This window comes from Rhinolophus sinicus, chromosome X, assembly GCF_036562045.2.
Source record: "Rhinolophus sinicus isolate RSC01 chromosome X, ASM3656204v1, whole genome shotgun sequence".
Taxonomy (NCBI): Eukaryota; Metazoa; Chordata; class Mammalia; order Chiroptera; family Rhinolophidae; genus Rhinolophus; species Rhinolophus sinicus.
The window spans coordinates 106,839,460-106,911,548 of NC_133768.1; the positions used below are offsets into that span (position 1 = coordinate 106,839,460).

General features: G+C 39.4%; 1 long non-coding RNA gene across 1 annotated transcript; it reads left to right on the forward strand.

Moving 5' to 3' along the window:
- Positions 1 to 28,614: 28,614 nt before the first annotated feature.
- Positions 28,615 to 37,530, forward strand: LOC141569686 (uncharacterized). The gene is made up of 2 exons (XR_012493439.1): positions 28,615 to 28,681; positions 35,675 to 37,530. It is a non-coding gene; the product is annotated as an uncharacterized LOC141569686 (long non-coding RNA).
- Positions 37,531 to 72,089: the final 34,559 nt, after the last annotated feature.

The following is a 72,089-nucleotide window of genomic DNA, read 5'->3' on the forward strand; positions in this document are numbered from 1 at the left end:
AATTCTCACACTTAGGATCTTTTTAAAATGACTTAACTCAATCCTTCATAGGTATAGACTATGAATATATTAAATCTGGAAGAGCTTGGCATAGTTTTACAGAGAAGGAACCTGAGGCCAAGAGAAGGGAAGTGATTTGTGTATGTTTATATAAGATTTCTGAGATAGCAGCATGATAATACCCAATTTTGCTTTGTTTTGTCTTTTTGCAATCCAATTCTGTTTCTGCCATGGCATACTACCATCAAAAGGCATGGTCTAATACATATATAACAGTTTTGAGCTTTAGTTTCAAAGATACATTATTAATGTAATATTTATCTTGCATTGAAGCTTCTTAATGATACAGGGTAAAGAAAACTGTTATACAAGCTGATCTACCTCAGGTACCTTGTATTACTTTCTTATTGTTTTTGTGATAAATGACAACAAACATAGTGGAATTTTTGTTTTAACAACAGGAATTTATCAGAGCTCTGGAGGTCTGAAATCCAAAATGAGTTTTATGGGGGTAAAATCAAGGTGCCATTTGAACTGCATCATTTTCTGAAGGATCCAGGAAAGAATTCACTCCTTGCTCTTTCCACCTTCTAGAGGCTGCCTGTATTCCTGGGTTCATTGTCCTGCATCATTGCAATTTCTGCTTCTGTCCTCACATCTCTCTCACTCGTATTCTCCTGCCTTCCTCTTATAATAGACCAACTCAGAAAATTCAAGATGAGCTCCTTGTCTCAATTCCTTAATCACATCTGCAAAATCCCTTTGGCCGTCTTAGGTACCATTCACAGATTGGAGGGAATAGGGCATGGAGATTTCTGGGGGACATTACTCAGCCTATGCAGTTCTAATGTAAGGCCCTGACCCAAGCCAGGGAGACAGGCAAGGTGAGACAGCTTGTGAGGGGCCTTGGAGGAGATGCTGCAGTGTTGGAGATTTGTCCCACAAGCAAGGAGGACTTAGTAAATGGTTTTCGGCAAAGGAGAGCCATGAGCCAATAGACACGAGGTCTGACAATTAAGTTCATGAACTCGTCCTAGAAAAAGTGCCACATACCTCATTGCTGAATATCAGTACAGTCACCTTCGAGGTACTCCCCTTGGGAAGCTATGCACCGACACCAGTGCCTAGTCCACTCTTCAAAGCAATTTTGGAACTCTTTTTCTGGAATGGCCCTCAGAGCTATTGTTGTATAACCCTTGATGTCCTGAATGTCATCAAAATGGCTTCCTTTCAGTATTTCCTTTATCTTCAGACAAAGAAAGAAGTCACTGGAGGCCAGATCAGGTGAGTAGGGAGGGTGTTCCAATGCAGTTGTTTGTTTGCTGGCTAAAAACTCCCTCACAGACAGTGCCTGTGAGCTGGTGCATTGTCGTGATGCAAGACATGAATTGTTGGCGAAAAGTTCAGGTTGTCTAACTTTTTCACGCAGCCTTTTCAGCACTTCCAAATAGTAAACTTGGCTAACTGTTTGTCCAATTGGTACACATTCATAATGAATAATCCCTCTGGTATCAAAAAAGCTTAGCAACATCGGTGCAATAAGTTCGCAAACTTAATTGTCAGACCTTCGTAGTTTTGTAAATTTACTGAATTAAGAATGGAAAAGGATTAGGAAGGTGAGAGCACAGGCAAACATTTCTGAGGATTACACTGAGCTTGATGGCCACCTGCATTTAGGGTGAGAGAGAGCAGGAAGTGTGAATTATGGGGGGAAGGAGTTGCTATTAATTGAGGCAGGCAAAACAGAAGGAGTAAATTGGGGAAGTGTTAGATAATCACATACTGATTATGTTTATAGAGTATTTCATAGTTCAGAAACCTGGACATAGTAATTACACAATGGGGAAAAAGCAAGATTTAAAGACCTTTAAGCTGGAAAGTGTCTTCTTTGATTTTTTTTCGAGATAAGGAAACGGAAGGGCAGAATGGAAAAACCTACATAAACATCATGTACAAAGGGCCAACTTCCTCCAATTACAGAATTTTCAGGTCAACTAATAGCTACTTTGCCATTGTTAAATTTATGACTTTGAGGGCACTGATTGTTTTTATTGTTTTGTTTGCCTTTTCCCCTATGCAAAAATTTCAGTGTGTGTGGTTTATAAAAGTCTACCTTTAACATATTGCTTACATGGAAACACAATTCACATTGAATGATTCAGTGGTCAAAATATATGGAATGTGAGTCATAATAATTTTCCCTTATAAATGTAGAGAAAGTCACAAGATTTACAATGACAGAGCTAAGCCAGGTCTGCAGCCCACATCTCCCATTTCCTGAGCAGCTGTCCTATTATATTTGGGCTTCCTAGAAGCTGGGGTTCCTAAATCAGTGAATATGTGTATACAGTGAGCGCAGCCTCACTCTCTCCCCTTTTCCTCCTCAATATAACCATCAGCACCATCTCTCGCAGTTACAGGGCAGGGAGAGGAGGCACCAAGAGAAGAGTTAAGAGCAAGATTCTTCCAGTTGTATTGGAACTTCTCGCCTGGCTCTTCTTCCAACTCTCCCAAACGTCTCCCTTAATTTTCCAGTGATTCTGTCCAAGTAGGCTTCAAAGTGTTCAGCCACTGAGAAAGCAATTCTCACCTTATCACAATTATATATTTAGGTAGAGAAGAAAATCCAGGGAGGTGAGTGGGTGAACATGGGGAGGGAACTGAGAGGTGGCTCATCATTTGCTGGAAAGGGACGGTTAATATTATACTTTCACATCCCCGTATGTGAAGGCATGAGTTATGAGGCCTCTCGTGTAACCTCCAGGGTGGGCCAAATAGGCATAAGCTGCTACACTGTGTGGACCAATTGCTGAATAAAATGTCATGGAACTGCCTTAGCAATTCCAAAGCAGTCATCGGCACCTAAGTCTTTTCATGGCCTGCTACGGAATTCACAATGGCTATAGCCAGTAGCTGTGTGAAGATACTGACCAAGAGGCCCAGTATAACGTTCTAGATAGGTAAAGGCCATTTTCTTTTTCTTTTTTTTAAATTAAAGTTTATTGGGGTGACAATGGTTAGTAAAGTTGCATAGGTTTCAAATGTACAATTCTATAATACCCTGTGTGTTCACCACCCAGAGTCAGTTCTCCTTCCATCACCATATATTTGACCCTCTTTACCCTCGTCTACCACCCCCCTCCTCCCCTTACCCTCTGGTAACCGGTAAAGGTCATTTTCAATAATAGGATATCCCACTTCAGTTTCTGAAGATGCAAGCAACAGATTGCAAAGTTGCAAAATAAATAAATACATACATACATACATACATACATACATACATACATAAATGAATGAATGAATGAATGAATAAAAGTGGACAGCAATATCTTCCAAAGCGTGTTCTGCAGAACACGAGTCCAGTGACATGTGGTGGGAGGAAAAGGTTCTATGCTAGGTTTGTAGACTATTTTAGTTGTGTCAGCAGGCGGTGTCATCATTATCATGATTGTCTTAATGAATAGCAATAACTACCGATTTTATGTAGGGCTTCCTACCTGCTAGGCATTCGGGTAAGCAGTTCATATGCATCGTCTAATCTAATTTGTGGGGCAATGCTGTGAGGTAAGTCCTATCTTGTTCCTTTTTACACATAAGGAAACAAAACAAAGAGATGAAGTCATTTCCCTGAAGTCCACCGCTAATGCTCAGTAGAAGTCATTAAAAGGTCTAGGAAGTCCCGCAGAAAAAAACCTGCTTTCTTCTGCCTGGCACTTCTCAGACTTACGTGACTCAAAATCCATTTATTCTCAATCATGTTAACATACAGGAACGCAATGTTAATCAATGGTACACAGCATTCACACGCTCCTATTATTTTTCTAAGTCAGGATTTTTTATTTATTTTTATCCTAAGAGCAAAGGGAAGTCAATGAAAGACTGGAAAGTGCAAGCAAGGCTGGGGACAAGATGACAATGAAGAGAGGTCAGGATTTCTTTTAAAAAGACTAAAAAACAAGAGAAATATTTTTAAAAGTAAGCTATAAGCTGAATAAGGCCTGTGGAATTAATGTAAAACCCAGAGACTGGAATTGACAACACTGTGGTGTATAATTAAAATTTACTCAGAGAGTAGAAACTTAAATGTTCTCACACAAGCAAAAAGATAAATATGTGACGTGATGGATGTGTTTACTAGATGGGGGAATCCTTTCATGATGTATACTTTAAATATTTTTACCATTTTTGACCAATACTTTGGAATACTTGCCATAGATTTTTTTAAAGAATCAACATTCCGGATAAAGTTCAAACATTTTATATCACATTACTACTGTTTAACACCTACTTCCTCCCCAGATGCAATCACAATCTTGATTTGTCGTGTAACCAGCCCATGTTTTTTTTCTTTTGCTACAAATATGTATTAACAACCTATCTATACATTTTTATTTATTTTTAATCTGTATAAATGGCATCATACTTTATTGTTCTACAACTTGATTATTTTATTCAAAATCACATTTTTCAGATTTACCTATGTTGCTACATATAGATCTAGTTCATTCTTTTAACTACTGTGTACTATGAATCTACCAAAGTTTATTACTCTGTTCCCTTTGCTAATGACATTGGGTCTACTGATATTTTTCACTATTAAAGTTCCCATCCAGTTGAGAGATTTTCCATAATATATACACACAAGTGAAATTTGTAGGTTACAGACTGTCACTTTCAATTCTAATAGATATTAAAAATTGTTCTGTAAAGTGGTTTTTACAGTTTAATTCTACACCAGTGGTGTACGAGAGTTCCTGTTTTCCCACACCACCATTTAGTGTCATATAATTTTTTTTTGCCAATTTCATGGCGCAATCGGCATCTCATTGCTGTTTTAATTTTTATTTTCTAATTACTGATGAAATGGAGCACAATACCATATGTTTGTTGGCTAATCTATGTTCTTCTGTGAATTTTCATTTATAATTTTTTTGCCCATTTCCTTCTATTTGGACTATTTATCTTTCTTATTCTTTGTGGGAAACATTTTCTTCATGTTATGGCTTGTATTTCACTTTCTTCACGGTGCATTTGTAATTCTGATGTAGTCAAAGACATCATTCTTTTCCTCTGTGATTTTTAAGCTTTAATTATGAAACTGTGATGAAGCAAGATGCTGCATTGGAGGGGCTCATATGGCAAGGGACCGACGGCAGCCTCCAGCCAACAGCTGGAGAGGACCTGAGGCTTCAGTCCAGCATCTTGTAGGGAAGTGAACCCTGCCAATAATCACGCCAGTGGCTAGGAAGTGGAACTTTCCCCAGTGGTACCTTCCAAAACTACAGTCCCAGCTGACAGCCTGCGAGAGACCCTGAAACAGAGAACTCAGCTAAGGCGTGTCCATAACACCTGACCTTTCCAAACGTTGAGATAATAAATATTGTTACTTTAAGCTGCTGAGTTGTGGATAGTGTATTGCACAGTAATTGATAATGAATATACAAGTGGATGTTAACATATTCTCATATATTTTCTTTGTTTTGTTTTTCACATTCATTCTTTAATCCATCTGAATTGTTGGTGTGACGAAGGAATCTAATGCTTTTTCACATGAAAAACCAAATGTCTTATCTCCATGTATTCAATAATACATACTGTCTTTCTAGTTCTTTGTAATGTCACCTCTGATATAAGCCAGGATCCCACATATGTGCTTGGATCTGGTTTGGGACTATTTCTTTCTTTTCATTGACCCATCTTTCTATCCCTGACCAACACCATCTTTATAAATCACTGTGGCCCTATCATAAATCCCAGGCTGGTATGGTATGTGTGTATACATATATACTTAAATTAATTCTATGAACTTTGTATTTTCTTACATTTGTAAAAGGTATGTAATTTTCTGTAAATTTTTGCTGGTGTGTCAAAAAATTATGATGTGCTTACCTTGCAAATTTAACCAACTTTTTGAATTTTGTTATTACTCATGCATAATTTTTACCTTCCTTCTGGTAGTTTTAATATCATCTTTTCATTTCTCATTTTGTATAATTTTATGACATTTCTAGGTATCTATTTTTGAGCATCAGATTTTATTAAAAGGAAATTTCATCAAAATCCGTAAGATAATATGCGAGTACATCAGATACCAAAGTTTCTTGTAAGACATATCCACACATAAAAAGTAGCTCACTAATAACCATTTAGATAATTCTAAAACCAGTCACTAACTTTGAAAACATAAAAGGATCAGGAGACAGAAAGAGTGGGCAGAAAATTTTTGGACACAGATGTTGCTGTGCTGTAATCTCACACACATTCCAAGAATGTCAAGGGCAAAGGAAGTGGCTGTTTTCACCTCAAGCCAGTGAGAGAAAGTTCAGTCTGACTGCTCAGAGGGCTTAGAATGAATTCCCAGAGATATGGCAGAGACAGTGGACTGATAGCTAAATAACTCTGAGAAAACTAAAAGGCAAGAGTAGGAATGATTAGCTGTCAATGGATGGCCTACAATGGGATTGGCTTGTACTCCTAGAATTTTTCAGGGGAAGGAAATGTGTTTTCTATGTGTGAGAGATAGTTGGCATGGGTTTATTTTGGAAGGCCAATGGGACCCCAGCAGAAAGAAGTTGGAGATAGATCATCAGATTCCTTGGAGGCTTAGAAGTAAATGGCCAACATAACAAGATTCGTTCAGTTGTATCGTGGAAATCGTAAGGAATCCTTAATGATGGGGGTGGGCTCTAAAGAACTCAGAAAAGTACACCGGGAGAGAGTTAGCTTCCAAATGTTGCCAGACCAGCAAAGCATAAAGCCCATCAAATAAGAACTTTCCTTTTCCCCCCACTCCTCTCCTCAGTGTACCCCAACTTCAAGGAAGAAGACAAAAAAGAAATGAAACTTACTACACACTCTTTCCATGAATGTAGGCTTTCCACTACAACATCCTAGCAAAAAAACTTGAGGAAGTCCTAAATGTGAACACTAAAATGTCAATTATTATATGAAAATTGATATTCTAATTTCTGAATTGATATAGTATTTCATGTCTAAAAGCGACCATCAGGCTTTTTAAAATTTATGTATGTACGATCAGAAAAGTAGTGGAATTATCATGAGATTTCTTTCAGGTGTAGCGAAAGAACTCACCTATCACATTTAAAGAATTAGTAGAAGGCAGAAAATCAAAATTAAGTTGTTTTGTGATTATTCATCACATAAATTAAACCTGTTTGATGCAACAGTGCGCTCTCTCTCTCTCTCTCTCTCTCTCTCTCTCTCTCTATATATATATATATATATATACACATATACATGTATATATACACATATGTATATATATATGTATGTATATATATGTAAATATATATACATATATATATGTATATATATTTGTAAAATTTTTATTCTGCACAATACTGTTTGTGGTTCAATCAGTAGACTCAAATCTTTCTTCAATTTTCCAGCCATTGTCTCTTTGAATATTAGTTAACCACAATTCCCTCCATTTCTGTATTTTGGAAGACATATTACATCTGTGTTGAAACCTCAGTCTATTTCTCATGCCTCTCAATTACTTTGTTTCAGTTAGAAATGGCTTAATAGTGGGCAGAAGCAGAACCCACCCTGCCCTTTACCTCTGCCCTTGCTATGGAATTGGAATCAAATCATCCCTTTAGACTCAGATTCTATGACAGACACAAGGAAGAGGACAGTGGTGTTACTAAGACACTGCAGCTAAAAAATTGCGGTCTCCAGAGTCAATTACAACATTTGGATTTGTCTCCCCAAGTCTTGGTTCTGCAAGGGTGACAGGGTCTCTATTTGCTCTAAGCTTCCTTTTTTTCGGTCATTCTAGACCTAATAAAATGTCTGTATCTTATTTACATTTATTGCCCCGATGTTTGTCATTGTGTCCAGCATAAAATAAATGTACAATATCTTCTCTGAACTAATGCAATTACATGAATATTGCTATTCAATTTTTCAGACACAGTTTAAGTATCAGTTCCTCCAGAAAGCCTTTCCTGACCACCCTTGCCCCAAGACTTTGAACCGCCTGTCTTCTGTTCTGCCCTATAATACTCTTTCTTTTTTGGGGGGATCAAACCGTTTTATTGAGAACCTTCGGGGGAGGGTCAAAGGGCTGGGAGGATGATGAGATCCTAAGTCTTCGGTCGGCCCAGATCTCTCAAGCTTCATGGCCGCCAAAAGCTATAATACTCTTTCATACCTCTACAACTGCCTGCATCACATCTGACCCTTCAGACGTTAAGCAACTTAGGAAGCTAAAGTTACCATTTGTTGAGCACTTACTATATGTGCCAGGTATGGTGATATGGACTTTCATATATATCGACTCATTCAATCCTCATTAAAACCCATTTACCAAAGAAGAAACTGAGGCTCAAACAGGTAATATCACCAGTCTAACTGGTAAGTAGAAGAGCTGGTGTATTAGTAGCATTCTCTAGAGAAACATAACCAATAGAATATAGCTATAGCTATGGATATAGTGATAGGTATAAACATTTATATATAGGTATCTCTATAGATACACTTAAATCTATCTATCTATCTATCTATCTATCTATCTATCTATCTATCTATCCATCCATCTATCTATCTAGTGACTTACCTATAGAGAGCGGAAGAGAGAGAGCGAGTGAGAGATTTAAGGAATGGGCTCACATAATTATGGGGGCTGGCAAATCCAAAATCTATGGAACAAGCCAGCAAGCAGGAAGTTCAGGTAAGAGTTAATGAGGAGTCTTGAGTCTGAATTCCACGGGATAGCAGGCTGGAAATTCAGGGAGAATCTTTATGTTGCATCCTTCAGGCTTAATTCTTTCTTCTTCCAGGAACCTCACTCTTTACTCTTAAGGTCTTCAACTGATTGGACAAGGCCCACCCATGTTAAGGAAGACAATCTGCTTTACTCAAAGTCAACTGATTTAAATGTTTATCACATCTAAAACATACCTTCACTGCAACATGTGACTGGCGCTTGACCCAAAGCCTGGGTGCCATGGCCTAGCCAAACTGACACATAAAACTGTCCATCAACCTAAGTTTGAATCGAAGTTGGTGCCCTCAACAGCTATATGATGCTACAGCCCTGAGGACAGTGTGCCTCAATCATCTCCATATCTCCAGTGCCCAGTGTTGAATCTAGTAAAGAGTAGTCCCCTAGTGAATATTTGTTAAATAAGTAAATGAACCTGTATTGAAACAGTCTTCTGGAACTTCCATAGGAGTTCAGATAGAAGTAATGAGTGAGTCTGGTGTTAGGTACTGAATAAACTGAAAATTGAAAAATAAAAATAAAACAGGTATATAATTTGCCCAGCACTGGAGACAAAGTGAGGTTTATAAAAACAACAACTGGTAAGAACAAAACAAAAAAGTGAAACATAGATGTTTTGATTCCAGACAGAAAAATAAACAAAAATGATAGCAAAGGGAAATCACTAGGTGATTCTTAGAAATAGCCTAGTAGGTAAAGCTCTGTAAACCCTTCTGTGAAAATCAAGTTCTATTTACACTGCCTCCCCCCAAAAAAATATTACAGTTGATAAGATGCAAAACATTAGAAGGTCATTTATGAGCTCCTGTGAAACATACAACTTTCCAGCAAAATCCAAACACATAAGCCAACAAAGTTTGGGTACTGCTGTTAAATAATATCAAAGATCTTTAGAAAAAAATAAGATAAATGGAATATTAGCCCCTGAAGAGACACACTGAGTGATGACAGTTATTGTCAACTCAAATCAATGGAGACAGTAGATCACAGAAGCCCCAAATGCCTGAGACACATATTCTTTCTGATCTGTTTGAGTACAGAAATTCCGGGGAACATGTGAAAAGAATTTCAAGTGAATGGATCATTAAAAGTATTATGTTGGCAGATAGCTTATATTTAAAAAATTGGCCATGATTCCTGGAACTGCAAACATACACAAGTCAAACTTTCTGCCTTTACTGGGTTCCAAATTTAAATTAGAAATTTATTGCACTTTTCTTATCCCTTCTCCACATTAATGGCACAAATAAAAACAAATGTTGCTTTCTTGTTAATTGAGGTCAATAAAACACGGTGGCCTCCTTATGTCAATGTCTAGCGCATCTTAAGTCAAACCATGGAAGTAGTGACAAAGTGGTTCCTTGCATAATTATCAGTGCGTTCATTCTTTTATCAGAGACAATCTAGGAGCAGCTATTCTGGCCCTGTTAAAACCAAGCCGTGGCAACAGTCCAGAGATACAAGATGAGATTAATGCCAACCAAGGCACCAGGCAACAAATGTTCATGTTCCAATAAGTACAAAATTTATAAGCTAACAGTATCTACTAATTATATTGCTTCCTCAAGTGTTTTATCTCTTTTCATTAAAATGTGTATTGTAAAAATTAATTAGCAAAGAGCACCTTCCTAATCTCTACCGGACAGAGGAAAGTCAACAAAAAATTGTTAGAATGATTAAGGAAAAACCACTCCCTTGGAAAGGGACCATTTTCCATCCTCATGTACCTTTTCAGGCTTTTGGGGGGTTAATCTATATGTGTGGCATTCTTTCCACCTTCATTTGGGAAGTTTTTCCAATTTTCGTTATTCTACATTTCAGAGATTGTTATCCTCAGTGAGTATCAAGCCTTTCCAGCCTTAATGTCATATTTAGATACTCTCCAAAGAACATCACAGTGTATCATCTTCACTCAACAATCTTCCGCCTGGCTTCCCTAGCACTAACAAAGATGCCGCCATCTTTCCATTTGATTAGTCACAGATATTCATATCATCCTTGATGACTTTTGCTCCTTCCACTAACAAATCCAAGATATCACCAAGTTCCGGTGATTCCACCTCTATTACATCTCTTCTGACTGCATCCTGCTAAAATTTATAATAAAAGGTACCGTTTTATTGGTGCAGCCACCATGAAAAACAGTATGGAGGTTCCTCAAAAGATTAAAAATAGAATTACCTTATAACTCAGCAATTTCACTTCTGGGTATTTATCTGAAGAAATCCAAAACTCTAATTCGAAAAGGTATATGCACCCCTATGTTCACTGCAGTATTATTTACAATAGCCAAGAGATGGAAGCAACCTAAGTGCCCATTTAAAGAAGTGGTACATTTACACAATGGAGTATCACTCAACCATAAGAAAAGATAAAATACTGCCACTTGTTACAACATGGATGGATCTTAAAGTTAGAATCTATTGATGTCTAATTAGTTATTCTTTCTGTTAACATTGTTGGATCATTTGCATTAATTAATTGATATCTTTATAATACAAAAGAAATAGTCTCTGTTTAACAACAATATTGTTTCACAAGATTCTATGTGTTCTAAAGACATGACTAGTTTTTGTATGGTTATAGACACGTCATTATAGTATTATGCTCTTTTTTTGTTTGACAACTTTTTTATTATGTTTCCAAATATGTACATGGCCTACTCAGTTTTCACTTTTATTGGCAATATACAAGGTATGATCAAAATATACAGTGAATGTTTAAATTAAAAAAATTATTACAGTAAAAGACACAATTGTCATTAATCCACCTCAAAATACCCCCCCTCACATTTATCCCATCATTCTTGCCACTTTCTGAAGCAGTTCTGAGTGTCTTTAGTTGCTCTGTCACGGCTGCCTCAATGTCCTGAATCGATCCAAAACGTTTGCCTTTCATGGTCATTTTGACTTTGGGGAAGAGCCAGAAATCGCAGTGCCAGGGCTGGTGAATAAGATGGGTAAGAATACAATGTAATGTGTTATTTGACAGAAATTTCCATACCAGAAGTGATGTGTGACATGGAGCCTTTGCGTTGTAATAAAAAAATGCTGCTGGTGAATGCTGCTGCCGAGTGCCATCCAATGGAAAAGCAGGGAGCCTCAATATGGGGAACAGCACATCGAACCTTAGTAACAGTGTGTGACAAGTTTCAACTTGTTCAGTGCAGTCAGTTGGGTGTGAGCTATGGTTGAGAGAAGGTGTGTTTTAAAGTGTGCTGTAAATCATCCTCCATCATGACAATGCTCCATGTGTCACACGTGGCTTCTGGTATACGGCAATTTCTGTCAAATGAAAACATGACGGTGTGTCCTCATCCACCTTATTTACCAGATCTGGCACCATGTGACTTCTGGCTCTTCCCCAAAGTCAAAATGACCATGAAAGGAGAACATTTTGAATTGATTCAGGACATAGAGGCAGCCACAACAGTGCAATGAGAGATACTCATGAAAGAGGATTTCCAGAACTGCTTCAGAAAGTGGCCAGAACGATGGGATAAGTGTGTTCAAAGCTAGGGGGAGTATTTTGAGTGGAATTAATGGCTGTGTGTCTTTTACTGTCTAACTTTTTTTTACGTAAACATTCACCGTATTGTTTCATCACACCTCGTATGGCACGCTGGCTATTGCATAGAGAATGGATTAGAAGGCAGGTAAGAAAGAAAGAAGGAAGACCAAGAAGAGGGCTACTGTAATGTTACAAGTAAAATACAGTTTTTGAACAAGAATGTTCACAATGGAAATGGAGAAAAAGGTATATTCAAAATATATTCTGGAAATATAAATTTTATATAGTATATATTACATATTATATATTTCTCTCTCTCTCTCTCTCAGATTAGTTTGAGTGGTGTGGAACCCAGGAATATATATTTGATAGTGTTATATATTGAGAAGGATAATACAAATTGGTAAGGATGGAGATGAATTGATTTGGGGAGGCAGGGCCCAAACATTCAGTTTTGGTAAGTTTGAGATATCTGTAATACAGCTAAGTAGAGATGTCAAGAATGCAGCTGGATATGGAAGTCTGCTGGTCAGAGGAAGATCCTGGACTGAAAATATCGTCGCCATAATGAAGAGGATTGTATTAGTTTTTTGGACTGCCATAAAAGAAGAAGTTTCTGCCATAATATTTCTGCCATAATGTTTCAAGTAGGGAATGGTCAACACTGACAAATAATGCTCAAATATGGAGGAAATTGGGAGTAAGATGTGTCTTTTGGGTTTGGTGACAAGGAATGTGTTTGTGATTTTGACTAAACCCATTTTAATGGAGTGGTGTTGGCAGAAAGATGGCTTTATTGGGTTCAATATGGAATGTGAGCTAAAAATAGAGACAAGAAATTTGTCTTTTTTCATTTTTAAATTTTTATCATAAAACCATAATGCATATGATACTTAAAATGATAAAGTAAAAAAGAAGTGTTGAAAATTGACTCAATAAGGCCTTAAGAAAGCAAGTGAGGATGCAATCCAGAGTACAGGTGGAGGAGTTGGCCTTTGATAAGAGCAAGTCACCCTGTTGTATCGGAAGGAAGGAAATAAGGAAAGAGCTACACACTGTAAGTGTTTTTTAGGCTTGATGCTAGGAAAATGTCCAATGCCTCTATAGTTTCAGTTTTCCAACAAAGTATGACACAATGTCATCAGCCAAGAGTGAGGGTGGGAAAAGTATAGGTGAGAACTGAGGAGAAAGGTGAGTGCCTGCAAGCTTCAAATGCCCGTCTACAGATGACATTTAGTCTCCCCATCTCCCCACCTCTATTTCAGCACCTTGTGGGCTCACTGTTTATATGCAGTGCCTACCTGCTTCATTGTATGGTACTGATACTCTGCAAATTGGTCTTTCGGGCTAAGTAGAGAGAAAACCTTGATTGAGAGCCTTTAAAACAAGTAAGGTAATAAAATGCAAAAAAATTAAACCTTTATTACATTCAAAAACAGTAACTCCAAAAGCAATTAAATGGTAAACCACATTAATTGAGTTAACAAATCATGACTTAAAAATAATTTAATTTTTAAAGACTTTCACTGGGTTTAAAAAATAGCAAAAGTACTTTATTAATTTCATTGTTTAGAAGTCAGTGTTTTGGAACTCAGTAAAAGTGTTTTTATTACTTTCATTTTTCTAAGCTTTCCTCCATACTCAGGCAGGTCCCCTTTACCAACAGAGCTGGTCCAGTTGGAAACAGGTAAGATTCCACATACGAGGCTAACATTTTTCATGTTTTTTTTTCCCCTGACATTTAAACTTTCTTTTCTATCCTCTCCTCCAAAAGTCTTGTTTGATGGTCAGTTTATTTTTACCCCTATCATACGAGGTCAGAAAGTTAAGTTCATGAACTCATCCTAGAAAAAGTGCTACACACCTCATTGCTGAATATCACTATGGTCACCTTTGAAGTACTCCCCTTGGGAAGCTATGCACTGACGTCAGCGCCTAGTCCACCCTTCAAAGCAATTTGGGAACTCTTTTTCTGTAATGGCCATCAGAGCTGTCATCATATTACCCTTGATGTCCTGAATGTCATCAAAATGTCTTCCTTTCAATATTTCCTTTATCTTCAGGTAAAGAAAGAAGTCACTGGGGGTCAGATCAGGTGAGTAGGGAGGGTGTTCCAATACAGTGATTTGTTTACTGGCTAAAAGCTCCCTCACAGACAGTGCTGTGTGAGCTGATGCATTGTCGTGACGCAAGAGCCATGAATTGGCAAAAAGTTCAGGTCATCTAACTTTTCCACGCAGCCTTTTCAGCACTTCCAAATAATAAACTTTGTTAACTGTTTGTCCAGTTGGTACAAATTCGTAATGAATAATCCCTCTGATATCTGAAAAGGTTAGCAACATCATTGCAACAAGTTTGCCAACTTAATTGTCACACATTGTATGTCGTGTGTGTGTGTGTGTGTGTGTGTGTGTGTGTGTGTTGCTGTGTCAGTTCCTAAATGCATCAGTCAGGGTCCATTCAGGTGACATACAGAAGCCACACTCGTAGTGTGATTAAATATAATACCCAGAGTTGTTACGTAGCTAAACATGGCTAACTACTAAGAGGTGTAAGGAGGACCTGGGGTTACGGGAGGTGGAACAAGGAAAGAACTAACACTGAGAAGAGGCTCTCCGCATGGGTAGGTCCAGACTCTGCAGGGTGTGATATGACTACTACAGGAATACAAGCCATGCAAATGAGGAGGAACTTGCTAGAGGTCAAAAGCTACAGCTGAAGCTCAGGGGGAGTTAGTCCATCAGTGGGTGATGCAGAAACATCACTGGGTAGAGAGTGTGGGCCACTGCTGAACTGTGAGGACCACTGTGGTGGCAAAGGACCATGCCAGAAGAAGTGGGTTACTGCTGAAGTGAAGGCTAGTAAGGTTAAGCAATCAGGATCCCTACAGGAGTCCCAAGGGACAACAGCACGCAGAAAGAAAGCCCCTTCCTCCTTCTCTCGTTTGCACTGCCCTAGCAGCACTCTCTATTGATATAGCCTAACAGCAAGCCAGCTGGCCAAGAAACATCTGTATAGTCCCGCTCCGTTATCACAAAGGAGGGCAAAGATGTGTGGATTCAGAAATGAGACAAAAGAAATTAATAACTCTCACATTGAGCTATTGTCCCTCATCCCGAATCCACTCTTCTATACTCTTGTCATTTGGGGGCTGGGGCTGGGGTTCTCCTCGGCCAGATGAGATACAGATCAAAGATTCTTAGAGATGAAAACACTACCTAGTCTCATTGCCCCCCACCTCCATTTAAAGATGGGGAGAAGAGATTTTTAGGTGAAGTGCCATGTCTAGTGTCTCCCGGTTTGTTATTAGCACAGCAGATTTTCTGATCTCCTAGCACTGTGGTCTTTGCAATGATCTTATCTTCCTCCCATAGGAAATCAACATTTTCAAAAGACCACCTCATGTTTATGCTCCTTTATCCATATTAGTAGTTCTTTCAGACATCTACTTAGGACAATAAATCTAGCTTTACAAACAAAGAGGTAGAAAACACACTTGTAAATCTTTGGGGAAATTTCCAATAGTTGCAAGGAAAAGCTGTCATTGTGCTATAGCCAAACATGTTTTAAAACTTTGGAAGAGAAAAATAAACAACGCTTTCATAGAAAGAGACTTAGCTAGGCAGATAAGGGTTGCTAGTTAAGAAGTGATCTTAAATGGGTTCATGTATTTCTACGTACAAGGAACTTAGAAAGAGTGAGTTGCACAGCAGCTAGCACTGGTTACAACGGTTTCAAAAGTAACTTTATGCTGGTTGGTGAACAGAAGTTGATATTGGATGCTGGCCATTGTGTTCTTTCTGCAGGGATTTTAAACTGTTTAAATAACAATCGTGTTTCCCCAAAAATAAGACCTAACCAGAAACTAAGCCCTAGTATGATTTTTCAGGATGCTTGTAATATAAAATAAGCCCTAATGCATTTTTTTGGAGCAAAAATTAATATAAGAACCAGTCTTATTTTCGGGGAAATACGGTAGGGCTTATTTGATATTACAAGAATCCTGAAAAATCATGCTAGGGCTTATTTTCCAGTTAGGTTTTATTTTCGGGGAAACACTGTAGGAGAGAAAAAAAGAGGCTAAGATTCAGGGCTTCAGCAGGTCTGTCTGCAAACAGAAACAGAATTTGCTGAGGAAAGCTACTTCTAGTGCTCATTAGCAGAGAGGCAAAAGTGATTCACTGCCTTGATAAAACAGCCGATGAAAACCTGCCTACAGGGGTTTTTGAATCCCCAGAAGCAGCTGATCTGAGCCAACCTGGAAGTAGGGAAGTGAGCCAGGGTGACAGCATTTCATATGGAGGCTGCTCTGTCCCCATGAAGACTGGGTCCGTATGTCAGCTCGGCTGGGAAAGGTCTTTGGTTGTACACAATCATTGGAACCAGAAGTCTGGTTGGGATGGGGTGTGTGCCATTTGCAGTAAGAATTAGAAGGATTCAGGCGGAAGGGAAGGACTTTTGGGAAGTCCTCCCTCTCCGCTGCTCATAGAACGTTCTGTTCTTCCCTAGGTATGTGTGCTCAAGAGGCATTTGCAGAAAAAGCAAGTGTTTTCGAATTTAGACCGATCTGGATTCAAATCCAGACTCTCCACACATGATTTAATCTTTCAGAGTTAAACTCCCTTGTGAATAAAATGAAATTACCAGTGCCTACTTGTAGGTTTATGGGGCAGAGTAAGATATGGAAGGAAAGTGCCTATTTCCATGCTTGGTGTATCGGTGCATGGTAAATGGCAGTTGCTGCTACTTCCGCTGCTGTTGTCGCCGCTGCTACTGCCACCACTACTACATTCTTTTTTTGAACGGAGAACCAGGACAAAACCAGTTTATGGACTGGATCTCTAATATTTGGCATTCCATCTCCCCTGCTCGGGGAACACACTCGATTGGGCACAAACACACACATAAACCTCCATCATCCTCCCATCCCACACCAATCTCCACGGCCATTTCCCACCTCGTTAGGCATAAAAGCTACAGAGGTCATGCTATTAGTGAGCTAAAACAGGCTTTCGTAATAGAAAACATGGGTAAAAGATAAAAAAAACCTAAAAGTAATAGGAGTATCTAAACATAATACCCAAGCATGAAATTACAATTTTAAGCTGAACTTATTCTTGTAGGGTCTACCAAGAGATTAAATTAAATAAAGAAACATACTTGAAGAGTAAAAATGATAAAATGTTCTATAAAATAAACACTACAATATAGAAACAAATTAATAAAACATAGAAAGTTAAAGAACAAACAAGTAAAATGTATCATTAGCTAAAAGGATACGCTAAAGAGATTAACTAGTAAAATGAAATAGTTTAAAGAACTTGTGACAAAACCACATGATGTAAAAATATGCAGAAACTACCTTAGAATCAAACCTGTCCAAACAAAGAGCCTTTAAAAAATTTTTTTTGAAATTAAATTTATTGGGGTGACAATGGTTAGTAAAATTACATAGGTTTCAAGTGTGCATTTCTATAAGACATAATCTACATATCCCTGGTACAGCTGCTATGGAAAAAAGTATGGAGGGCCCTCAAAAAATTAAGAACAGAATTACTATATGACCCAGCAATCCCTCTCCTGGGTATCTACCCAAAAAATAGGAACACATTTATCACTAGAGACATATGAGCTCCAATGTTCACTGCAGCTTTATTTACAGTGGCCAAGACATGGAAACAACCAAAATGTCCTTCGATAGGTGAATGGATAAAGAAGATGTGGTACATATACACAATGGAATACTATTCTGCAATAAGAAAAGATGAAATAATGCCATTTGCAACAAGATGGATGGATCTTGAGATCATTATGCTAAGACAAAGAGCCTTTTTCACATGAAAGAGAGGTTCATCTTAGAAAAGGGCACACTGCAAGGGGAGACAGAGGCAAGATGCGTGTATCTAGCGCAAAGGTGATGGTCCAGTCACTGAAGGAACAATTCTGAGCACAATGCACTGTGTCCCTCAGCTGTCATGCGACAGTTGGAATACGACTTGGTACTGTTTTATAGCAATTCCTATTAAGGGTTGAGTTTGGTCTCTGGTGAGAGGTAGAGCTGGATTCATATCATGGCTGTACCGCTTACCAGTCATGTGCGTTGGGACAAGTTATGTAATCCCTCCCAGTCTCAGTGTTCTTATCGATACAACATTGGTATGGATAGTGCCTTCTTCATAAGTTAGTAGCGGAAGTCAAATGAGATGATCCATTTAAAGAGTTTAGTTTGGCCTGCTCAATTAGCATAAACTCAGTAAATGACAGGTATTCCTCATGCTATTATTAGCTTAGGTAACAGAAATAGTGCAGGTGGGGTGGCGGCCTTTAGAACATGACACACAGTGTCCTGAGCAGCTAATCAGGCTGGCAAATGACATGCTGGAGATATGGAGAGGCAAGAAATACATGCCCAACACAGGCACCTTCAGCATCAGAGGAAAGGAGGACAGTGACCAATGCCACATAGAATTTGAAGGAAGTCATCCATAAATGAACTTGAGACCCTCTACCCCATAAGGATAAAACACTGCAGGATAAATGTGAGGAGTCTGCAGTTCCTGCAGATTGCTTAAGGAGAAGCCAGAAATATGCTGTCTTCTAATATCTGTCATGGTCATATGAGGTCTGACGATGAAGTTTGCGAATTTGTTGCAACAATGTTGCTAAACTTTTTTGATATCAGAGGGATTATTCATTATGAATTTGTCCCAACTGGACAAACAGTGAACCAAGTTTGCTATTTGGAGGTGCTGAAAAGGCTGCGGGGAAAAGTGAGACGACCTGAACTTCTCGCCAACAATTCATGGCTCTTGCATCACGACAGTGCACCAGCTCACACGGAACTGTCTGTGAGGGAGCTTTTAGCCAGTAAACAAATAACTGTATTGGAACATCCTGCCTACTCACCTGATCTGGCCTCCAGGGACTTCTTTCTTTACCCAAAGATAAAGGCAATATTGAAAGGAAGATATTTTGATGACATTCAGGACATCAAGGGTAATACGATGACAGCTCTGATGGCCATTCCAGAAAAAGAGTTTCCATATTGCTTTGAAGGGTGGACTAGGCACTGGCATCAGTGCGCAGCTTCCCAAGGGGAGTACTTTAAAGGTGACCATAGTGATATTCAGCAGTGAGGTATGTAGCACTTTTTCTACGATGAGTTCACGAACTTAATTGTCCAACCTTCATATTTGTGCCCCCAGCCTGTTGTGACCACAGGAAAGATATTATGACAGCAATAGCAGAACCCAAGGATTAACATGAGGGACACCGTTTGGCGAGAAGCTGCCAGGCACCAGAAGGTCCCCTGCTTAAGTGCCCTCCTAATCACGGAGTTCTGCATGACGTCCTTGAGAATTAAGTGTCAGGCAGTTATGCCAAACCTGGAAAATTTCTGACCAAAAGGCCCTTCAGTTGTCTCTGACATCTTTGAAACAACAGAGAAAGGGTTCCAATTATCTACCAAAAGAGGCCCCAAAGATAGGCCAGGACACAAGCCGACAGTCACTCCAAATTCGCTCTAAAACCGATAAGCCTAATTACATGTGTAAAGCAAAGGGACTTTATGTTATAAGGATCACGTTATGGTGGATTCGTTGTCATCTCAGTCCCATGCATGGCACCATTTCAAGGTATGACTTTTTAAATAATTAATTTAAATGAGTTTTCCTTTGAATTTTTTTCCACATGTCATTTAAAAATGTTACTTACTTGTTTGTTTATTTATTATTAAAGTACAGTTAACACACAATGTTATATTCGTTTCAGGTGTCCAACCTACTGGTCTGACGATGTGACCTCCATGGTTAAGTCTAGTAACCGTACAAAGTCTAGTCACCGTACAAAGTTATGATATTATTGACTACACTCCCTGTGCTGTGTGTTACAACCCTATGACTTAATTATGTTATAATTGGAAGTTCGTACCACGTGTTCCCCTTCACCTATTTCGCCTGCCCCCTCTTCCTCCTCTCTGGCAACCATCAGCTTGTTCTCTGTATCTATGAGTCTGTTTCTGGTATGTTTGTTCATGTGTTTTGGGGGGATTTTTAGACTCCATATATAAGTGAAGTCATACAGTACTGTTTTTTATATCTCCTTTTGAAGTACCTGTACACACATCACATTACATACACATTAAGTGTGGCAACAATTTTCACTAACGGAATACACCTACCACCATCACATAGATCAAGGTATACAGCATTACCAGCACTCGGCTTTATGCTCTGTCCTGGTTGCTGCTCTTCTAAAGATCACTACCCCTCAGAACTGCCAATTGCACACTGAAGTTTCTGCTGTGTCTGTACTTACGTAAATGCAATCAGACTGCATGCATTTTCTTCATGATGACTTCTTTCATTCAAAATGGTATTTTGAGATTTCTCCACATTGCTGTGAAAACCTGTCAATCATACATCCTCAGGGCTGTCTGGTATTCCATTGTGTGAACATGGATGTCTCCCCAACTATTGTTGATGGACATTTGGACTGTTTCTAGTTTGGAGCTATTATACATAGGACTGCCATGAACATTGTCGCACACATCATTCCCATATGCATTTTTGTTGATTATGTACCTCATAAAGGAATTCCTAGGTCCTAGGATTCTTTAGGTTTTTTACGCTTCACAAATTGGTAATATTGAATAAATCTTATATCTGACAAAAAAAAATGATGGTAAGAGCTTACCGAAGTATGAGGATGCGCGATTTACCATCAAAGAGTTTGTAGCAACACTGAGGGTAAATTTACGCATTGATCCAGAGCTACTTCCAGATTATAAATTACCTGGAAGAAATCAGCCTCCCAGGGCTTATTTTGAGAATTCAACCTAATTCACTCACTTCAAGCATCGTAAAGATTGCTTTTTAATGTCCAGCTACATTATGGATAGCTACATATTAAAAACATTGACAGACAAATCGATGCACATTAACTCGATGCTCCTGTACTAGAATAACAAGAAGACTGAATGCAGAACTCTACACTTGAAACCTATATAATTTTACTAACCAGAGTCACCCCGATAGATTTAATAAAAATTAAGAAAAAATGAATTTGGTATTTGATTTCTTAATTTTTCCCAAGACTTGGTTGGGCTGTATCCACATTATTTCTTCTTTCTTTAAATAACGTTCAATGAGCCTCTTAACTATATGAAAGAAATACAAAATACCAAAGAAAATCATCTGTGTACGTCTTTGGACTGAGCTACTTTTTCCAAAATACTCTTAAAATGCCCCGTCTGATGAAAAACCAGAAAGGCTCTCAAAGCTGTGAAGCTGCTAGGCCCCGATGGGAATTAACTCAATAGCATTTTTAGTTAAGATAAACATTGCATCTGGGAAATGAAGCGTCTTGATGTTCAAAATGTGATTAGCAACGTCCATATCTGAAGGAACACTTTTGGTCTAAGCAAGAAAGGATCATGCAATTTCATCAGTATTGATGGCTTTACCATTTGCAGCAAATCACTCATAGTGCTTCGTAGAATCACATACCCTCCAAGCACGAATGGCCCTGAGAGACTGTCTCTAATCCACCTCCCTCCTCCACGCCTATTTTACAAATGAGAGAATTGAAACTCAGAGAGAGAAAGGAATTCACCCAAGCACAACCAGTATGCATTTAGCAAACCTGTGTTGGCCAACCTGTTACTAGACCCCAGCTCTCTTGGTCTACTACATACTCTTTTATACCTCCATTTGTGGATGTTAATTACTCCTTTTCACTATGGTAGATACCAACAGGATACACTACGTTGCAGAAATCATACAATGTCGTGCATAACCAAGCATTCCTTGTCATACCTGAAAAGACCTCATGTAGATTTAAACAAAGTACTCGTCACACATGTATAGCAACCTAGTAAACATGTCTTCGCTTACGCATTCATTCACTCAGCAAATATATTGAACGTAAGGCATTGCACTTGGAACATGGGAGAGAAAAATACTCAGCCAGCACACCTGACCTCAAGACGTTTACAGATGAGTTGGGGCTACCATCAAAAAAAAAACAGATAACAGCAAACGAATGAAATGCATGTGACAATGAAAATATATGCAAGCTTTTCTGGGGGTCATGTTATGAGGAAGTAGGGACTAAACTGTCTGGCAAAGAAAGGAATTACACAGGGTTTCACTGAGGAATTAATGCTTCACCTGAATGCAAAAGGATAAGTGAGAAAGAACTTTGCCAAGGGACAAGGACAATAGAGAAGAGGAAAAGCCTATTTCCTGATAGAGGTGACATCATGTAAATCACAGCACATGTGACATCACAGAACAGACGTCCTTCAGAACGGCTGGAGTGGAGGGTGCGCATGAGGAAGTGGCTAGAAAAGAGGGTGGGGAAGATCACAGGGGGCTTTGGGCTCTATCCCATAGATAATGGGGAACCCCTGGGGCATTTGAAGAGGTAGCACCCAAGTTTCATTTTAAGAAGATCAGTTTAGCTGCAGCATAGAGACACAGCCACACATTGGAAAACAAACGGGAGGCAGAGGTGAGTTGAGGAGAGCCAATTGAGATGCGGCAGTGGCTTGATCTGACATAAAGGAAGCAGTTGTTCAGAGTAGGCAACAGACACACTGAAGACACTTTTCTCTATCCTGAAAGTAACAGCGACTTCACAGCTCTGTAACACCATGTGAAATCCTTTCATGTCTCCTTTGAAAACAGCCTTGCAAAAACATCCCTTAATCTTATCTCTGTTGTCCTTTATCAGAAAACATACCGAATACCATGAGATCACACAACTCATTCCAGTCCCCACCTCCACTGGAGAATCTTTCAAAAGCTGACTGGGGAAGTACTCAGGAAAGACGCCACTATTGATCTGGATGGATGTCCTGGCCACATCGCCTGGTAAAAATGCAGGGGTGGTTTTTATAGTGGAAAGAGCATGGGGATGGGAATGAGATGAACAAGGTTCAAGTCTGGATTCACTGTTTGCAGATTTTATGACCTTGAGTAACAGCGCTCTCTGCAACTGAGACTATATAAAACGGAATTCCTACATATTCCTACTTAATTCACAAGATGCTGGTGGAGATCAAATGACATAAAAATGCTGTGGGAAATTACTCTGAGAACTATATAACATGCTCTTTATTTGTTAGTAACTAGCATATATATCACAGATTACATCCCTGTACAGCAAACGAGTGACACAGTAATTCTTGCTCTCAGCTATAGACATAAATCACAAATGCAATCACGAAAATCTGAAGACCGTCTAGATTCTTCTATTACCACCACAGGAAGTGACTCAATACCTAAAAGCAAATCTCTGCTAGATTCCCAATGCTACCTCATTCCACCAGAAACCCGAGCAACAGAACTTCGGATGACATTCATTTCATGTGCCATCGTCACTCACCAATCATCACAAGGAGATTATCTATTTTTCTTAAAAGCAAGGTTCTCCTCATATGTCTACAGGCTGACTGTGTCAGACAGGGAGCATATGAAGTCATGAGCCCGTGCCACCTCATGCATTATGACCAGTGACATCAGAAGCTGCTGCAATACATCTGACATCTACGCCTCTTACACACATGCTGAAATCACATGGCTCTACCTCTAGACACACTGTGTATCTCCAGCACAGTCCAGCATGGCCAGTTTGCATGTGCACAGGGTGGAGATCAGGGTTGCAGACAGCGACCCTGAAGCAACACTACTCAAGACACAATTGTGGCTTCAGGGGAACGAGCAGTTGGAGTGGCCCGGCTTGTCACAGTCCATACATATGTATTTGCTATTGATTGAGACCCAGGAGTATTCAGCCTGCTGTATTCATGCAAACCATTCTTCAGAGGCTCTTTTAGACACTGTCTTGAAAGTACTCAATGATGGGTGTAGCAGACACCGTTGGTTTGCTGCTCAGCATCCATTTCCTCTCCTTCATGGTAATAGTAACCTGAACTTTCTTTACTAGGTGATCTGTACAGGATTAACCTTACTCCCGGCCTCTGGAGGTGAATTCTGCATGGCTTAAGCCAATCAGTACCTTGCAAACACTTGAACACAACGTTGTGACTGGCAATGGTAAGATACATTCATTCTCTCTCCTGAACCAGGAAGCACGTCCCTAGGGAGCTGCTCGCAACCATCTGCGACCTCAGGAAGAAAATAACTAACTTTCAGGTGACGTTAACCTTGTGGGAGGCTGACATAAACCAGGTCCTGGTGGTGCTATTTGCTCACCGAATCAGACTACCTAAAGCTCATAGTTTCTCTGAATTTTTTAGTTGCATGAGTCTTCAAATTCCCTTCCTCACTTAACAAATTTTGAGTTGGGTTATATGTTCTCTGGAGTCCAAAACATCCCCATTTATACTCTGGCAACTGTGAAATGAAATTGAAACTGGTACTCAGGCTAAAATGTATTTTCTGAGTGATAACACTACAGTGTCTTCTTGAAAAGAAAAACAAATAAAATGAGAAAATATCTGCATACATACTTGTAAATCCATGGGAAAGGCCCTGAAACCTTATTAAACCTCCAGAAGGGCCTGAAGTCCTTATTTTACGCTCTGGTGAATTATTTCCTCAACTGTTCATTAGTGATAGATCTAGGAACCTGACAGATGATATTGCTTATAATGCACTGACCTGAATACACTCCATTCACATCACTAGCTTCCTTAAAAGACTCCTCTACAAATGTTACAACACTGGAAAAGTATAAATTTGGGTCAATATTAAAGTTACAGATATCTCGAGGGGAATTACTGGACACCCATGGCTGTTCCAAGAGGCATGTGTGACCCTGGGTTAATAAGAGGTCGCTCGCTAAGAGGATCAAGGAAGTGATAGAGTGTAACTGGATCTAAAGGTAAATGGTAAAGATGATGAGAAGGCCACCAAGTACAGGAAACCATGTGGCCAGAGATAGGGGCCCTCCGTAAAACCCACTGATACGTGGAGGGGAAAAAATAGCTTCCTGGTTTTGGCAGAAGCAGAACATTTGTGTCATAATAACGATAACTACAATGTTTAGATTTATGAGTTACAAAGTCATGTGCCTGGATTACCTATTCTATTCTTCACAGCAACTTTGAGAAGTTTGCGTGATACAGATATAATGTACAGATATAAAAACTGAGTCTTAGAAAGGTGTATTCCTTTTTCAGGGTCACATGACAAGAAGCAGATCTGGGATTTCATCCAGGACTGTCTGATTCCAGAGCCTAAATGCTTAAACACCCTTCCATATCACTCCTCTAAAGCAACAGCAGGTTGGAAAGCCTGGAAGGCACCAGATTGGGGAAGAGACCTTCCTCAACCAAATCAAGGTAAATGCATGTTTAGTAGGTGCACGGTGCTACTAGTGAAAAATCTGTCTGAAAATCCTGAACAAGAAATACCTTCCTTTTTATTCCCCAATAAAGTGTCTTGCACTTTTTCCTTCTTATTGTAGGATTTCTAACTATTCTGTTTCTTTGCCTTCTTCTTTCCTGATTTTCCCTTGGTTCTCAATTTAAGTTTTAGAAACAATGTATTCCATTTGACAACATAATTACTTTTGTCCCTTGTCCTGTACAAGGCAGAAAACAGAGATGCTTCAAAATGACAATGGCATTTTCAAAATGACAAGAGGGCATTCATTAAGGAAACTATGGTGGGCTGAATTGTATGGAACTGTTCTCCGGGGGAATAAGAAGATAAAAGGGAATCAGTAAATATGAGCTAAAGGGGGAGTCTGCCTCACGTCTGTAACAAGGAGCATCCAGCCTTCTTCATCTGCCACTGAAAACTGTGGCCATGGAAGGCACGAGGCAATTACTGATGCAGAAATAGACCGTTCTAGACAGTACTTTCACTTACCCTAGGATCCTAAAGGAGAAAGTCTTTCAAAAAGAACATTTGAATCAGCAAGTTGTACGCAATTAAATGCCATCTTTAGCAGCTTGATACATGGGCAATTTAATGTATATTTATGAATGTTGAAGTCTTTGGAGAAAAGAGAAGGAAAGTCATGTCAAAACCAACAAGGCATAAGACTGCAACATAAACACACAATTACATTGCAACAGTAAAACTGGCCAGATTGTAACATAAATCACAGCAATGCAAACAGAGGTAAGAGGCTAGAGCTAGTTCATCACTACACGTTAGCGAGACAATACACTGAGTGGTTCATTTTGTCAACAACAGTAGGAACCGCTGGCCGCCATTTTGTTTCCCCTCACATATGCATTTCCCCATTGCCAAATTACACCTGTAACTGCTCTGAGGATCCAGTCAGCTATGAAATGTTCTATGTTTAATTTTTCAGAAAGAAAAACACTTTACTTCAACAAACTTTTCCTTGATTCTTCTTACATGTTAATTACTGTTTCCTGAAACATGTTTTGAAATCAAACAAAACAACACTGTGGTCCTTGTCTGTCTGTGATCATTTCCATTCCCCTACACTAACACTCATGCCCTCACACTTATTGGTGAGCGCACTGATCTCCTAAGTGGTGGTCCTACATCTTACCCATCCTATACGCAGCTGGTCAAAGGCATTCAATAGTTATTGAGTGCCTTGTATGTGTGAAGCACTGTCCTAGGTACTAGGGGGTCCTTTAAGAATCAAAACAGAGGGTGGGGGTGGGATATGAGGGTAAGGGGGATCAAATATATGGTGATGGAAGGAGAACTGACTCTGGGTGGTGAACACACAATGGGATTTATAGATGATGTAATACAGAATTGTACACCTGAAATCTATGTAACTTTACTATCAAGTGTCACCCCAATAAATTTAATTTAAAAAAAAAAGAATCAAAACAGAGATTTTTGACTGTGTAGAACTGATATTCTAGCAGTAGGAGATAGGTAATGTAAACTATGCATAATCAATAGTATTCCATACCGTCTGTTGTGCTGATGATAACTGAGAACTGTTGTGTTGTAGGGGAAACAAAGGAGGAGAAAGAAAGAGGCACGTAATATCTTCCTCAAGTAGCATTTTTCATCATGCTATTCTCTCCCACCCCACCATGTATCTGCTTTCAATGCCTCCCAGTTACCCATGTGTTTAAATGGAAACTCTGTAGCCTGGCAGTTGCTTCTGTTATCTGCCCCATGCCCAGGATTCCACCACCCCTTGTTTTCTGTCTTTATCCTCTATTACTCCACATTCATGTTTGTTTGTTTTTTCTCCAATAAGGAGCTCACAACAACAGCAGCAGATAAAATAAATGAGCACTTACTATGTGCCAGACGTTGTGCTGAACTCTTCACACGGACTACCTCATTTCATCCTCACAGCCTCACACTACTCAGTGAAGTAGGTCTTATTATATTATCTTCCTTTTGCACCTGAGGAAACTCAAGTCTAGGGAGCAATGTGTTCAAGGTCACACAGTTGAGTAAGTGTCTGAGCTGGTGTTTGAACTTAGATCTGTCTCACCCCGAAGTCTGTGTTTTTCACCAGCAATGATGACCTGAAATCGCTGCAGTAAGGCAGGGGCTGGCAAACTTTTCCTGTAAAGGGACGGACAGTAAATATCTTAGGCCTTGCAGGCCATGTAGTCGTCCAGGACAACTACTCAGCTCTGCCTTGTAGCATGAAAACAAGCACAGACAATGCGCAAACTAATGGGCATGACTGTGTGTCAATAAAGCTTTATTTACAAAAGCAAGCACTGGGCTGGATTTGGTGAATGTACACGTAGTGTGCCGACCCCTGCACTACACTGAACATTTCCACCAGTCTGTGAGTTCCGTGAGGTCAATTAGGTCTTACGCATCTTGGTAATCCCAGCGCCATCTACAGTGCTTGGAAACTGAGGCCCAGGGTCCACCCATTTTCTAAGTGATGGATCTAGGATGCTGATCTAAACAGTTTGACTCTAGATCTTGTATCCTTGACCAACATGATAGCCTTCCTGTATGATTAAATAATACCATACACATACAATTCTTACAGAGTGCCTGGCACTTAGTAAGACCTCAGAAATAATAGTGGTTATCACCTTCATCATCTAAAAAAAAGCACTTAGGTATAGAATAGTGAGGGTCATTACAGCCAGTTTCAAGACAAAATAAAAACAAAATTTTTCCCAGCTTTATTGAGACATAATTAATAAATAAAATTGTATGTATTTAAAGTACACAATGTCATGATTTGATATATGCATACATTGGAAAATGATCATCACAATCAAGTTCATTACCACATCTATCACCTCACAGTTACCTTTTGTGTGTGCGTGTAGTGAGAATGCCTAAGATCTACTCTCAGCAAATTTCAAATAGAGAACACAGTATAATTAATTAGAGCCACCATTCTGTACATTATCAGATCTCAGAACTTATTATTCAAATAAAATGTTTAATTTGCCTGACAGGACCGAATGAAATTCATGTCAGTCTTGATGGGTGATACATCCGTGAGCAAGCCACCAAAAACCAGGTAAATGTGACAGCAGTGTCCGTCGTTACTAGCCCTTCCAGAGCAGAATGATTAACCTCATCTGTAAATAACCAGTTTTGTGTGGCTGTAGTCTAAAGTACCTGGCATTAACCTGGGGTTAGGTCAGGGTACTGTCATCTTAGAAAACAGAAGAGGAAGACCAGAAACCATGCTGGGGCCTTCAGAGCTTCTCTCTGCCACGAGATGCAGCATGACTGGTCATTAGGGTAAAGCAGCTTCTATACACCTTCTTGGGGCCTGGCTGCTACCTAATAGGCCATGACCTGCATGGGTACGTATTCCAGCTGTGCCTTGGGTTCTCATCTGTTTGGCTGGGCACACAAACAGCTTCACTATCACCACAGTATCATACTTTCTCCTCTAAAAATGCTGACTGGTCTTGGCTCCTCTATAAAATCCCTCCCCAGAGCTATCCTACCACTCATCATAAGCAGACACAATCAGGCTGTTTCTTTCCTGCTACCCTCTGCCGCCTTCCACCTGCCGCATTCAACTGTCAACGCCAACTTTGCAGGCCTCAGCCGAGGTGTGGAGATAGCACTGCTGGAGCGCCGCATTCAGGATATTGTGCAAAGATAGATGATAGGTAGATAGATGATAGATAGATAGATAGATAGATAGATAGATAGATAGATAGATAGTTGATTGATAGATAGATAGATAGATAGATAGATAAATAGATAGATGATAGACAGACAGATAGGTGATAGACAGATAATGGATAGATGATAGATACATAGATACATTTTTTATGCCATAAAAATATATATATTTTCTGCCATTTATATATATATATATATGTGTGTATATATATATATATACACACACACACACACACACACACACACACACACACACATAATAGCAAAAAAATGTATTTTGCACATGACACAGATCTGGAATCAGAGGACTTCCTCAGATGTGACTTTCTATCATTATAAACTATCTACTCATGAACCAAATCACTTTTTTCCAAACTTCCAGTAGGATAAAGTGTACGTTCAAATACTGTTAAATTCTGTAAGTAGATAAAATGTTCTTTCTGTGTTCAAGATTATAAAGTTTTCATTTCTAAGTTATTAACACTTCCTAATTGTTCATTCGAGGTTTTCATGATTATGCTCATAATGTATATATTTTTCTAGGGATAAGGTAGAGACGTGAAATAAAACATATGAAATGCTATGACTTTTGAATTTAGTGTAATTTTTTATAACTTCAAAAACTAAAATATCTGAGTCCATTTTGATGTCCAAAAATTTAACTTCCTAGTTTTTAGTGAAACTATCTCTCAATAGATAGATTGACAAATATATTGTTCATGCGGTATTCTCAGTCCAACAATCTTTACTGCTGGAGAGACAATGAAAAATAAAACTCAGGCACTGCTCCAGAGTATTTTACAATCAGTAGAGAAGAGCGATTCATATGAAGAATCATTTCAAAACACGTGGTAAGTGCCATGATAATGGGAAGTTCAAGGTCCTGGAGAGAACAGAGAACAGGATGGGCTTGGTGAAAGGGAAATAGTTAGGTACTCTTTCTGGAGGAAGTGACACCTCATATGAGTATTGAAGGATGAGTATGAATTCGTATGAGTGTGAATCAGAGCTTGCCACACAGAAGAAATTTCAATGAGAAAAAGAAGGAAGGTTGGAATGAATGGTTTGATGACAAGAAAAAACAAGAATCTCTGAACCACTAGATGATATAGCTTGAGAAAAAGAAAAGAAGGATGGGTGACAATATTGAACGTAGCTAGGAATCCTGATTTATTCATTCGTTCACACATTCTTTTATTCATGAAGCAAACTTTTAATTGCCTATCTCCTTTCCCACAGAAGTAAAACTGGCATTACGATGCTGACCATTTTGTGAAGAAAACAATTAAAACAGTGCAACGAGCATCTCCTATATATAGCAAATGTATCCCCAATTTTAACATGGATGGGTCCACATCATTGTCCTGTGTTCCAACATTACTTCCTCAAGAGTTTTTCCTCCATTACCCCCTCTGAAGGAGTCATTCTACCTATCTTACGTTTTCCCTTTTCACGTGTTCTTTTATTACTTGGCAGACTTTGAAAACAGCAGGTCAATTATGTGAACTTGCCATTGTATAGGTCAAAATCGGTCAAATATCAGCAAATTCATGTGATTCAACCCAATATATATTTTCAACACATTTGTGTATTCACTTGTTTTTATTACCCTTCATCTCTACAAGAGCAAATACCGTATCTATTTTTCTCACTGCTACGTTCTCAGTATATAGTACAGTGTAAATATTCAATAAAAGTTAGCTATTATTCTGATTAATATAGCAAGCATCATCATTATAGTTCTATAAACATTTTTGGATTAATATGTGTTAAGGTGGTAGAATTCAAATAATAGGGGAGCACATCAGAGGGACATCTAACTCAGAATTTTCTAGGGGGGCAACAGGTTAAGAGAAAAAGAGTTACTTAAATCAAGGCCCCCAAAATGACTGTTAGTCAAGGAAAAGAAAGGAGTTATGGTAAAGCATATTCTGGGAGGAAAAGTCAGCATGTGCAAAGGTTCACAGGTGAAAGTGAGTGCGGCCTGCATTTCAAGGAATCGAGAGGCCATTGTGGCTAGAGGGACGGGCATGAGACGATCAGGAGGAGACAGAGTTGTGGGCAGGGCCAAATGACTAAGGGCCTTGTAGGGAGTTTGGGTTGTACTGTCAGGATGATTGGAAGCCACTGAAAAGTTTTGAAGAGAAAAGTAACACCTTAAGGATAGTGCTCAAGCTCTATGTGTGGAATGAATTGGAAGAGGGGGAGGAGGAAAGAAGTGAGATCATTTTAGAAGTCTAGTGCATTATTCAGGTTAGAGATCAGGAGAACGTGAACTCTAGAAAGGAGAGCACAGCTGAAGAAGAGGGGCAGAGCTGAGGTATATAGGGCTTTGTGAATGGTTTAGAAGTATGAGAGAGAGTTTGGGGCTAGGGGACTTGGTAAACAGTAGGGCCATTTACTGAGACGAGCAGCACTTAACTCTTTCGCTGCATTAACTGATTTCAAGTCTTTTTTTCAAAATGTGTCAGGAATCCACAAAAAACCAAAAAGTTGATATTTTGACAATTTTATTCATTTCATACCAATTTGAGCTGCTTTGTCTATAAATAACATGATTTTTATGTATAAAAATGTCCTATTGTTATTCATTCTTGAAAAACACAAAAATATAGAAAAATGTACATCTGCTTTCCTAAACTACCTTTCTGGGAGTTTCCGTCTGCAGTCAGTGGATGGAAATATTCATATGGATATACCCACCCGTTGTGGCAAAAGGGTTAAAAGAAAGAACAGATCAGGGTAAGAGTTGCTGAAATCACTTTTGAACATACTGAGATTCTAGAGTTATATTCATGGCTAAAAGAAGGCGAGCACACAATTGCAGGAAGGACCAGCTGTGGTTTGTGTTAAACTGTTATTTCTTACAAACTTTTACATACTGTACAAGAACTACGGTTATCCTAATGTAGAATTTAGTACCTGGGAATAGAATTCGACCATCACAAAATCCTAAACTATGTGGCACTGGTTTGATGGGTGGACAGCAGGCAACAAGTTGTAAGGAAATATATCTGAGAAGCTAAAACATCGGAGAGCTGTTTGATGCCATAATGAAACATTTCATGAAACTACTGCCTTTGACATCGTGGGAGGCAGACCATGTACGTATCTGCTGAACGAGGTAGCTGTTGGAGAAAACATTTTGAAAAGGCAAGTGTCAGTACATGGTGCTGGTTGTTTCTTGCGTTTAGTAAGGTGATAATAACTCGGTATGTTTAGCTAAGCATTACAAGAAAAAAATATGAGATCGAGAAAGAATACTGAGGCTTGCAAGCAGAAATGAAAAATAATAATAGAATACAGAAGTTTGGAGTTTCGATGGCATTAGAAAGGCTGGCTGCTTCTGGAAACCCAAAAGTATGAAATATGACTGAGAAAGGCTTTGACCAAAAAATACCCACAAAAATTTTGCAGTTGAACAAAGAGGCTAAGTTGAAAGGGTATAACCTTCCTACAAATCTGTAAACTCACATGGTCTCCAGTGTTAAGAGGGAGAGGAATCAGGTAAGAAAGCCAGGAAACAGGGGGGATTTAACAATGTCTGAGAAAGAAATTTGCGTATAATTACTGGCACACTGAACTGCCTGAGAGCAAATAAATAGAAACCTACTGTGTTTTTTTTCCAGGAATAACTTCAAATGGAATATACAGAGGGTGCCAAAAACATGTATACACATTTTCAAAAAGGAAAAAACTGTGTTTAAAATTTTGCTGACAGTAACCACTTTTGAGCACCACTTGTCATTGCAGAAGTCACACGTGACTCATATTCATCTTTTGTGATCGGTACATATTGAGTATTACAATTTTAATGAACATTCTTGGGCCCCAAACTGGCACCAGCAAGAAGCATGTTGTAAAATCTGTACATTTCCCAAAGAGAGAATGTCCCCTCCACATTCACGATAAAGCTCAGTACCAAAAATCACCAGGAAAATTCCTGTAGTCAAAATGAGGTGCTTTAACGCACTGCAGCAAGGAAGGATCGCTGCACCAGGAGGAATCATAAGACGCCTCTGTAAGAGTGAGTTAGGATGGTGTATCCGTTTGCTAGAGCTACCATCACAAGTCCCACAGACTGGGGGGCTGAAAAAATGTATTTCTCAGTTCTGAGATTGAGGTATCGGCAGGTTTGGTATCTTCTGAGGCCTCTCTCCTTGACTTCTGGGTGGCCATCTTATCCCTGTGGCCTCACATGGTCTTTTCTCTGTGCAGCGCCCACCTCTGATGTCTCAAAGTTCTAAGCTCCACTTTTCATAAGCGTAGGGATACCCATCAGATCGATTAGATTGGGGCCCACTCGGAAGCTCTCATTTTCACTTACTCAGCTCTTTAAATATCGGATCTGCAAATATATTTGCAGTCTGAGGCACTGGGGTTAGGACGGCAATGTGATTTTTGTTGTTTTCTTGGTGGGTACACAATTCAGCCCTTAGCAGATGGTAGGTAATGTTTGGCCTTGTGTGGCATCATTTTTGGGAGGATTGAAACAAATGGGGATCTGTTCTGGATTAAAGCTATCAGGAAACAGGGACAATTCTGTAATTTAGTATGGTAAGTTTTATCTAGGAGGTAGAAGGAATGGTATGAGGCCAGCCTTGTCATTGGTAAAGTAGTTCTATTACCAGGAATGGGAAGCCTTTATTTATTTTTTTGTGTGGTTACGTAGTGTTCTTGCTTTTTGGCTGTGTTTAGTTGTGATTACTACATAGCCTTGTTCTTTCTTTTATTTCATCAAGGTCATGGAGTAATCTCTTTTCAAATGTTGTTGATATTGTATGGAATTGTTTATTTCAGCAGAGAACACCATGGCCCAGCTATTTAGCAGTAAACACCATGGCCTAAATTTAGTTGCTAGGCCTGCTACCAGCTGTCAGCTGTCAGGGCTGTTTATTTCTTTCTCACCCATTTTAGATGTGGCAGTGAAGAATAATGAACAATAAAGAACATCCCAGAATGGGTAGCCAGGTGCCACTGAGAGTAATAGAAAAAAGGAATTCCTCCATGAAACCAGAATTAGGGGTTTATCATAGAAGTTTCTTCATTGCCATGGCAGGGAAATCTCACAATATCCCGTTCTGAATTGGCTATGTCCACCCTTTCCAACGCCACCGTTCTATATCGGGTACAGTGAGGTGGAGAGACTGATAATTCAGCTTGTCTTTTTAGGTCACGGGTAATCAGAACATAACGAACCATATCAAGACGTGATTAAGCTAGATTTAGTGACTGCATGAGATTTGGGGGCTTCTCACTTAAAGCGGTCTCAAGTGTGTGCTATATGTGAGAAGGATACAAAGGAATATTTTAACCAGAATCGTAAACATGGCAGAGATTGCTAGCAATTTGCATGGTGATAGGCAGCATTTCCCAGACTCGCTTGCATCAAGTGTGATTATATGAATGAGATCTAGCCAACAAAATGTGACAGGAAATGATGTGTGCCATATTAATCCCCAAGGCATTAGAATCTCTCAGATAACGCGCACTCTTTCCCGCTTCCGGCTGATTTGGATGGGGATTACCATGGAGACAAAGGAGGTCAAGTATCACAATGCAAAGTCTTTGTCAGCCAGAGCTACTGAATGATTGTTGGAGAACAAACCTCCCTAACCAGAAGCATCCATCTTGCATTTTTAAATGAGCAAGAACTAAATCTGTATTTTCATCAGGCCATTATACATTTGGCTGTATATTCATTACAGCAGTTGGTGATTTCTTAATCTCATTCCTGTTTAGTATAATTATTGATGGGTGAAATGGCTAGTTAGTTGTTGGTTGACTGCTATACTGAAAAAAAAAAAAGATATACACCCTTAGAAGCACATAATTGAGAAAGGCACATTTTTGCTTGCATATTGAACCATACCTTGCCTAGGTCACATCCCTGTGGCACCTAAAAAGTCACCATTGTAGAACCACAAATTGTCTTAGGCCTTGGATTTCCTAAGCATCATGTATGTCGCTGCACAGGGGAATACCGTCAAGGATATCACCGCTAACACTCTTCTTAGAGCCCCCGCTAGGCAAATTCCTCCTAGAGCTTCTGGAAAGAAAAATGCTTATTTACCTAATGAACTCACACACTTGCTCAGACTAAAACGAGGATAACTACATGATGCATGTTTCCTTATCTAGTGTAGGTCTTAAGAAGTTTAGATCTGAGTTTCATGATAGCTCTCTTCAGATATTTTTAATATAAATAACATACCCCCTTCCTTCCACCCCTTGCTTTATGTGCTTTATCCAATGTTAAGATCTTTCCTTCCAGAAAATTCATACTTCTATGTATGTTGCCTTCCACCTTTCTTGGAAGAAGACATTGGATACTCATATACTTACATATTTATTTGCCTTTCCCTTTCAGTTTTTCTCAGCACTCTGCATGATCCCTGAAGTTGTCAGACGAAATAAAGTTTTCCCCAGTAATTCCAACCCTTCCTATTCCACGTTATTTTTACTTTTTTGGAATCATCCAAAGTTATTAGAAGGCTTTGAGTTCAGCAATCAGGTTAAAAACCTGGAAGCAGTATGCGACGGGAAGAAGACACACACATGCAATTAAAATGGCAGAAGAAGCAGAGTATCCAGCTACTTCTCACTGACCAGTGAAAGCAGAAGGCAGAACAAGACACTTATTCATGCATCCAAATCAATACTTCTCTAGACTCATCTTTTTTCTCCCACTACCCTGGGATTCTTGGCTCAGAGAGTGGAGGATTAGAGTGATTTTCATGGAGAAATAAGAAACACCCCCAGATAAAGCAGGTCCCTCTGGGTATTTGCTTTCTCTTTAGAATGCACTCAAACCCTGAGGGAAACCCTCGAGCAGTGACTTGGGACATTTGTACTGCCTAGTCTTTCTCCAAAAGGACTTAAGCTATACTTCCCATTGCAGAATGGGGATTTTAGAGTAACCAGCAGCATGGCTGAGTAAGATATCCCTCATCCACACCTCCCATCAACAACAACTTGGGATCTATCCAGCGATAAAAGTGCCCTTGTGGGGCCTGTGCTCCGAGGGGCCCGGGAGGAGTCTCGCCCACCCATGTGTCAGGCAATAGGTGTATAAGCCTCAGTCTCTAGGCCTTCTCGGCTGTGGTCTGGGGCCCCTGGAGAACAGTCTTAGACAGTCACACACGGATGAGAAAGCCTTTGGGGGAGTCCAGGTTCCCAGAGGAAAAGTTGCAGCGCATTGTTGGAGCAAAAAACAAAACCCCAAACCCCCAAACATAACGAGTTTGGATGCATCGGAGAGGGTGAGAGGACGAGTTTGACTTTACGGCATCAGCCCTCCCCCCAGGGGGCACAACTCCATGCAAAGAGAGATGTGTTCGGTTGTGATTTCTCCCATGGGGGAAAGTGAGAGTGTGAGAGGGTACCTGGCTTCGCCAGTCGTGTGGGATGCCGCCAAAGAGGCCCATTTCTCTCTCGCCCCACCCAGTGTACTGAAGTGTGACCAAGACTGGGTTCTGGAAGCATCTGGGTGAGTGGCAGACAAAACTCTCAGACGACATTAAAGGGACAAGGATCCTACTAACTGCACGACGGTGCCATCAACAAGCCTGCCCACAAGCCACTGGGAACACTTTGTCCTTGTATCTCCCTGGCTGGCCCATGGGCACCCCCAGTGCTCTATACACCTCAACCTAAGTGTGTGTACAGATGAGTGGATAAAGATGTGAAATGCATATGTGTATACAAGGGAATATTATTCAGTCATGAGAAAGAAGGAAATCCTGGCATTTGCAATAACATGCATGGATGGACCTGGAGGGTATAACACTAAGTGAAATAAGTCAGACAGAAAAAGACAAATACCATATGATCTCACTTATATGTGGAATCTGAAAACATGGAACTCAGAGAAACAAAGTAGAATAGTGGTTACCAGGGGCTATGGGGTGAAGGAAATGAAAACATATTGGTCAAAGGGCACAGACTTCCAGTTATAAGATGAATAAATTCTGGGGATCCAATCTACAGCATGGTGACTATAGTTAACTATACTGGATTATACATTGAAAAGTGGGTTAAGAGAGTAGAGCTTAAATGTTCTCACCACAACAAAAAATGGTAATTACGTGAGGTGATGGGAGTGTTAATTACTGTAGTAATCCCTTTATAATAATATGTGTTATCAAATGATCACATCGTCCAACTTAAACTTACGCAATACTACATGTCAATTATAGCTCAATAAAGCTGGAAAAAAATAATAGAGATTCTAAATTTTATTACCACTTTTTAAACAATCAGTACTATCTCCCCCACTCCCATTCCTTGTCTGCTTCTTTCTCACGAATATATAAACACAGGCACCAAAACATGTGTATATATGTGTCTATATATATGTATATATATATATACATATATATGTATACACACACACACATATATATTTGCCAAAGCATTCTAGAGATGACTTTTAAAGAACACAATAAATTCATGTATTCGTCAGAAATGTGGCAGCTTACATATGTAAGTAATGTTGACACTATTCTTCATTACTAAAATGTGAGAATCTGTCATGTTAATGAATGCTTCACTACTCTCTGTCCATCCCCCCACCTAGAGGTGTGATGGAAACTAGCATCCTAAGAGACTGCAAACAGAAGAGCCTCCATCTTCCTTCATCCTTTAATTTCTTCTAAGGATCTCTAAAGTTACTCTCAATAATACACTCAGGACACAGAGTTCTGAACTTTCTAGAAGGAACCTTACAAGTCACCCACTTTAATCATCTTCTTTTCCCTTTTTTCTTTTCCTTCCTTTTCTTTCCTTCTTAACACATGGAAAGGACTTTATGTACTTTGTTGTGTGTTAGATATTTTTGTGTTCCCATAAATATTTTTGAGCCTGTTCTCAGATGCAATTAAGTTGCTTGGCAATAGTTCGATCTTACCAGGTCCTGCTTTTTAAGATTTGTTAAGCAGGACAAAGCCAATGTTTTCTCTATGGCTAATTATTCTCCATTACTCAGGCAAGACCGGTCTGAGTATGAGGTCTCACAATTAAGCTCATGAATTTGTTGCACCGATGTTGTTAACCTTTTTTGATATCAGAGGGATTATTCATTATGAATTTGTACCAATTAGACAAACAGTGAACCAAGTTTACTATTTAGAAGTTGCTGAAAAGGCTGCATGAAAAAGTGAAACGACCTGAACTTTTCGCCAACAATTCATGGCTCTTGCATCACGACAATGCACCAGCTCACACGGCACTGTCTGTGAGGGAGTTTGTAGCCAGTAAACAAATAACTGTATTGGAACACCCTCCCTACTCACCTGATCTGGCCCCCCAGTGACTTCTTTCTTTACCCAAAGATAAAGAAAATATTGAAAGGAAGACACTTTGATGACATTCAGGATGTCAAGGGTAGTATGAAGACAGCTCTGATGGCCATTCCAGAAAAAGAGTTCCAAAATCGCTTTGAAGGGTGGACTATGTGCTGGCATTGGTGCGTAGCTTCCCAAGGGGAGTACTTCAAAGGTGACCGTAGTGATATTCAGCAATGAGGTATGTAGCACTTTTTCCTAGTATGAGTTTGCGAACTTTATTGTCTGACCTCATACTCTACTCAGTGACCTGTCAATCTTGAGTATTTCCCATGTGGATGTTGGGAATAGGCACTATTGCCTGCCCTGTGTGAGCTTCAGGCACTGTGATCTGTGATGCTATTGGATAGTTCTTTCCCTGGCCTCAGGTAAGTTGACACAGAAGTGTCAATCAGTATTATACTGAATACTCAAGGGAGACTCTCCACAGAACCTCAGAATTCTCTCTCTGTGTAGCTCTGAGAATAATTCAGTCTTACTGTGATTTCCTATTCCTATGTAAGTGTGGTCTATGGCTTAGAGCCAGTTGCTATTGAAGGAAGTTTTGATAACTAGCTCAGAGAAATTCCACTCCTTTTAAAAAAACCAAATACCACTACCTAATAGATGTATTTAGTAAAGAAAATGAATGCTTACTTTCAGAAACTGTTCAGATTCTGAGCATTTTAATGGTAATAACTATACTGTAGACATAAAACTAGTAAATACACAATTCTCTCTTTTTTTAGTATTTCTTTATGATGCGCCACTCATTTCTCTTATGTTCATCATTTCCTACCCTGTTGATCTGAAGAAAGGATTACACCTTCCAACATACACAGATAAGACTCTTCTAAGGGAGAGAGGAAAGATGCGAGCACTAGGGAGCGTCTGTATTTGTTTGAGTGTCCGTAGGGGAAATTGGGCTGGATTGTAATGTGTGTGGCATGAATGTGTAGGTGTGGGGGAGTATCAGACTGTAGCACAGGTATGCATCTGAGGGGCATTTTCTATAGCTATGTATCTGAGGGAACGAGAGTTAGCTGTATACCTATGGGGTCTTCTGTGTCTTGTGCGAGGGAACTAGACTTCTAGGGAATTATGTGAGATGGTGAACTAGGCTGCCATGATAGCTGTGTGGAAATGGCAGGTGAGGGGGTAGAACCAGGCTGGGTGGTGAAGAGTGAGCAGGCAGAGCTTCAGATTCAAAACTTCCACAGCAATGAGACTTCATTCTACCTAATTTGAGTTCAATTACCATGTCCTCAAAGCCCTTTGTTCTAGGACAAACTCTGAAAACTAAATGAAGATTACAGAGCCGATCCACCAAAAGCTCATATTTGAAAATGCTTAATGTTTCAAAATCTCATTTTGAAGTAATGTTTATGCTGCAGCAGCAGTTAAATAAAATTTGGATGACCTCTAAAACTATCCTGCAAAACAAATGAAGTATTATGAGCAAAGAGCTAAGAAGTCAGGATCTATCTATTTAAATACAATTTGGCTGTGGAAGATGGTTTTGCTTGCCAAGTTGGAGAGAACCTGTCTTGGTAGCTGCTTTGCTGTTTGATGCGGGACTTCCATGGGGAAATACAAAAGCAAAATTAATAGGCGGAGAGAGGGCCATTTAAAAAAGAGCTCATCACTCCCATTAGTTCCCCATGTCTTATGGGAAGTAGCTCAGATCAAATTCATGAGCCAATTGGAGAATCATGTACTGCTATTTATTAGAGGAAAGACTCTGGGAGATATCAGAAGAGAACCCAATAAATGCCCAATTGCAGATTGTGTGTGAGACCATTCACCAAACAGTTCCGAACACATCTTCTCATTGCGCCTAGCAAAGTGCTAGGAGTAGAGCAGATAGAAGCTGGCCAGACAGAAGACCCTTATCCTGATGGCCAATTTGAGAACTACCCAGCAAATATAAATGAGGCCGAGTTTTACACTAAAGAACGGGCCAGGCTTCCCGTTATCCATTCAAGCTATAGTTGACATAGGGAGAGCAGCATCAAAGGATCCAGTGGTCATTCGGGGTGACCTTGGTTTGCTATCTGCATTAAATTTTGATATTGCTATTGCTCTTCAATGATATATGAGTAATATCTGATTGAATGTAAATTTTCTTCAAAGTATGTTCAACAAATCGTTATTAGATGACTCTTCTGTTATAGGCACTGTTCTAGGACATGAAGATGCAGTGGTAAACAAAATAGAACAAGATCTTCCCTTTCTAGAGCTTACCTTTTGGCGGGGAGAGAGAATCCACAATAAACATAATTTTATTCATTTATTTATTTATTTTTTAATTTATTGGGGTGACAATGGTTAGTAATGTTATCGGTTTCAGGTGTACAATTCTGTAATACACCATCTATAAATCCCATTGTGTGTTCACCACCCAGAGTCAGTTCTCCTTCTATCACCATATATTTGACCCCCTCTTCCCTCTTTGCTCACCCCTCTTCCCTCTTCCCCTCTGGTAACCAATACACTGTTGCCTGTGTCTATGGGTTTTCGTTTCTTTGTTTGAACAATAAACACAACTGTAAAAAGTCAGCTACCTAATACGGCAGAAGATGATATGTGCTGGGGGAGGGGGCGGGGGTCGTGAGACTGGTTAAGAGAGAGCAGGTGGGAGATTTCAATAGGGAGCACGGGGTAGCCCTAATTGAGAAGCTGATATTTGTGTGAGGACATGAAAGAGGCAAGGGGGTGGGCAGGAGATACGTGGGAAAAGAACACTGGGGAAAGGACACTGCAAGCAGAGAGAACAGGTAGAGCAAGATCCTGAGGTGGGAGTGTGCACGGCCGCTCAAGTTACAGCAGGGAGGCCGGTGGGCTGGAACAGTGAGGAGAGAGCAGGATATGAAGTCAGAGACGGGGCGCAGAGGGTGGGCAGTGGGGCAGATCATGGGGGGCTGTGGGGCTCACTGAAAGGAGGTTGTAATATGCAGGAAGAGCACTGTACCTGGAGTCAGAAAGATCAGGTTCGAGTCTCGTTCTATACAATTCTAGTGTTACAACTTTGGGTGAATCACTTAACTGTTCAGGGCTTGAGTTTCCAAGTCAGTTCAAGTGCTTCCTTTCTACCAGTGGATTCAGTGATGGGAAGCTTCCCAAGGGGAAGCACCCATTTGGCCAAGAAGCCTAAAGACTCTTAGGGAGAGAAGACAAGGAAACCAACAGAGGACAGTGAATGTACAAATACACATGAAAGGTAGAGAGAAGCAGGCCGAGGGGAGGCTTCCCTGATGCCCAGTGACCGGCCCCATCCTCATTCTATCACATCATCCTGCCTTCTTCTCTTCACGGCACATGTCGATCACAATATGAAATTCTTATAGTCTTTGTTTGGTTTATTGTCTCTCCTCACTGGAAAAAAACAATCTTCATAAGGGCAGGACTTTCGTTTGACAGCTTCACTGCTTTACTGTGTCCCAAATACCTAGGCCAGGGCCGGGCACTACGAAAAGAATGAATGGAGAGTGTCTACTGAGGGAAAGCGTCACAGAGCAGGGGACCCTTCAGCTGGGTTCCAACATATAAAAAGAGTTTAGGAGACAGACAAGGTGAAGCAGGTCACTTCCAGATGGGACCCAGCTTGTGCCAAGGCAGAGGGTGGGCTTAGCAAGAGTCACACACCTACAATACAGAAGGAGCCTACCGGGTCTCATATAAAATGAGCATGCAGCAAGATCATTCATCTGAGTGGTACGAAATGGTTCCCCATAGTTTCTGGTGAAGCCATGCAAAGAGCATTTGTTAAACATGGTTTGATCTAGGCGGTGCCAAAAGACCTCTTTGACGGAACTGTTATACAATTGCCTAGATGTCTCAGGGCCATTTCATGCAGCTGTTGTATCAGCAAGAAGAATGTATGAAGAAGTTGCTGCTGCCTTTCAATCTTTCCATATGGCTATCAACACCCCGATTCTTTCCTTGCAGTCTCCTACTACCTGAGCATCACCGAGCTAAAACTCTAATAAATAATCACTATGGCTCCTCTCAACAAGAATGCTTCTCGTGCTGTCCATGAAAGATCAATGTTGCTGTAGCCTTCGAAAGAAGTCACCTTTATGAAATACCTATTAGATAAATATGGGGGATCTTTGGGGTGAGAAAAAGAATGCCAACGAGGGGTTTTGGCAGACTCACACAGACCAATCTAGAAATGTCATAAAACAGTATACACATAACCCCACCGGAAGTCAAGGAATCAGCATTTGCAATGCAATTGGGGTCCAGCTTTGTGATGTGCTCACATGATTTGCACAATACTATTTTTCATGTAAATCAAAACTGACAGTTGAAAAGATTTTCAGAAATCTATGCCCATAATAATCTTTTTAGCATTTCATTGCATTTAGTGTTGGAATAATGGGACGGGAAATGAGATAGGAGAAAATATACACAGGAAGATTGTTTGGGGAGCCTTTCCTTCTATAGAGGCTGAAGAATGTAGAGAAATCGTGGGAGATTTGAAGTGACAGAATCGTTGAGTTCAAGTCCTGGCTCAGGCACTTAAATTATATGCTTATCAGACAATCACTTAGTCTCTAAGCCTCATCTATAAAATGGAAATGATAATATCCGATCTTGTGGGGTTGACAGAGGAACAAATGAGATAATGGTTGTGAAATTGATTCTTTAAAATGTGATATTATACACAAATGTCATTTATTTTATTATACTGGTTGTTTGACTTTGTCCAAGTGTTCACTGGGAATAGCACGGGTTTTCCCACTGTTTACGTTTGTGCTGGCGACAATGCATTGCTGGTAGCTTTGTAAAATATATATATTTTTTAAATGAAAAGCTATGGTCACTATCATGTTGCTGCCATTCTACTTTTGATAATCCCCTTGCCTGGAGATGAAAAATTCTGTATTTAGCATTTTTCAACATCACATGAGTTTAAAGATTGTCTTGTCCATTCTTCCATCACCACTTTCTAGCCCAATCCCTCGCACATAGGTGGTGCTCAATAAATAGTTGTTGATTAGTGGCTTCCTTAATAAACCGACATTTGACCTCATTTCCAGATACACATCCCAGAGTCCAGCCTTACTAAATTCCATTCTCTTCATATGCATTCTGTACTTCCTCAGCTCCAAGTCTTGTTCAAACTTATTCCTGCCACCTAGAATGCCATCCCACCATTCATTTTCACGTGTTCATATACTAACCTAGATGTCTTCACATTTGTCTCATGTAATACTTGTAACTGTCCGTCTTGTAGTATGCAAATCGAAGAATAGGTTTTATTTCCCATACTAAGCTACACCCTTCATGGATGCAGGATCCTTAACGGATTCATTGAGGTATTTAACATGGTGCCTACCACAGTGACCTGCGCAAAATAGATGCTCAATAAATATCCACCGATTCTGAGTGGCAATGTGTGAATGAATGTCAAACAGAAGACAGAAAGAACTACGAGTTTTCTACTCATTGGCTAAAAATCATAGGAAGTGGTCCAATTTTATGTAAACCAGAGTGTGATTTCGTGAGAAAATAAGCCCATCATTTGCTACTGAAAAATTAAGACACAAGAACATTTCGAATTCAACACTCATCTTTAAATGTCTTGGGAGCTTTATTTTCTAATTTAATGATTCAGTAGCGATGAAGGAAATATACATGATGCAAATTTGTTAAACCTTCAGCAACCTACATTAACTAAATCTCAATCTGCAAGTTTGAAAGCTTCTCTATGATCATATTCTATTCAGTGACCTTTTATGTTTATGCTTTGGAAACTATGCTTAGACTTAATAACCCAACTTTCTCATTATCATTTATTTTGACCTCAAGATTAATTTTGAAGCCTGCAGGGGAAAACTTCACGCTAATTAGTTCTTCTTGGTTGTATTCCAAAAGAAATGACAAATTTCACCTTGTTTATGATGCCTCTTGGTACTGGTTTAAGCCAACTGAAGAAACCATGTATAATTTTTAAACTCACATATTTTCCCCCTCAGAAAAAAACAACATTTTATTCATACATTTCTCACTTTTTAACACCATTTCTCAACGTACAAGTTGGAACCTGGTATTTAATTGTTAGCGTAATGAAATATTGAAGTAGTGAAATAATTTGGAAATCACATACTAATTTCAATAAATTAAGTAGAGTCTGACTTTCATCCTTGATGTACTTCAAATGATTGTTTTATTACTAAAGTCTACCTGTATTTCCTCTATCAGGTTGATTACACACTATTAAATCTTGTGCAATTAAGGGATATTTTAGTGTTGAAGTTAAATAGTTTATTAATGGATCTGTATTGAGTGGCAATCCTAAGCCATTTGATTATCCTTCTAGAAAGAGACAAAGAGGTACAGTTAGTAATTCTGTTTAAATTCCACCTTCTTCACTGTTTCAAACTTCTTAGAGATGATTCAGCTTTTCAGAGTCACCTATTTTCAAAAGTGACATTTTTATTTGACTACTGACAAGATGCATATCTTTGTGTTGCCACCGCCACCTTCAAACATGTCCTTTTACTGTTGTTCTATGAGATATCTCAAATGAAGAAAGTATAGCTTGTCTATTTCCTGTTTGTTAATGTTTTATCAAAAGAGATATTTGAAAACCTGGGTTGAAATTTCAGTTTTGTGTTTTGGTTTTGCCAATATTCTCTTCAAATCTAATTTGTGTTTTGGTTTTGCCAATATTCTCTTCAAATCCCCTACTAGAATAAGATATTTAGCATTTCTACGCCCATTTTCTCATCTATAAAATGCATACAACACACATACTACCCTCAATTTAAACCCATTACTTCGGAAAGCACAAATTTAGCCATGTGATCTCTGCTTAAAATCCACCAATGGCTTCCTGCTGCCTACAGGATGAAGTCCTTACTCCTGAGCTTGGCAAACTAAGTCCTTTTGGATCGGTGCATATTTATCTCTGCAGGCTTTACATCTGCAAAATGAGGAGCTGCAATTGGCTCGCATTACTCTGTGCCAATGAACATTTCTTCACAACTCCACATTCAGTAATATGTAATCAGCCATGATGGCGGTATTACATCACAGAAATCAGCAACCAGGGAGTGCATCGTTCAACATTTAGCAGCCCATCACTGATCTTGGATACTTTAATCAGAGTGGCTCTGATGAGAGCCCTCCAATAACTTCCCACCCAACTCAAAAAAGAAGCCAAAATCTTTGCACTGGCTTAGAAAGTTTCATGCACTCTGGCCCTCATTACTTCTCCAATTTCATCACCTCCTCTTCTTTCCCTCTCTACTGTTCTAACTACATTAGTCTGTGTATTGTTTCTCAAATACTCCAGGCAAACTCTCAACTAAAGAACAATGAGACACCTGCTTGCTGTTCTTTCTACCTCCAGTATAGAGTTTCTTTTGGACTCCCCCACAAGCTTTAAGTCAAATCTCAAATGTCACCTTTTCAGAGAGATCTTTCTGGATCAGTGCTGCAGCTTTCTTCTGTAGTCTTTGTGTGCAAATGAGAACAAAGTCTCCTCTTGAGTGTGCTCATGCCTGCAGGCACAGGCCTTGGAGAGAAGGCAGTAACTTTGGAGGCAGCAAAAGACGGCCCTAACTCAAAGAAAATGCAACCTGACACAGGGTAGTCAACTTGGCAAGCAGAGTTTGAGCTATGTGTCAGCCCTCACTTGCCCCCTCTGCTGAGGACCTCTGTGCAGTGCCAAACTACACAACCATACATGGGGCACTACCCCTCACCAGTCTATATAAATAGCCACAGCCTCAACTACATTCTATTATAGACCCTTCTTTGGTTCCTTTCTACATCTATCACAATATAAAATTACTAATTGAAGCCAACTGAAGAAGTGCTGTATAATTCTTAAATTAGCATATTTTCTCTCATGAGAAAGAAACCAACACTATATCCAAACATCTTCCTCTTTAACACCATTTGGCAACACACAGCTTGGAACTCTTGTATTTACTTGTTAATGTAATGACATATAGGAGTAGTAAAATAATTTGAAAACCACATACTAATGTCATAGTGTCTTTCATCCTTGATTTATTTCAAATGACTGGTTTACTACTGAAGTCTACTTCCCCGTCCTCTGTCAGGTTACATTGCTTGTTTATTAGTTGAGTTGTTTAATAGCTCTCCCCTCCATTCACAACAGAATGCAACCTTCATGAAAGGAAAGACCCTGTGTTGTTTATTACTGTACCCACAGAGCTTAGAACATTGCCCAACAAATTTTTATTGATATTAAAAGGAAACTGAAATAACAGGCTTCCGTGTAATATTTCATTTGAATGAAGAACATTTTTTTTCTGCCTAAAAGAATAAAAACTTTTGAGTTAGACTACTTCTATATCTGTTCTAATTCAGACATTCTAGGATTTGATATTATTTGTGTAGAGCACCCCTGGAAGCTGCTCAAATGAGTTTTGTGTGAGCAAGAGTGACTCCATATTGAATGAGCAAGAGTAACCCATTTTGGACATGCACACAGAACTTAGCAGACAATGCCCAGTAAGGGGCCCGGTTGACCTGGTAATTGGGTTTAACGAGCTATACCCCCAAGGTCTGCTACTGAAGATAAGGGGAAGTCAGGAAGATTCTCAGAACTGCACAAGAACTGAGGACTTTTGTAGCCCAGAGAGCAGGTCTCGATTGAGGGGTGACCATGCTGTCACTCTGCTCCGAGAACCCTCCACTCTGCTCTGCTCTGCTTGGACCAAACCTCTGTTGGACCAAACCTCTGTTAGACCGACCTCCCAGACCAGCTACCCTTCCTCACTCCACCAGGACTCTGATTGACTTTGAGACTGGTTTGTTACTCTAGTCTCCAATTATTGTATCACTCTGTGTGCTTTACTGTTTGGTGCGTTGATGGTTGATGTTTGTGTAACGAGCATATTGAAAGGCATTTAAGATCTTGCATGCTCTGTTCTTTGCTTGTGTCACAGCTACCGCGGAGGCCTTAGTCAGTGCTGGGTAGATCCTAGGGGTCTGAGAGTCTCTCGGGGGTTAGTCCCCTGACTTGCAGGAAGAAACTGCAGCACGGACTCTGAGATTAGTAGTCCCTATTTTTGTGCCTCAGTTTCCTCATCTGTCAAATGATGGGCTTCAATAAAACCCGTTTTCTTTTTTAAAAATCTCCACTTAAATTTCAAGAGCAAAGATAGTTTGCCCCCTCAAAAAAAAATCTTTCTGGGAATCCCAGTACGGAACACAAATTGAGGAGTTTCTGCTCTGGTTGAAGTGTGAAAACTCCTGCACTACATTCTCCTGAAAGACTCTGACACATTGTATGACTTTCTGATTTTGTCATTCACCAGATCCCAGGGTCAGTGGGGGTGTAGATAGGCAATGATGAGTTGAGAATTCATTCAACAAATATTTGAGTGCTCTCTGTACTTTAGGCACTTTGTCACATGAAACGGTGGGTGGACAACATACAAAACAAGCATGGAGATACTAAGATCCAATCAGATGGGTTTCCTAGCCATTCTCTCAAGCCTGCTTTCATTCCCACTATACCCACCCCACTCTCCTCCAAAAGAAAGGAGGTTGCATCTAAACATGTGAAAGGAAAAATGCCAAGACCTTTCTGTACCTTAGGACCTCGTACCTTAGAACCATCATTTTTCCAATACAAGAATAATCTCTTCTGCTTAAATAAGTTTATTTTCTCAAACCATTTTAACTGTGAAATAAGTATGCTAAATATTACTCTGAGATAGTCTATGGTAGTTCCCCTTGTGCTTTGGTCATTGAAGTGAAGCCAATTGCGAATAAACTAAAAAGCAATAGCAAATGAACCAAGAAGTTCATTGGTTTGCAAAGTTCATATTATGTTCTTTCCATGACTTACTTAGTCAATAAAAATACTAGATTAAAAAGTAAGTCCCCAAACACCCAGACTACCAATTTGGAGTAAGATCTCAATTCAAGGCCCGATATACCATTCTAGTTTTTTGACAAACAAGGAAACCAGACAGAAGGTAGTTGCACAGTAACAATTGTAGGGTTAGTTATGTTGATGTGAAGTGGCCAGCAGCAGTCAGATACATTTTAGAGATATTTGGAAGGTAGACTGAGCAAGATGTTTTATTCCCTGTAGATTACAGAGAGGAGGAAGGGATCATGGATAAATCTGTTTTCTTACTTGTATGATTGGATAGAGCGGTGGTACCCACTGCTGAGGTAGGAAGTACAGGATAAGAAAATAGTTGAGGTAGATGAAAATCATGACTTTACTTTAGACCTTTCCAATTTCACTTTCCTACAGAACTTCCAAGTGAGGTACTGTATCTCAAAGTGGGTTCCACAGACATATTCTCAGGGGCCTTTTATTTTTATTAATTGCTTTTGCTGTGATGGTAAAAATGTATACAAATAAATAGGCATTATTTGGGTCATCTAGCAGAATGGAATTAAATAATAAATGATGCAGTCAAGCCAACTGAAGGCCAAATGATATTGTGGCAGTCTGTTACATACGAGGCGTGATCAAAAACTATGCTGAATGTTTAAATAAAAAATGTATTACAGTAAAAGACACATTGCCATTAATCCCCCTCAAAATAACCCTCCTCGCTTCGAACACACTTATCCCATCATTCTTGCCACTTTCTGAAGCAGTTCTGGAAGTCCTCTTTCCTGAGTGTCTTTACTTCATCCTCCATCATGACAAATGCTCTGTGTCACTCATCGCTTCTGGTATACGGCAATTTCTGTCAAATAAAAACATTGCAGTGTGTCCTCATCTACCTTATTCACCGGATCTGGCACCGGGTGACTTCTGGCTCTTCCCCAAAATCAAAATGATTCAGGACATGGAGGAAGCCACGACAGTGCAACTAAAGACACTCATGAAAGAGGACTTCCAGAACTGCTTCAGAACGTGGCCAGAATGATGGAGTAAGTGTGTTCAAAGCGAGGGGGAGTATTTTGAGGGGGATTATTGGCAATGTTTGTTTTACTGTGATATTTTTTTTTAATTTAAAAATTCACTGTACTTTTCGACCACACCTCATATATAAAAAATGTTTCACCATGGTTTAAAAAGAGAAATGTGGTGGCAGAATTGAGTCATCCCAGAGCACACAGTGTAGGCATGCTGAATTCAAAAGGAGACCTTTAGCAGTCAGCATCATATCCACAATGAAGGAAGTGATTTAGTTTTAACAAAACAACATCATCTGTCACATTATGCTGTTGTTTTGTCATTTTCATTACATTTAATTTGAAATGTGATTTTATCTTTAATTATAAGGAATACCCAGACACATGGGATTTATATCTTTAAAGCATCCTTACAAGAATAACTAAAAGTCAGTGCTTGGGCATCTGCGCAAATTTTCTTTCGTGTAAAAAGAACCAACATGTTATTCAAGTTTTCAAAGCAAATGTGAGAAACACCGGGTTAGTGCTCAAGACTTACATTTGTATTGAAGACATATCAACCGTCAACGGAATTGAAGCCATGCTACTAGGACAAATAATTAAGTAGAGAACAAGAAAGAGCCCATTACAAGAGCTTTCAGAACCATTAATACTTAGAAGATGAGAGGGGAGACAACCCAGTAAAGGAGATAGAGAAGGAGCAGCTGGAGAGGTCAGGGGACAACCAAGAACATACGGCGTAGTGGAAGGCAATAAAAGGGACATTTCAAGAAAGAGGTAATAATGGTCCAGAGTAGGAAATGCTGCTGAGCGGTCACGTTAGAAAAGGATTCAGAATTGGCCATCGGCTCTGGCTGAAGTCTACCAGTTCACAGAGATGGGACAACTCACCCCCAACCCACAACCGTTCCAATTTATGGCATATAGCCCACAGCCGACCAGCTAAACCAAGTAGGTCTTAATAATACCTCCACTGCAAGCTTTTTATTGGCTCTTTTAATGGGTTTGTTCCTTTTAGTGACCAAGCCCAGATCTACCTGTTTGAAGGCAGCAGCTTGATGCTGACTCTTGCTTCCCTGAGTTCTAATACCTAACTCTTTGGACATTTGACCTATTTTTTAAAACTTTTGCGATGGCCTAGTTTTGGGATCTCCCCTAGTCTGCATCAGTGGATCAGTCAGGTTTGCAGGATTTCGCCCGTCTTCGCTGATTCTTACAGTACCAACCACACATCAATTCCAACATAGAGAACTTGGTATAACTTCATTTGGTCTTCATAGATCCCTTTGTGACCTCTTTTTCAATTCACCTGAATTACTTCTGCTTACTTTCTTGTCTGTTGTTACCAACATTCTATTATAGCAATGAAAGAAGCCAACCAAACAGCTTCACCAATACTCAGGATCAAATCCTGAATTGTCTGTGTTTCTTACATTTTCTGTTTTATTCCTCTCTGCATAAAGACCAACGTTTTACATAGTGCACTTTACTCCATGTCTTTAAATCTACTTTATCCTAATGCAGCAGCAAAGAGATAACTGTCTTCCATTTAAAAAAATTAACTAGTTTTTAAAAGGGAGCAAGATGACATTTCAGCCCAGTAACTGCATTTATTGCAGAGTTGGTTTTAAAAAGTCACTGTAGAATTTTTACACTATATGTGTGTCTTGCTCATGGGTCATTAGGACACATTCTACAGGCTTCAGTGGGGCGATTCTATAAAAATCTACACGTTAATGAAGGCAAGTTTCATTAAATCGTTAATTGCATTCAGTGAGAAACTATGTGGTGTTACTTTCTACAATTACTGGAAATCACAGCAGAGGAAACTCTGGGAAATTGAAAGGCAAGTGTATACAAGTTAGCAAGGCTCACTCCTTTTGGTATCACCTTTTGTTAACCTTGACCACTGCCCCCATAGGACCCTAAGGCAGCTTTGGGAACACCACTTGCTGGGAAATTTTCCTGGAGTGAATTGCAAACTATAGAAAAACCACGCAAGACAATTCTCATTTAGATCTGACACACTTCACGCTGCTGCAAACTTGGGCATGGCCTTGGATTCCTAATGGCGATTTATGCTTACCATTTTAAGTATCAAGAAAAGCATATACAGAAGTAAGGAGAACGGGGTTCAGTCCTGGCTTTTTTATATGCGACAGAAGGAAAAGTCAGTTTTCCTTTCTCAGGAGCCACGTCCTCCTATAGAAATGGGGCACACATCCACATTCGGCCTACCTGCTCGTGTTTTGTGAGGGTCAAATGAAACCCCATCCTTTTGGGGAAAGGCAGTTCACCACCAGCCCTGAGCATCCCTGCAGGTCCTTGCTGACTGTGCCAAACTGCAAGGCTTATGGGTCTCCTGATACGAAGTTGTTTCTGTGGCAAGTCACACAGGCAACTAAGTAGGTCAGGGCAACCACAGCACCACCACTGTGTCGACCTTCACTCCCCGGGGAAATGTTGCTGGCTTGGCTTGTTTGCTGCTCGCTACAATGTTTGCTTCTGGCTCAACACTTGCTGAGTCCTTGGCCCTTGTTTCCTCAGCATCTCTCTGGGCTTATCACATTGTCCCATGGGACTTGGAAGCAGGGCAACTGTACCACTATGCTGATGTCTACCTTGTTTCTAGAAACAAACCGTTGGCTTGAATTCCTTAAGCTCCATTATCTACTTCCAACACATGTAGGGTTGTACTAGGCTTGGTCCTTGCGTTCCTCTACGAATTCGGGGTTCTTTTCTTAAAGGCGTCCACCCTCAAGTCTTCTTTCTCATATGGTAGCACAGCTGCCGTTCTGGAGATGCTAAGGACCCCCAATGTATATATTCAGCTCTTCTCGCCTATGTTTCTGGACCTCATATCCATCTGCCCACTGAATGGCTCCCATGGGTGGCCCAGAGATAACGTCAAGTCCACCTGTGCACACCTGAGCTCATTCTCTCCTTCCACCTCTACTCAGATCTGTTCTCCTTCGCTTTGTGCCTGTCAATCTTGGTTAATGGAACCACCAACTGCCTAATGCTCCCAGTTAGAAAATACGCATTATCCTCAGTCACTTGTCTTATCAAGCCCTCGAAAATACACACATTCAATTAGTCAACCCATTCCTTAACCTCTAGCCATTTATGATGTCTTGATTCCATTCCTTCTCCTTCATGTCCACAGCCACTGTTGTAATGTCATCTTTTGCCTAAATACACTTTCTTTCATTCTCCAACACATGAAAAACTGTGTTCCTGTTTTGGGACTTTACATCTGCTTGTCCCTCTCTACTTGTTCACACTGTACAGATGTCATCAGTATCTGGGTTTTATTTATGTCACCAGCATCATCTTCTGCCATCAGACTAACATCGCCACCTTTCATGCCCCGGTAATAAAGTATTTACTGGTTTCTAAACTTGAAAAGCAATTGCACTCTTCCTTGTCACCTATAATACACCACCCAGATCCCTCTTCTAGGAAGGACTTCTTGCCCCAGCTACTGGGAACTCTATCAGTGGACAGCCATCAACTGGCAGCCCTCTGACAGATGGCCTCAGTTGCAGAGAGCTGGCTTGCCCAAGGTCACACACCTTCGCACAGGCAACTCACATCTCATGACCAATGTGGGACTACAAAAACATGGACAGTTTGGCCCAAGAGAGGACAACTCACAACCCTGTAAGGCCATCTCAGCTTCTGCGATCTCTGTGGTAGCTCCCTAAACCTGCATCACCACTGGACTTCTCCCTCTGATCAGTCCTGCTTCTCCTCCTTCCACAAGTACTGAACCCCAGGGCACTCCTTAATACAGAGACTGCCCACTAAACTCCCACTCAGAGTCTGCTTGACACCCTCATGCTGGCTATTTCTTCTATGGGACAGCCTCCTCCGTTTAGCCTCATGGTGAATACCCAAAGATCCTTGAAGAATCAAAGCAAGCATGAGCTCTTCTGTAACCCCTTCCTTGAAGTTCCTCCCACCCTGCCACTGCCACCAGTGAAGTTCATAGTTACATAATCCTTCTTTTGTGCTACTATTATGTTTTGTAGAAAATTCTATCAATGCACTTATCACAGAGTAGTATGTCAATTCATTGACCTGTTTGTATCTCTTCATTAGACCCAGCACTCCTTTGTGTGGATTTGTATCTTGTCTGCCTTTAGATCCCCATCAGCTAGCACATGACTGGGGCACAATAAATACTCATAGGATTATAATATCTCAGCAAAGAACTTGGGAATGGCATTTCAGGTAGACTGGATATGGATTTTATACGGACATCATATAGAAAGTCACCAAGTCATTGGAAGGGCACAATGTGTTCATGGATTAGTTAACATTCATTCATTCAACAAACACTTTTTGAGTACCTACTGTGTGCCAATCACCATAGTTTTTACAGGGACACAGAGATGACCAAAGCAGATACAGTGTTTTCACAATTGAGTAAAGAACTCGGATGCTGAACAAGTTCCTAGAAGAGCTATGCGAGCTACAAAGGAGAAGTGTGGATCCTTATAGGATTCTACAGTAGGATGGTTTAATCTAGCCTAGATGTCTTAAATTAAGGCTTAACAGAGTAACTAATTCTTAAGCTGAAACCTTAATAGTAAGTAATAGTCAGCTGTGTGAAGGAGGGAGGGCAATACTGATCCAAGAAGATTAAAGAGCATGTGTGAGGAACCTGGGATAGTAAACAGTATGACATGTTCAAAGACGAGAAACAAGACTGGAAAGAAATCGCAGGCATTGTCACTAGAAAGATAACTTGGACCCAGACTATTACAAAATATGAAGTCATGGTAATATGGAATTTGATCTGGTAGAAATCTGCATCTACTGAAAAATACTCTAAGGCACATATCTACAGAATTATCTTCTTCATTGATGACAGATTAGAAGGAAGAGAGACTGGAGACAGAAAGACTGGTTAAAATGTAGTTTATTGATTTATTTATATTTTTAAAGATATATGTAGGTGAGAAATAATGACTGTCTGAACTAAGGCAGTGGCAGACAGGGTAGAGAAGGTTTTACATAGTAGAGATATTTCCGAATATGGAACTGGAGGATTTGGTGATTCGGTAAATATAGGAAGCAGACAAGAGGAAAAATATGAAAAATGCCCTAGACTGTCTTACAGAACATCTGAGGAGGAGAAATTAAGACTTCTTCTCTGCCAAGACAAGAACTAAGACTCCAGAAGGAAAAAAAAAAAAACCTAATTGGATTTATATGGCTCTGTCCAATTAGGTGTTTATTGACAATAAACATGATTTTCTCTGAATATAGAAGTCAAAATACCACAGCAGTAGGATCTGGCATTTCCCCCCACCAAGCTTAGGTTACTTATTCATGCAGTGAATACATATTTATTAAACCCTGCTTGCCATGTGCCAGGCAGTGGGCCGGGCAACAAAGGTAGAGCACTGAAAAAGAGAGATTCATTCCCTGCCATCACAGAACTTAATTTTACCAAATAAATAATCTGATCAATTTACTTTCCAATGGTTCCCTGTTTTACGTATTTTTAATTTTGGGAAATTTCCATCAGTGTGGACTGTAAATATTGGTCATCTTGTTAAACTCTAAAGCTATTGGTAGGAGAGAGATACACATTGCAAGTATTTATTTTCAATATTCCTTTACTGTCCAGTCTTCTTTATAGTAACAAAAAGTCTGCTTAAAGAAACTTTACAAACTGATTCCAAGCAACTAACCAAAATATCAAGATTAAATAGAGATTAGGGACTGTCAGCATGGGTGTTGCTTTTTCAATTATAGTCAGTGATAGCTATTTTAATGTACACTTCTTTTTGGGGAGAATTTCCAAATACAGGAAGTATTGTTAGATGAAGTGCTTCTGGCTGTTCGTTAGATACAATTTTGAGCATGCAGAAAACGTGAAATGACCAATGAAAGTTAAAAAAACGGGCATAGTCTATTTATTCCATAGCTCCAACTTCTTTGACTTCTGCTGAGATGTTATGGTGTTTTACAAAAGGACTGTGGTGGCAGTGGCTTTCCAGGCCCATCTCTGGCGATGTAGGCCCTTATTTCAATAATGAGCTCACCATACACCCTCTTACTGTCCAGCCTGAAAAGGTGGCTACAAGGCAACGAAGGTACAAGCCTTCTCTTGCCATCTGAACTGAAAATCATACAGGAAACTGCTTAATCTCTGCTCCACACGTCATGATACATGATGCCTCATTGGCATGTTGATTTCGTTGGTGAAATTTCAATCTTTGTAAAATGATGGATGGATTTTTAATAAAGCAGGAAATGAATTCACTGCCCCCAGGGAGTAATGAAATACCTTCTAGTGGCACACGCCTTGGCCTCAGAGCCAGGCCAGCACAACACACCTCTTCTCAGGGCTGCATTGTTTTAAAAGCAGAATGGAAAGCTTTTACAATACAATTCGTATGAAGCAGCACACTTCAAGTCCAGCTTTTCTACATGAACCAGAGCAACCATTTAAAACCAAAAGGTTCTGAAATAGAACAATCCATAGTGACAGATAGTGTCAGATACCCTTCTGGAACTTTAGATGCATCACCTCATGTAGTATCGACAACAGTCTTCTCAGGCAGCTATTACTACCTCCACTTTTTTTTTTAATTAAAGTGTATTGGGGTGACAATGGTTAGTAAAGATACATAGGTTTCAGGTGTACAATTCTGTAATACATCATTTATATCTCACATTATGTGTTCACCATCCAGAGTCATTGCAGCTTTATTTACAGTGGCCAAGATATGGAAACAACCAAAGTATCCTTCCATAGATGAATGGATAAAGAAGTTGTGGTATATATACAAATGGAATACTATTCGGCGGTAAGAAAAGATGAAATAGTACTCCTGCAACCACATGGATGGATCTTAAGATTATCATGCTAAGCGAAATAAGTCAGACAGAAAAAGTAGAGAACCATATGACTTCACTGATATGTGGGATATAAAACTGAAAACAATAGAACAAGAGACACAAATGAAGAAACAAAAACTCATAGACACAGACAATAGTTTAGTGGTTACCAGAGGTTAAGGGAGGAGGCGGGTTGTAGAAGAGGGTAAACGGGGTCAAATATATGGTGATGAAGGAGAACTGACTCTGGGTGGTGAATACCCCCACTTTTTAAAGTTAGGAAACCAATGTTACAAGGGCTTAAATCTCTAGTACAAAGTTTTCTAGCTAGTTACTGAAAAGTTAAATTTCAAGTTCATGTTGTAAACCGAAGTACTCTTTTTTTTTTTCAAATTTATTTTAAAATAATCGTTTTAATTTTTCAATTACAGTTGTCATACAATATTATATTAGTTGCAGGTGTACAACATAGTGATTAGACATTTATATAACTTACGAAGTGATCACAATAAGTCTAGTACCCATCTGACACCATACATAGTTATTACCATATTATTGACTATATTCCTTATGCTGTACTTTACAACTCCGGGATTACTTTGCAACTACCAGTGTGTACTTCTTAATCCCTTCCCCTTTTTCACCCACTCTCCAATCTCCCTCCCATCTGGCAACCATCATTTTGTTCTCTGTATCTATGAGTCTGTTTCTGTTTTGTTTGTTCATTTATTTTGTTCTTTAGATTCCACAAATAAGTAAAATCGTGACATTTGTCTTTTCCTGTCTGATTTACTCTATTCAGCACAATACCCTCTAGGTCCATCCATTATTGCTACAAGTGGTAGGATTTCATTCTTTTTGTGGCTGAGTAATATTCCATTGTATATATGTACTGCCTCTCTTTTATCCATTCATCCATTGATGGACACCCAAGCTGCCTGCACATCTTGGCCACTGGAAATGATGCTACAATGAACACATGAATGCATACGTTCCCTTGAAGTAGTGATTTGGGCACAAACATAAGAGCAACATGGTTTCTGGAGTAGCTGCACCAGCCGTGGAGTACCTATCTCCACATTCGTTATTACATGAGGAAACCAAGCCCTTAAGTGCTGTGACTTATTTTTTCCTTGTGTTCAGCCAAATACAATCACTGCAGCAATACAAAGGCAACCAACAAAATGTCTGAGACCAGGGATTTTCCCAGAAAACACACACCCACAGGCACACACACACAAATTTTAATTGAAAAAATCTATACATGTATGTGATTAAAAAAAAATCACAAAGCTTGTTTAATAATATGTAAACCTGGTATAAAACCCAAACAATAAAAAAAAAGGATGTATGGTGAAACCTAGTTTTCTTCCTGCCCCTCAGAATCCAACTCTCCCAGTTTTACTCCACAGAGGCAACTGGTAAGTTTCTCCTACACCTTCTAGCAATTTTCCATGCAAATCAAGCCTAAACTGAAGCATGCTGTACACATCTTGACTTTTCTCCCTTAAAGATATATCTCAGAAATCATTCCATATCATACATCACTGCACTCTTTTTAATGGCTGCATACTATTCCATTATATGGAGATAATGTCTTTATTTGAAAATTGCCCTATAAATGGACAGTCAGGTTACTTCTAGTGTTTTGCTTTTATAAACAATGGTATAGCGCTATGGCATGGCAAGCATGAAATGGGAGACGGTAGGAAGAACCTACCTTGACAGGCGGGATTTTATTAGGTTGGTGCAAAAGTAATTGCAGTTTTTGCAATTTTTAACCTTTTACACCGCAATTACTTATGCACCAACCTAATAACACTGACATAATTTAGAAGTAGCTGCACATAATGATCCTAAAAAGCAGATCAGCACTTAGTCAACTTTTTATTATTTTGAAATTCCCTGCCTACAAGGTACCCCCTCATTGTCTCGCTTTCCCTGGTGAGCAACTGTTTTAGTGAATAACCCTGCACATACTGCTTTGTGCCTATATGCTACAATTTTGAGAGATATTAACAAATTGCCCCCCAAAGTGGCTGTATCAATATACGTTCTCATCAGGAAGCAATAAGGAAGCTGGTTTTGCCGCACTTCCAACTACACTATGCAATGTTGAGGTTCTTTGTACCTTTCCATTCTTATAGGTAGAAATGGTCTCCTGTTTTAACTTACATTTATAGAGCTTAGCATCATTTCACGTGTTTATAAACTACCTTCCCTGTGAATTGCCTCTTCATGTGCTTTGTTCACTTTTAAAAAATATAACACACGTCATAAAATTCACCTGTTTAAAGTACACTATTCAGTCCTACTTAGCACATTCATATGGTCGTGCAAATATCACCACTATCTAAATCCACATTTTCATCACCCCCCAATTATAGCCAATGTCTATCTGCAATCATTCCCATTGCCAACTCTCCCATCCAGCCCCTGCTAACACAAGTATATTTTATCTTCCTATGGATTTGCTAACTGTTGACATTTCCTATAAATGGAATCACACAATATGTGGCCTTCTGTGTCTGGCTTCTTTCACTTAGTAGGATGTTGTCACGATTCATCCATAGTGTAGCATAGATCAGTCCTTCAGTGCTTTACATGGATGAGTAATATTTCATCATATGGATAGACCACATCTACTTATCTATAAATCAGTTGATCGACATTTGGTTTGCTTGCTCTTTATGGCCATGGTGAATAAAGTTGTCGTTAACATCCATGTAAAACGTTCTGGGCGGGCATGTTTTCATTTCTCTTGGGTATGTGCATAGGAATGGAATTGCTGGGTCATATGAGAACTCTATGCATAAATATTTGAGGAACTGCCGAACTTCCACAGCAGCTGCACATGTTTCCATTTTCACCAGCAATATAAGAGAACTCCAATTTCTTCAAATCTAGCCAACACTTGATAGTGTGGGCATTGATTATTATAACCATATAATGGGTGTGAAGTCTGATCTCACTATGATTTTAATTTGCCTTTAACTGACAGCTAATGATGCTGAGCGTCTTTCATGTGCTTATTGGACATTCACATATTTTCTCTGAAGAAATACATTAAAATCTTTGCCCATTTTAATGGGATTATTTCGTTTGTTGTTGAGTTAGAAGACTTTTTAATATATTCTGGATACAAGTTCTTTACAGATACATGATTTGCAAAAATTTCTCCCATCCTGAGGGTTGTCTCTTCACTTTTCTAATTGTGTCCTTTAAAATACGAAACTTTTGTTTTTTTTTATGAAGTCCAAATAACTGTCTTTATTTTGTTGTTTGTGCTTTTGTTGTCCCATCTAAGAAACCATTGCCTAATCCAAGGTCACAAACAGTTACACCTATGTTTCTTCTAAGAGTTTTGTAGTTTTAGCTCTTACATGTAGGCCTTGGATCCATTTTGATTTGACTTTTGTATACTACATGAGCATGAGAAACGGGTCTAACTTCTTTCTTTTGCATGTGGATACCCAGTTTTCTGGGCATCATTTGTTGAAGACTATTCTTTCCCCCGATTAACTGTCATAGCCCTTTAGTCGAAAATCAATTGACCATGAATGTTAAGGTTTTATTTCTGGACCCTCAATTCTATGTCATTGTTTACATGTCTGTCATTTTGTTAGTACTACACTTTCTTGATTACTGCAGCTTTGCAGTAAATTTTGTTATCAGGAAGTGTGAGTCTTCGAGCTTTGTTGATCTTTTTCATGATTGTTTTGGCTATACTGGGTCCCTTGCATTTCCATAAGAATTTTATGGAATTTTTTTTACAAGCATCTGGAATGTTCATACATATTCATTAAATATGTTTATCAATTTGGGGAATATTGTCACCTTTATGATATTGAGTCTCAATCCATGAATATGTGGTATTTTTCTAATTATTCTTTAATTTCTTTCAACATTTTTATTTACTCCTAAATATTTCACTCTGATGATATTATAAAATGAATTATTTTCTTATTTCTTTTTTAGATTGTTTATTGCTAGTGTAAAGACATACAATTAATTTTTGTAACTTGATCTTGCATCCTGCAACCTTGTTGAATTCATTTATTAGCTGTTATATTTTTGTGTGGATTTCTTAAGATCTACATACAAAATCAATTCATCACCGAATATAGATGATGTACTTCTTTCTTTCCAATCTGTATGCTTTTTATTTGTTTTTCTTGTCTAATTTTCCTAAATAGAATCTCCAGTACAATGTGGAATAGAAGTGATTTTTTAAAAGACATCTTTTACTTGTTTCCTATCTTACAGGAACAGCTTTCAGTCTTTCACCAACAAATATGATGCCAGCTGTATGTTTTGTGTAGATGCCCTTTATCAGATCGAGCAAGTTCCCTGCTAATGCTAGTATTTTGAAAAGGTGCTGGATTTGTCAAAAGCTTTTGCTGTGTCTGTATAGACGATCATGTGTTGTTCCCCCCCTCATTATATTAATATGAGATAGTACATTTACTGGTGTTCTTATGTTGAACCAACCTTGCATTCTGGGGATAAATCTCATTTGGTCGTGGTGCATAATCCTTTTTTGGTGTTTCTGGATTTGGTTTCCTACTATTTAAATAAGGATTTTTGTACATATATTCAAAAGTAGCACTAGTCTATAGTTTGTGTGTGTGTGTGTGTGTGTGTGTGTGTGTGTGTGTGTGTGAAGTCTTTCTTCTGGTTTGCTATCAAAGCAATATTAGCCCCATAAATGCCTTCAAAAGTGTTCCCTGTTCTTCAATATTTTGGAATAATTTGTGAAGATTTGTGTTAAAACTAAAAATATGGTGGAATTCATTAGTGGATGGATCTGGCATTGGGATTTTCTTTTTACAAATTAAATCACTTCACTTGTGATAAGTCCACTCAGATTTTCTACCTTTTTTCTTGAATAAGTTTTGGTAGTTTGTGTTTCTATGAAATTCTAGGTATCTGTCTCTTTTAACAAAGTTATCTAATTCGTTGGCATTCAATTATTCACAGTATTCCCTCATAACCCTTTTTTATTTCTGTAAGGTCAGGAGTTATGTCCCCTCTTTAATTCCAGATTTTACTAATACCAGTTTTCTCTTTTTTTCCACGTTAGTCTTACTAAAGATTTGTACATTTTGTTGATCTTTTCAAAAAACCAAGTTTTTTGTTTTGTTTGTTTCATTGATTTACTCTATTGTTTTTCTATTCTTTATTCCTAATCTTTATTACTTAAACTGTTCTGCTTGTTTGGGGTATAGTTTGTCCTTTTTCTAGTTTATAAAAGAGGAGAGTTAAGTTATTGATTGGAGATCTTCTTTTTTAATACAGGCATTTACAAATGTAAATTTCCCTGTAAGCACTGCTTTAGTTTCATACCATAACTTTTCTTATGTTTGTCTATTTCATTCATCTCAAATTATTTTCTACTTTTCCTTGTGATTTCTTCTTTGAAACTGGTTATATAGGAGAGTGTTTAATTTTCACATATTTGTGATTTTCCCCAAATTTCTTCCTTTTTTTGATTTCTACCTTTATTACCCTATTATTGGAAGACATCCAGTTTATTATTTCCATATTTAAATCTACTGAAGGGTTTTTTTTCTTTTTTTTTTTAATTAAATTTATTGAGGTGACAATTGTTAGTAAAATTACATAGATTTCAGGTGTACAATTCTGTATTACATCATCTATAAATCCCATTGTGTGTTCATCACCCAGAGTCAGTTCTCCTTCCATCACCATATATTCGATCCCCCTTACCCTCATCTCCCCGTTATGGAAGGCGGTGTGGAGGTTCCTCAAAAAATTACGAATAGAATTGCCATATGACCCAGCAATCCCTCTCCTGGGTATCTACCCAAAAAATCTGAAAACATTTAGAGATAAAGACACGTGTGCTCCAATGTTCACTGCAGCTTTGTTTACAGTGGCCAAGACATGGAAACAACCAAAATGTCCTTCGATAGATGAAGGTTTTTTTTTAATGGCCTAATGTATGATCTATCCTGGAGAACATTCCATGTGTACCTGAGAAGAATGTGTATTCTGCATCTGTTGAGTGTTCTACAGATGTCTGTTATGTCTAGTTGGTTTACAATGATGTTCACATCTTGTAGTTCCTTATTTGACTTTTGTTTAGTTGTTTTATCCATTATTGAAAGTGACGTATGGAAGTCTCCAATTATGATTGTTAAATTGCCTATTTCTCCTTCAATTCTGTCAGTATGTGTCATATTTTTGTCACAATATTTTATTGTAAGAGTACTTATTCGGTAATCATTGCATAACTATCTGTCATGACAGGTGGCATGCGGGGTCTCTAGTCCCGCTCCCCACATAAGAACACAGAACATGGTGAGGCCAAAAAAGGAACACCCACGGAGCCATAAGATAGGGGAGTCATACCACTGTAGTCTCTCTGGTGGCTGGGTTGGAGACACAGGAAGCAGGAGCCACACTATCTTCAACCTGCCATCCACTTCTCTCTGGCAACCAACATCACTTGCTAACTGCAATCCACTGCTCTTGTTAGCTCAGCTACCATCTTCTTGGTAGTCCCCATTTTTTGCTGCTAGCATAGCCACAGCAGTTATATCAGTGGCCAATCTCTCACTCGTTACAGCTGATGGCCAACTAGCCACAGCTGATGGCCATCCAATCACAGTTGATGGTCATTTACTACCTGAGCCAGCACCTTTCCACGTGAGGGCAAGAGCCTGGAAACTGCACTCCTGGCTCTGTCCCCACACTATCCATATTCAATTTAGAATCAGTTTGTCCAGTATATGCCTTTTCTGGCCATTAGTTTGCTCATATTATTAAAAGCCCTGTCTTACTAGACCATAGTGAGCATCAAGACATAAAGCCATCTGTAAGCACTCTGTAGCCTAAAAAACTGTACTCGATTGTGTATTCCTATACAATAATGTCATTTTTTCAAAAGACTTGCTTTCCTGTACACAACCATTCAGTGTGATCTGGACATCGGTAGTCCCTGTCTTTTATACAGACACATTCAAGGTACAGAGAGTTTTAACTCAACTCAACCTGTGAAGCAAGCATGGTGGGATTTGTGTTCTAACTCTGTCCTCTTCCCTCTTGGAACCTTGCTCCAAGCATCATCCATGTTACACTGGACCATCTGGAGCTACCATGCTGATGACTTAAAGACATTGCACTCGGATGGCATATTTAAACTAAACCAGTTTTAGCTTTTAAAAAATTGGCTTAAGACAATAAGTGGAAATACTTACTACAGATGTGACTCAAAGAGCTACAGAGTTTTCTGCTATACCTGTTGTGGGGACAGAGCCCCAGAAAGTAGTTTCCAGGCTCTCTGCCTCACGTAGAAAGGTGCTGGCTCAGGTAGTAAATGGCCATCAACTGTGATTGCATGGCCTTCAGCTGTGGCTAGTTGGCCATCAGCTGTAACCAGTGAGCCATTGGCCACTGATATAACTGCTGTGGTTACCCTAGCATAAAAATGGGGGCTAGCAAGAAGATGGTGGCTGGGCTGGCAAGCGCAGATTGCAGTTAGGATGGCGGGTTGTGGACAGTGTGGATCCAGCCTCCAGTGAGACTATAGTGCCGCCAGCGAGAATATAGTAGTATGACTCCCCTATCTATGGCTCCGTGGGTGTTCCTTTCTGGCCTCACCCTGTCCTGCATTCTTATGTGGGGAGCGGGAGCCGAGACCCCGCAGGCTGCTCCACATGACACCTGTGTCTACTAAAAGCAAAAAAACCTAATTAAATAAATGAGTATGAGAAACGCATTGGTGGAGAATATAAAATTATACTGCCTATATGTTTGAATGTGAATGTACGTTTCCTTAAGAAAGCTCAGAGTGCAAAGCATGAGAAATTTACTGCTTGGTTCTCTTGCCCAGAACAGTGTTCATTCCATTTTAAATGTCACTGAAGTGCATTTATGTCAAGAGAAAGATACCTAATCAAACTGACAATGACTCAGTGATCAGCACTGGGCAGAAACGATTTTATGAGGTATCTGCCATGCAAACGGATGGGGAACTTAACAAAGATGGTATCTCATGTCTCATCAAATATCACAGCAATTTCTCAAAGGCAAAACTGTGCCTTTAAAAAAAAACCCAAGTTCTTTTTGAGGTTATATGAATGATCCCATTACCTAGAACAGATTTTGTTCACAATTTGTAGGAAGAGTTCTAAGTATTCTATATTTTGCATTGTGATGGTTCATTTTATGCGTCAACTTGACTGGGCACAGGGTACCCAGCTATTTGGTTACACACTATTTCTGAGAGTCTGAGATACTATTTCTAGATGAGATTAATGTTTGAATTGGTAGAGTGAGTAATGCAGATGGCTCTCCCCCATATGGGGGGGCCTCAACAGAACTAAAGGCTGAGTGAGAGAGAATTTTCTGTCTCTACCTTACTGTCTTTGAGCTGAGACATAGGTGGTCTTCTGCCTTCTGACTCGAACTCAGAGTGGAACTTCCACCATTGGCTCCCCTGGGTTTCAGGTCTTCAGATTTGAATTAGAATCATACCATTGGCTCTCCGATGTCTGGACTTCAACTATTGGTTCTGTTTCTCTGGATAATACTGACTAACCCATGAATCAACACACAGCTCTCTTATCACCATTCAAGGAAACAGAAAATAGAAGAAATAGCTGTAGATGTTCAAGACAAAGAGCATCAAAACAAAGTTAATTTTAAAAGCTGGACAGTTTGAAGTAATTGTGGAAATAAGTTTCACTCTTTGGCAGCCAATTCATTTGCAAGAAAGAAATAAAATATGTACAGAAAGAAAATATGTGTCTGCTAAGCATAAGAACAAATATTTTTACAGCACTTTAGTGTTCACGGAGTACTTTTCCATATACCATCTCATTTAATCCTGAGCACAACCTTGTAAAACAAGAAAAACAAACACTGTCTCCATTTTTTTTATTGGGATGACAATTGTTAGTAAAATTACATAGATTTCAGGTGTACAATTCTGTATTACATCATCTATAAATTCCATTGTGTGTTCACCACCCATAGTCAGTTCTCCTTCCATCACCATATATTTGAACTGTCTCCATTTTTAAGAGAGCAACTGGGCTCAGTGTTTTTGGCTCGCCTGACTCCAAAGAGTCTTAAAAGCAAATAAATGGAGCAGGAAAGTGTATAAAAGCTATAAGAAATAAAACACATTCTCTAGAATGTTTTCCTACCTTTAAATCTGATTCAAAAATATTTGAAACACTGATTTTCAAACTCACCTGTGCGATGGACTCACTGATGGAGTTGTAAAAACTACTGATGCCTGTATTCCACTCTCAGTGATTCTGACTTGGTTGGTCTGGGCCACAGGTTGGGCACCACAATGTTTGAAAGCCATCTAGGCAACTAAAATTTGCAGGGGTTTAAGAACCACTGGCCTAGAATGCCATGCCAGGTCTTAGAACCAAGATTGTTATCATCTCTGTTATTGAATTAAAAATGCAGAAATATTTCAATGCTCAGAGAAAAATCTAACGTACCACAATTTTCTTTCACTTGAGGAATGATATGTGCGTTGCATTATGGGAAATCAGATATAAGTCTACCTCAGAAGATTCACAGACTAGTGAAAGACAAGGCAAATATTCCAGCAGCCCTATGACAAGTTGGTACATGTGTTACTTACAGGGTGAACCAAATGCTATAAATTTTAGAAAGCAAATGCTTGGTTGAGATGCTGAGAGAGATTGGGAAATTCCATAAAGAAAACAGTTGTGGAGCTGGACTCTGAAAGAAGTCAGAATGTCAGGGCAAGAGTAAGACATTTGAGATGTGGGGGGTATGGATTGAGAAAGGATAAAAAAGAAAACTGGGTAGGGGTGGGGGAGTAATCACAAGTGGAGCCATAGGGCAAGAAAACACCAAGCTGGAGAGGTGGGTTCATCTGTTCGGTTCTCCTTTCAAGTAGTAGGTTCAAATGGTATAAAATTCACAGTGTTCCAATGTCAATGTAATCAAGAGAGCTCAATTCCTGGTTCCTAACCCCCAAATCCCTATTGATAGTTTCTGGCATATCATTTCTACAGCTATTTTATGAACATACATACTTACTGTGTCTAACTCTCAGTCCACAATGACAGGTGTTTAAAATATGGAATTGTAATTCTTCCATATGTGCACTTAATTTTTATGTGAACCTCCATTCTGTCAAGTAGAGGTGCTCAGTCTCACCTAAATCAGCAATACACCCAACACACACACACACACACACACACACACACACACACACACACACAAACATGTTTTCCTAGACAGCATCCAAGTTCCAGGGATTTAAATGTACTTGGTCGCAAACCATCCATGAATTCCGGTGGTCCCCGAAAATTCTTCCCTCCCTTTTCCCCTCCTCTCCCCTCCCTGTTCTCTAGCTCCTCCTTCTCTTCCTCCCCCTCACCCCCCACATACTTACAGATGCAAGGATCAAATCTTGGAGGCTCCTGAACCCTGCTAAGCTCTCAGAAAATTCAAAGAGACTTGGCCGTTTTGCCACTTCTGTGCTGCTCTGAGAAACAGAGAAATCACTTACTTCTCCCACCAGCTTCCTACAACTGAGGCAGAACTCTCTGAGGCCATCCCAGGTCTACAGCCTATGCCAGAATTACAAAGTGGTGGCCTATAAATGTGTTTTCTGTGGCCACACAATGTTTCTGTTTGTTGCTTGTTTGCTTTCAAATGTGATCTAGCGGACATGTCAAGATTAGGATATTTCTAATAAAATCTAGATTTCTAGCTTCTCTTGAATAACCTGGGCCTATGCTCTCACATGGCAATAGTTGGCTGGAGTTGGTAATCACAACATGAGTTCCCAGTTTGATTGTTCCCAAAGGGCCCATGGCATCCATTTACATCACTAGCCTATTGTTACCTTAGGACTTTACTTTTTTACCTTCTGTCACAAACACATCACACAACTTCTTTTCTAGGCTCTTGCTTTTTCCATAAACTCTATTTGGGAACTGATTTACACATCCTTGGCCACTTTTCAACTCCTGTTAACCATAACTTAGCCCAAGAGCTCACAAGATCTTTTCCCTGTGCATATCCCCTCCCACCTCCCTTAGTTCAGGGAGTAATGTCTGGTGTTGAGTTGATCAGAAGTCCCACTCTCACTTCATGTGAATGTACACAGTGCTGCTGAGTGGTCTATGCACTTGTGTTTGCGCTGTTTCTCCAAGAGGACCTAGGCTTTTGAAACTCAATGGCCAGAAAACATGATTGTTTTTCTCCTGCACTTCCTTTCTTTCAGGTAAGAAGTATAAAGTGCCTTAGCTCTTGGCTGAATGGGAAGAATGGCAATAAGGTAAAAGGAAGTAGGGAAAAATAAGTTTAAAAAGTTAGTATGTCATATTATTTATGATATACAGATTATGTATAATAGTAATAATCAAATAACACATATTATTTACAATACATATTTATATATTCCTTCTGTACAACGTAAGTATATATATGTGTGTATGTGTGTCTATATATTTTTTCTTCAATTTCTTTTGTTCCATTTAACAATCTTAGATATTGTTCCACATTTATGTACGTGTATATGTTAAGTCTAACAACTCAGTAATATTTCAATATACAGATATGCCATAATTCATTTACCCAGCCTCCTATTGGCAAATAATAAAATTTCCTATTTCTTACACTAAAACGTCCTAACAAAGTTCTCTGCACGTATACGCAACTGTATCTATAAGAAAAATCCTTAGAAGTGGTACTGCCAGGACAAGGGATGGATGACTTTTAAATTTTATAGGTATTACCAAACTGCAGTCACCAAGGAAAGATGTAACAACTCCAAGGCCTTCGACAGTTTAAGAGCATGCCTGTTTCTCCATACATTCACCAACATGTCACATTTGTATTATTTTATCCCTGGCAATCTGATAACTAAAAATTACCATGTAGTTTTGCTTTCCTTTTGGCCTTCTATGCATATAAGCATGAGGTGATTTAAATGGTACGTGAGGCCAGACGTGTGACTGGGGGTTCATAAAGCCAGCACCCAGCCTCTGTCTATCATCCCCATGTGTTCTGTCACCTTCTTTTTATAGTCACCTCTAAAATCTTTTCCTTACAGGCTTATCAACTAGTCCACCAAAGTGGCACTTTCGGAGAATCTAATAAGAGAAATGATTGCCCTCATCACCATTCCAGCATCCCATAGCCCCCATTCTGGACAAGCCCTACCGAGATATGCCTTTTGGCAGCGATCAGAATTCTAGTTCAGAGAAATGACTCTGGAAGATTGATGAGAAATGCAAGACACTGGAGGCAGAGCAGATTGGTCAGGTGGCTGTGCCGATCATCCAAGCAAAGAGAAAAAGTCCTAAATTATGTCAGAAGTTAGGAACAGATAGGAGAGATGACATTTGGAGACCTCTTAAGGACAGAAATTCCTCAGGACTCAGGAATGAATTTATTATGAGGGCAGAGAAAGAGGGAGGCTTTAGGGATGATGCTAAGATCATTGTCTGGTACTGCTATGTCAATTACGGTGCCATTAACCAGTGCTACACGCATAGAAAGTGGAAGACAATTGCTTTATTTATGGAGGATAATTAATCTACCTTTGGACATTTTGAGTTTAAGATGATGGTAGAAGATCCAAGTAGAGAGGCTCAGGAGCCATTTCAAAATTGGGGTTTGCAATGCAAGAGAAAAGAGAAGTGATATGTACTTAAAGTCTTATGTAAGAAAAATGGGATTTAAAGAAATTCAGCCTAAATTCTATAGGGAAACATAATGATGCAAAAGGAGACAGAATAGAAGTGTTGAAGAAAAATAAGACGCCTGAGGAATTATACTGAGCTAGAATCAAATAGATTTACACATCTTTATTAAAACACTTTTAAAGTTTTCCATCTTGCCACTATGGCTATAAAACAAGGATAATAAAGGAAACAATTAATTGGTTAAACACAATAAACAAACACCTTCACATAAATACTCCCGGAATCACAAAGCAAACATGGGTATCTATTGTCTCCTTCCCATGCCCCGCCCCCAAAGGAGATGACAATCGCTATATTTTTATAAAATCTTAAAGCCAGAGGAGAGTTGAGGAGAGTCGGTCAATTGGCAGCAAAGCGGACAGCAAGTCACACGTCATGTGAAACCAGCCTCCAGTGAGACCGTAGTGGTATGACTCCCCTACCTATGGCTCCGTGGGTGTTCCTTTTTGGCCTCACCATATCCTGCGTTCTTGTATGGGGAGCGGGACCAGAGACCCCGCAGGCCGTCCCGCACGACATACAGTCTTACAAGACGGAGGGAGGAAAGGAGAGAAGGGAGAAAAGAAAAACTCAAGTGTCACTGGATAAGGAATGAGAAGATTTTTCATCCACATTCTCACATGTGGAGCCAAGTACAGAAGACAGTATGGATTCTGTGTTGGATGAGCATCAAATGGCTCGTCATCAAGATTTTAAGAATCAATAAACATTCATCTGCCCAAAAAACTGTCTTCTTCACTGGACCATCATTTTGCCTTAAATGGCACCACAGAGGTTCATTCTTTGGGCTGTTAAAAAAAAAAAAAAAAAAAAAAAAGCCAGAGAGACATTTCTAAGCAGAACACCAAAGCAAGAACCTTGAAGAAAAAGATTACTAGGTTTGACTACCTGAAAATGAAAAGCTTCTGCATGCCAACAAGAAAGCGTTAAAAATTACCGTATGCTCTCACTTACATGTGGGATCTAAAGAACAGAATAAATGAGCAAAGTAAACAGAAACAGACTCAGAGATATAGAGAAAAAAACCGAGGGTTGCTAGATGGGAGGGCGGTGGGGTTAAAGGAGAAGATTAGAAGGTGAGGGGATTAGAAAGCACAGATTGGTAACCACAAGATGGCCACAGGGCTATGAAAGACTTTGGGGGAATGTAATCATTAACGTTGTAAAGATTTTGTAGGGTGTCAGATAGGCACATGTCTCTTATTAGGGGGATCATTTCATGGACTGTGTAAATGCCTGACCACTGCACTGTACACCTGAAGCTGAAGCTGAACAATACTGAATGTCAACCATAATTATATATATATATATATATATATATATATATATATATATATATATATATATGAGATATATATATAGTCACAGGATGTGGAGTACAGCAGAGGGAATAAAGTCAGTGGAATTGGGAATTGTAACAGCTACATACAATGTCAGACGGGTAGTAGTAGATTGGGGGAGGGGGGTTATCACTTTGTGAGGGGTGTAAATGTCTAACTATTACATTATTTTGTACACCTGAAAATAATATAAAAATATAACAGGCAAATGATTAAGTGGGGAAATATTTGAAATAATATGACAAAGTTAGTATCTTTAATACATGATACACTTTGACCAATGAACAAGAGGAAAATGACAACCATGTCTCAACTCATACCACCTTCCTCTACTTCCTTGGCACCCAAAGGTGCTGAGATTCTGATTTGCCGCTTCCCTAAGGCACCCAAGTAATGATAACAGCTGCTCTGCCTACCTCACAAAGCTGTTAAAGGGATTAAATGAACAATAAATGTGAAAGTGTTTCAAAAACTGTAAAGATTTATTCAAATGTTAATGCTTCATCGTACTGTTTACAAACAGTTGTTCAAGGCACTTGACTCTCGAGATCCTTCCGAGAGAAGCTGCTTGGAGGACTGTGAACTTCATTGCTTTTTAACACCTGCCTGGTCTGCTCTATCTTTCAGAAAAAGATTTCATGCTCTACCCATCTCCCCCCGCCCCCAAAGACTGGCATATGGTTTTACGAAACACTGTGTATACATGTTTTCTCAGACTTCACTGAAAGATGTCAGCACGCTCTGCCTCTCCATCAAGAAAAAGAAAAAGGCAGAATGTTTAAAAGGTCACAACAGCAGTGCTCACTTCCCCAATTTATTAATATAAACATTCTCCCAAATTATGAAACCTGAGTGGCAAATGCAAACACAGAGGACAACCAGCACTGCCTAAATCAGAGAACATGGTAGAATAGTATTCCATTGTGTATATGTACCACATCTTCTTTATCCATTCATCTATCGAAGGACACTTTGATTGTTTCCATGTCTTGGCCACCGTAAATAAAGCTGCAATGAGCATTGGAGCACACATATGTTTTCAGATTTTTTGGGTAGATACCCAGGAGAGGGATTACTGAGTCACATGGTAATTCTATTCGTAATTTTTTGAGGAACGTCCACACTGCCTTCCATAGCAGCTGCACCAGTCTGCATTCCCACCAACAGTGTATTTACATGTGTTTCTACCCCTCCACAGTCCACACAGGAATTAAGGTGACAGGTTCAATCACTGCCAAGTGGCCCCACCAGTGCCAATGTGTTATGGACACTACTGTAAGGCCACACCACTGAAAGGACATACTGACCTGTTCCTGTCCCTTTCACCCCAACTCTCAGCCCATTTGCCAAAAAGTAAGTCATCCGGTCCCTAAATCTTCTCACTCTAAAATGAAGTAGTGACACTAGGGAAATGTAAAGGTGACAACGGTAAGAAGTAGATTCTAGAAACACTTCAAATAAGCAGCTTGTGTAGGTATATGCAGTCCCTTTCTGTTTGTTTCCTCATTCAAGGGATTCTTCTCTCCTTACAACGCCCCCCCCACCCCAACTTCAAGGAGCCCAGTTTCCTCCTATTCTCCCCTTAAACATTAGCGGACATTTAAATCCATGGGTGACTTTGCCCCTGACTCTGTCCTCCATAAATAAAATCC